The sequence below is a fragment of the Biomphalaria glabrata genome, chromosome 7 (genome assembly GCF_947242115.1).
Source record: "Biomphalaria glabrata chromosome 7, xgBioGlab47.1, whole genome shotgun sequence".
Taxonomy (NCBI): Eukaryota; Metazoa; Mollusca; class Gastropoda; family Planorbidae; genus Biomphalaria; species Biomphalaria glabrata.
This window is the reverse complement of record NC_074717.1, coordinates 25957926-26030014: the sequence shown is the minus strand read 5'-3', so window position 1 is coordinate 26030014 and position 72089 is coordinate 25957926. Positions and strand designations below refer to the sequence as shown.

The 72089-nt window shown below is 37.4% G+C and overlaps 1 protein-coding gene across 1 annotated transcript; it reads left to right on the top strand.

Annotated features, from left to right (window-relative positions):
• Positions 1-21522: 21522 nt before the first annotated feature.
• Positions 21523-69664, top strand: LOC106060567 (iroquois-class homeodomain protein irx-1-B-like). Its single transcript, XM_056036147.1, has 7 exons — positions 21523-21638; positions 46820-46897; positions 52213-52398; positions 55214-55293; positions 59789-59948; positions 60584-60752; positions 66731-69664. The coding sequence occupies exons 2-7, from the start codon at positions 46829-46831 to the stop codon at positions 66991-66993; spliced, it is 927 nt and encodes a 308-aa protein (XP_055892122.1). The 5' UTR covers positions 21523-21638; positions 46820-46828; the 3' UTR covers positions 66994-69664.
• The last annotated feature ends 2425 nt before the right edge of the window (positions 69665-72089 follow it).

The window sequence follows — 72089 nt, the reverse complement described above, 5'->3', positions numbered from 1 at the left end:
ATATCTGCTATGTGTGAAATTCGATCTAGATTTCGCATGTCTTTCTCGAAAAGTTTTTCCTGTGCAAGGCCTCACCTTTAATGGCCCTAGTTTGCCTGTGCCTAACAGAAGAACAAAAATAGCTTGATTAACAACAAACTTCCACTAACAGAAAACAAAAATAGCTTGATTAACAACAAACTTCCACTAACAGAAAACAAAAATAGCTTGATTAACAACAAACTTCCACTAACAGAAAACAAAAATAGCTTGATTAACAACAAACTTCCACTAACAGAAAACAAAAATAGCTTGATTAACAACAAACTTCCACTAACAGAAAACAAAAATAGCTTGATTAACAACAAACTTCCACTAACAGAAAACAAAAATAGCTTGATTAACAACAAACTTCCACTAACAGAAAACAAAAATAGCTTGATTAACAACAAACTTCCACTAACAGAAAACAAAAATAGCTTGATTAACAACAAACTTCCACTAACAGAAAACTAAAATAGATTAAACATAGAAGAAAAATCTAAAAACATCGTTTCTACAGCAACACGAATATATGTATAATTGTTTCCGCCTCTGATTAACAGTCAAAGAAACACCCACACTTAAACACACACACACTTAGAACTGGCACAACTTCTACAGTTTGTTTTTTTTAAACTCCCTTCTGTCTTCTGTCCTTTGTTCAGAAAAATGTTCACCAGCTTGTGACAGAGTTGAACAAAGCATTTGCGTTGCCTTGCCCATCTTCTCGCGCGAGCGATATGACAACTGCCATAAGAGGCGACAACCAGCAATGAAGGTAACCGACACTGACTCCCTTCAGGAGAATTACAGGTTACATTGTCCCTTTGCCTGACTCAGGTGGGGCCCCGAGACAAAGTACGGCAGTGTAGAAATATGATTTCTCGCACAATGCTGGAAAATGATCACCTTTCGTCACGAAACTCTAAGCCGAGCCAGTGGTCGAGGGGTGAGGAAGAATGATTCTGGGAGGGACAAGCTGAACAGAGGGAGATTACTCCTTCAAACACATTTGCTCAAGTTTCAGAAAGAATAAAAAAAAAAAAGTTCTAGTAATCTTCCTTGATCCTGTAGACAAAAGAAGAAAAAAATCACCTGTACCTCCCCCGCCCAATTTAAAAAAAAAAAAAAGCTTTAAGTAGCAGGGGAGAGTGAATATCACTTCTAACTTTTCACAATGGGGATATGCCCATCCTCTGGATTAACCCTTTTATGTTTTGGGTCTGGTAGCAATATGGTTTGTCCTGTTTGTTAGCCTTTGTTACCTGGTCGCATCCTATTTTTTAAATTGAAACGCTGTCTTTTATTGTTTTTAAATCAGTTTTGAACAGCAGTCGTGTAGAGCTATAGTCACTGTATCTATACCATTCAAGACAGGCTTTCACTTTCCGAACGCTTGATCAGTGGCGAAAATCTGGACTTTGTTTCATAGCCTTTGTTTAATTCTGTTTCTTTCATTGTACCCTGGGGCCAGTTAGCTTTCAGATGTGAAGATAAGTACATTCTAGCCTATACCTCCAGACGAGCAGGGTTCAAACCCTGTACTATCAAGACCACCGAACGACAGCACACGACCATTTTACACGCTTTCAACAATTTTTCTCATCACACACACATATACGTTACTCCATAGATTACAGTGTTTCTCAAACTTTTTTGTCTGGCGGCACAGTAAAAAAAACTACAAAAGTTTCGCGGCACACCACGAAGAGCAACAGTTGTTTTATAATAAAAAGAAAAAAAATATTAGGCCCTACCTGTTTTTAAGTAATATATTTAATGTTAAGGGTGTGCCTGTTTTTTTAGAGCAAATGTGATCTAATCGAGGCTCCAGAGTCGACAAACAAACTCACATTTCATCGTCTATTGTAAGAAGTCTCTCTCTTTTCTTAGACTTTGATTTCAGTCAGTGCTCAAAATCCAAACTCACAAAACCATGAAGATGCAAATGGAAGAATTATTTTGATTGCTTTTAAACTGATTGCAGGATATAACTTGTTGATTGAAATCTAAAACACATCCAGGCTTTTCTCGGCAAAACTTGACTTAAGAACGGCATCGTTTCTTTAAATCAATTAGCTTCTCTGCTTCTTCAGTTGTCAAATTTGTAGCTTCATTGTTTCCAAATGGATAACTGACCCATCCATATTCATTACTTCCAACTGTTAAAAATTAATGCCACAATGCTGACTGCAAGTGTGTCAAAGTGTCCAGAATTTCGGGGGTGATTTCTTTAGTTGAAGCACATTCATTGTAAGTAGGAAAGCAGTCGAAGACTCCTTTCGAGATCTTACTTTGTCACAAAGACAATTTTTCACCAAATGATTCAGTTTGAGGATGCAGTGATGATGGTTTCCGATGGTCCTTGAATCTAATTTGTCAAATAAATCAGAGAGAAACGTCACATTAACCACCAGATCTCGTCATGAATAGAAAATCCAACTTGAAATCAATCCCTTTTCTGGCAGCTTTAGGTAGTTCGTAAGTGTCTTAGCTTGTTTATTTTGTTGAGCCCTGATGTTTTCAAAAGTATTTCTTCGGTTGCGCTTTTACAGCTGGATATTTAGTTTCCAAGTGTCTCTTCAATTTGCTTGAAACAAGCGTCTCATTCGACAGAGTTGCATTGTAGATCAGACAGAATGGCAATGGTTCAGAAGATATTAAACCATATCTGGTGTAATCTTCTTTGTACCTTCGTTTGGTTCCTTGCTTTTCATTTAACGCTTTCGCAGTTTAATTCTTGCTAACATATTTCTCCATCGATAACAATGAATAAGGCTTATTATTAATTTGTTATTATTAGCATACACCTAACCAATTTACTTGAAACACATCGCTTATTATTATCGTTACCAATTCGAGAACTGCTGTGCGTCTGCTAAGACGGCCAACATTTTATTCATTATAATAATATATGTGTAGTGGACCATTCCATAGCCTGAATAGCTAACACCCCTTTCCGTCATAATGGAAAGATCCACTACTACTACTGGTCATTGCAAGTGGAGATGTCATCGCAACGTAAAATCAAAATTTAATATTAGGCAGACCTGTGTAACGCTGCTCGTGTGGCGTTCTAAAAACTCCCGCGGCACACCTGCAAATCTTCGGCGGCACACTAATGTGCCGCGGCACACTGTTTGAGAAACATTGCCATAGAAACACACACAAAGACAAATACATTACTCCACACACGCACACATACACATTACTCCATAGAAACACACACATAGACAAATACATTACTCCATACACACACACATGCACACAGATACATTACTCCATACAAACACACACATGCACACAGATACATTACTCCATACAAACACACACATACACACAGATCATGTGACAAAACGCTTCCAATGGTTCTCCCATGACAGCCAATGAACCCCTACAGTTGATTACAACTTTCTCACAGGTAGGCTGAGCTTAGGGATTAATTCTACCCGCCCCCCCCCCCCCCCCGCACCCATCAATTCCCAGACATTTCCCAGCCATCCAAATTCACCAACAGACTCCATGCCTCCAAAGATTTGTCTGACCAGTACCCGTCCCCCATACCTCATTTTCTTAACACCCCCCCCACTGTCCACTATAGCCATAAATAATATAAACTGACTAACTCGTAAAATATTACGCGGATTATATCTGACACTTTATGAGTGACAGGCTTAAAGAACTTTATGATAGGTTCACGTTTAAAGTGAATTTTATAGTACTCAAGATTAACCTCATCTCCAGATTTAGAGTATGAAGAGCTGTCCTGTTGGGCCGTTTAGGGCTACACTCTATTTCAAATGTCCGATCGGCATTGAGCATGGTAGTATCGCTGCATAGGACCAATGCCTCGAGTGGACAGCTGGCACATAGCAACGAACGCGGCACATTTTGTTGCTTCTGTAACCAAAGACAATTAAAATTTTTGTGTGTGAGCGTTATCATTGAACCTTGTCTGGTTTGACCGGGGCCCCTGACAGTCGTTGACTAGAATGGACAGTTGACTTAATAAATAAAATAGTTCAGATCAACGAATAACAAAAACACGTTAATTGAAGAAGTGTCTAATTAAATGGTGAGCAGTTGAGGAGTACAGTGACAAAATTCTGGTATAGGTTACACAGTAGAACAATAACGTTAGTATGTAGACTTCAATAAATAAATAATATATATATATTTAAACAACTATAATTGGCCTCCTTCAGTCGTAGAATGACTTTAGTTCAGCACGAACCCTTTTTAATATGGCTGTGGAGCCTTATTCTGGAGAGGCACATATAGGTGCCGGTACTCAGTGATGGATTGCCTAAATTTTAACTACTAATAAATTAATAATAAACGTTAAAATACAAGAAAAGTAATACATTTTCCCCAACATTAATTAAAGGTGCCAGTGCGCGTACCAGTTCGTACCGTAACATAATATATACATACATATATACCGTCACATATATATATATATATATATATATATATATATATATATATATATATATATATATATATATATATATATATATAAGCCAAATAACAACGGCTAATCGAAGCACGCAGCCTCGAAAATAACCCTCATTGGGGCTTAAAAAAATATAAACCCACCCTAGAAGGAACAAAAATACCCAAGCGTTATAATACTTGCTGATAAGTTGAGTCGATAAATCTAGATATTCCTCTAGGAGTCTAGATACTAGTCCATAGGCTTGGACAAACTCGTACAAGTGCTCCTTCTTCCCGTGCACTTCTAGAGGATGTAACAGCCTGTGACTAAACCAGAAACAAAATCAATGAATTTACAGTTTTAAGTCTTTAATTAACATGCACGACTAGATCGACACACATATACACGTAGGACGTAATTACCTTCTCTTTTGAAGGAACGTCTGTAATTTATAAGATAAGAAGATATTAGTCCAGATATTTACAAACAAACCCTGAAGTTCATAATACTGGCCTTTAACATTTAGACACAGATTCTTGGAAAAGTACTGTGCAGTACAGTTGAGACTTGCTAAGGCACTACGCAGTATAGTACAGACTCTTGCCAAAGTCCCACAAACTGCTTGAGTTGAGGGGGAGGTATCATTAGACCTGTATGATCAAAACAATAGTACGCAGTACAGTTGAGACTTGACAAGTCACTGCGCGGCAAAGTACAGACTTTTGCCAAGGCACTAGGCATTACCGTGCAAGACTCTACGAAGTACATTAGAGGCACTTGCCAAGGCATTGCGGGTGGAGTAGATCAAGATCTTGTCTTTCCTGTCCTGACCCCATTCGGAGGTCATCTCAGGTGTATCTAACCCGAAACAAAATAATTACTTTACTAGCAGGTCATCCAAAAGTTGCTCTATTTTAAGACTTTTTTTTTTTGTTGGTATTAATGTAACAGCCAGTCGGTAGACCGGAGTTAAAAACAGACAAGAGACTATATACAGACAAACAATCTAAACAAACAATCTAAACAAACAATCTAAACAAACAATCTAAACAAACAATCTAAACAAACAATCTAAACAAACAATCTAAACAATCAATCTAAACAAACAATCTAAACAATCAATCTAAACAAACAATCTAAACAATCAATCTAAGCAAACAATCTAAAAAAAAACAATCTAAACAAACAATCTAAACAATCAATCTAAACAAACAATCTAAACAAACAATCTAAACAAACAATCTAAACAATCAATCTAAACAAACAATCTAAACAAACAATCTAAACAAACAATCTAAACAAACAATCTAAACAAACAATCTAAACAAACAATCTAAACAAACAATCTAAACAAACAATCTAAACAAACAATCTAAACAATCAATCTAAACAAACAATCTAAACAAACAATCTAAACAAACAATCTATCCCACTCTGACTAGCACCCCTGTAATTTAAAAACAACATTCCACCATTTGAATGTTTAAACATTGAAATCTTGAGTGAAGGCGCTAACTATGGCCACTATCTTCCTGGACAATCTTCATCTTCTGTTCAGACTGCTTTGGGCCGGGTGACAAGAACCCGACATTTTAGCTGGTCGCATCAAAATCTCCTCCTTTTGTGTGTGGTATTAGGAACAATGATTAGGTGTTGTAGGATGTGTGTGTGTGCTCTCGCGCGTGAGTGTGAGACCTTTTTTTTAGGTGTCTGTGTGAGTGTGGTGAAACAATGTATGTGTGGGACAGGAAAAGGTAACTCGGTATCATCTTTGTGGATGCAATAACTTCCAATTATAACATTATAGTTCAGGTTTTCGCCACGGGATATTCAATTGGCTTAAGTTGCAGGCTAATTCTAAGTTGTGTGTTCTTTTCCAATCCGAGGCCCGGTGAAACATTGACACCAGCATTGCAAGAGATAAATATATGTAGGCGGCATCTCTTAATACCTAATAATGTTGCTCACGGTGGCTATGTATACAGTTGCATGTCCCAACACCTGAAGGCTTGGAGGATACAAACAAAAGAAAATGTAAAAAAAAAAAAAAGCAAACATAAAGAAACAAACAATGTTGAAATTTAGGTTTCACTTTTAATGTGAATGTAATACATTCTTTAATATTGTTGAAGACTAGGATTGCAGGGAAGTTTGGAAGTCTAAGGGTCACGACAAGGCCTGAAATGTGCCGATATTTAAGTTTGATGTAAGACACTTCATACACTTTTTGATTTCGTACAGTAACACATATTCGAACGTAAGATTGTAAGTTTATATTGTGAGTTATGCAGCGGGTAACAATGGCCTATGTCAAAGAAAATGTCTTCTTTTTTCATCATTGGAGTATAACTATAAATAGCTAACTTTTTGGGTGTATCCGGTGTAGAGAATAGAAAGGTGTTTAGAATTTATATGTTTTAAAATGTTTACTAAATTTCTTGCACTTTTAACAAAATGTCAAATCGAATTTCTAATCTCTATCGCTTGAAGCAGATTTTTAAAAAAAATTAGTTGGCAACAGTGACCGTAACAGTGATCTTTCAATATGGCGTCCTTTTCATATTATTTAGTATATGTGTATATTTCAAACTCTCTCCCAATATTCCTTTTATTATTGTTTTAGGCTTTCTTACTGTTTCCTTTTACTACCGCAACATTTCTCCGTATCGCTTTTCTACAAATGGAGGACATTGCTGTGATAAGAAGTTGTCATGAGAATACAGAATATATACAAAATATCTGAGCGCAATTCAGCACTGCATATTTAAATTTGTTTATTTTTCCGTTAGTAGCACAAAATAATATCAAAATGGAAGAAATACTTTCTGGCTCTGTGACAACCGTAAACACATTTAGAAACTAACTAACGATAATGTTGGCCTCCTTCAGTCGTAACGACTACAGTTCATTTCGTATAACGCTTTGTCATGTAACTGTGGAGCCCCGTTTTAGAGAGACTCCCATCCACATAATTCGCAGGTTAAGACCGCTTTTGATTTGTTGGTAGAGGAGCCAGCTATTTCCTGTTTGGAACGCTTTTCTTCTAGAATTGAGGCCCTTGTTTATTTTATTTTTTTCGATGTCCATAACTTTCTTGGTCACCATCTCTCTCCACATAGTGCGGTCTAGGGCTACGTCTTCCAGGTATACGTGTGTACTAGCGGTATTTAAAGCAGTTTTCTGATATTTAAAAAAAAATATTTAGTTGTCAACAGTGATCTTTCAATTTAGAGTTTAATATTGTCTTTTAAAATCTCTCATTTAAGTCCTTACGTTTTTTCTTTAGATTTTTATATCGCACATAGGCCTACATTTCTCCGTATCGCTTTCCTTTCTTTCTTTCTTTCTCTATGCTATTGTATTTTGTGGTATGATGAACGGAGAACGGATCTTAACTAGAGGATCTAAGTAGAAGAGCAGATAACTGTGATAAGCATTGATTGTGAAGATCTCCCCCCCCCCCGCCAATCTAGGATCTTCACTTATGAAGGTCAATATTGAGTTATGCCCCTTTTCAGTGCAAAATATTGTTCTACCTCTTTCTTGTGCAGTTTTGACAACCAAAAAATGAAAAATATAGGAAGAAAAAATACTTAAAAAATAAACAACTGTACATTTTTATCCATGAGATTTTTTTCCCTTTTAATTAACATTGGACACAATTATTTAATTACCAATAATTAATTGACTTATTGGTTAATCTTTTTATGCGATATAGGCAATGTTATATTAATACACTAAATAATTGTTTAAGAGTCTCAACTTTAACGGAAAATGGGCGCTGAAGGCGAGGCATTATGCACAATCATGCAAGGAGAAAAACAACAACAACACATAACTGTTAATACTAAAGGATTAATTTCCATTGTGGGTAACTAGCATCATATCCAATTACCTATAATTAGTTGACTAATTGTTTAATTTTTTCAATTCATGTTTTTTTTTAGGTGACATAAATAATTATGTAAAGTTTCTTATTGCCAGAGTGACAGACAGACCAAGTGAGTTGTAAAAAGAAACTCTCAAGAAAGACGAGCAATACTAAATTGTCCATTCTATTTACTTCATTAGCTGACCGCTTTAATAAATGTTGCAGATGTAACAACGGCATCAACTAAAGTAGCCCACCTTGAACCACACAAAAACAATAGCAACACCGATGTCAATATATTTTAATAACATTCCATTCTCTAATTTTTCGCATATAAAAATATCATACTAACCCCGCCCCCCCCCCCCTCAAGCTCATTTCCCGGATACTCCACCCCTCCCTCTCTTTCTGTTCACACCTACCTACGATCAGCTTTCAAAGTTGCGTTTTAGGGGGCAAGAATATGTCGAGAGATGTGTCTACAATTTCTCTTGGCTTGTTCGTGACAGAACGCCCTTGCTACTAGCCCGGTGACAGAACGCCCTTGCTACTGGCCCGGTGACAGAACGCCGTTGCTACTGGCCCAGTGACAGAACGCCTTTGCTACTGGCCCGGTGACAGAACGCCCTTGCTACTGGCCCGGTGACAGAACGCCGTTGCTACTGGCCCGGTGATAGAACGCCGTTGCTACTGGCCCGGTGACAGAACGCCCTTGCTACTGGCCCGGTGACAGAACGCCGTTGCTACTGGCCCGGTGACAGAACGCCCTTGCTACTGGCCCGGTGACAGAACGCCGTTGCTACTGGCCCGGTGACAGAACGCCCTTGCTACTGGCCCGGTGACAGAACGCCCTTGCTACTGTAGTACTGGCCCGGTGACAGAACGCCCTTGCTACTGGCCCGGTGACAGAACGCCGTTGCTACTGGCCCGGTGACAAAACGCCCTTGCTACTGGCCCGGTGACAGAACGCCCTTGCTACTGGCCCGGTGTCGGAACGCCCTTGCTACTGGCCCGGTGACAGAACGCCCTTGCTACTGGCCCGGTGACAGAACGCTTAGAATACCCGTTGTCCAAGTTTTTATGGCGGATAATACAGCCAAGGTCTCCGTGAACCAATCACATTAGTCGCTGGCATTCGCCCCAGGATGGGCATTTGTCATCATAACCTGTCAGTGTTTACACAACTAAGTCCCGTGGGTTACTTCCCTTGTAATTGCTACTCGCGATTTTAAAAGTGGAGGCGATTCACTCCCTTTACATTGATACCTTAAGGCGGGTTACTTCCCCTCAAAATGGTGTCATGAAAAAGTCTAGGAAATGGACATTCAACACGTGTTTAAAGTTTATCTACCTCTCCCTCCCCCAGCTCATTAATTGTATAAATGACCACAGGCCAGTCATGGGGGTCATTGAGACAGTTCATTATTTATAGTTACTTTAACAACTTTGACAAGTTTGAGAATTTATGAGACTTGAGACAAAACGTGAGGAAGATCGTATTGTACCCGATTCCCTCAACAGTGACCTAAATGTACCATCAAGTCAGTTATGTTAGATCTATATCCATTACAGTGTTAATTATGTTTTTGGAAGAGACAGAGTCAATGCGCTTGTAAAACTATATGTGTGTGCTTTGGGGAGCCCAGCCATAATGTTTTCCTAACTTTGAAAGATGAGTTTATTGTATCTGTCACAAGATGAAGAAACTATTTCCTTGGTTCAAAAGAGCAAACTCTGGACTATTATTCTACTCTATATGTCTTTCCTCTGCCCCCCCCCCCTCCACCCAACACACCCCACATACATACTCTTGCGTCCAGGAGATGACCTATTACAACAATTTGGACACTATAGCCTCTACGTCACTTGATCACGGCATCCAATGCTCAGCTGTTTGTACTTTCATGTGGACGAGACTATCAAACTGTACAGATTCTCAAACTATACAGACTCGCTAACGGCACAAACTCTCAAACTGCAGAAGTTCACAAACTGCACAGCCTCAGAGAACATTATGAATGTGATTGTCAGAGTAGGACTCGAACCATGAATAATCTAAACCCCCTTGACAGTGAACTAGCTAACGCCTCTTTAAAGCTTCTAAACCCCCTTGACAGTGAACAAGCTAACGCCTCTTTAAAGCTTCTAACCCCCCCCCCATTCCATTGACAGTGAACTAGCTAACGCCTCTTTAAAGCTTCTAAACCCCATTGACAGTGAACTAGCTAACGCCTCTTTAAAGCTTCTAAACCCCCTTGACAGTGAACTAGCTAACGCCTCCTTAAAGCTTCTAAACCCCCTTGACAGTGAACTAGCTAACGCCTCCTTAAAGCTTCTAAACCCCCTTGACAGTGAACTAGCTAACGTCTTTTTAAAGCTTCTAAACCCCCTTGACAGTGAACTAGCTAACGCCTCTTTAAAGCTTCTAAACCCCCTTGACAGTGAACAAGCTAACGCCTCTTTAAAGCTTCTAACCCCCCCCCCTTGACAGTGAACTAGCTAACGTCTCTTTAAAGCTTCTAAACCCCTTTGACAGTGAACTAGCTAATGCCTCTTTAAAGCTTCTAAACCCCCTTGACAGTGAACTAGCTAACGTCTCTTTAAAGCTTCTAAACCCCCTTGACAGTGAACTAGCTAATGCCTCTTTAAAGCTTCTAAACCCCCTTGACAGTGAACTAGCTAACGTCTCTTTAAAGCTTCTAAACCCCCTTGACAGTGAACTAGCTAATGCCTCTTTAAAGCTTCTAAACCCCCTTGACAGTGAACTAGCTAATGCCTCTTTAAAGCTTCTAAACCCCCTTGACAGTGAACTAGCTAATGCCTCTTTAAAGCTTCTAAACCCCTTTGACAGTGAACTAGCTAACGTCTCTTTAAAGCTTCTAAACCCCCTTGACAGTGAACTAGCTAATGCCTCTTTCAAGCTTCTAAACCCCTTTGACAGTGAACTAGCTAACGCCGCTTTAAAGCTTCTAAACCCCCTTGACAGTGAACTAGCTAACGTCTTTTTAAGCTTCTAAACCCCATTGACAGTGAACTAGCTAATGCCTCTTTAAAGCTTCTAAACCCCTTTGACAGTGAACTAGCTAACGTCTTTTTAAAGCTTCTAAACCCCCTTGACAGTGAACTAGCTAATGCCTCTTTAAAGCTTCTAAACCCCTTTGACAGTGAACTAGCTAATGCCTCTTTAAAGCTTCTAAACCCCTTTGACAGTGAACTAGCTAACGCCTCTTTAAAGCTTCTAACAAAAGAGAAGAATATATCTCGTGTCAGGTTCGAATCAAACCTAAAAGATCCATTTTTATATGTCTGGTTACAATCACACTTAGAGGGACACATTTCGTGTGTCTTGTTCCTTATTTAGAGGGACACATTTTGTGTGTCTTGTTCCTTATTTAGAGGGACACATTTTGTGACAAGGACTTGAGTAACGTTGTTGTGTTAATATCAATTGTATTATTTGTATCACTTATATATCACTTGTATGATTTGTATCACTTATATATCACTTGTATCATTTGTATCACTTATATATCACTTGTATCCATGTATTATTTATATCATTTTAGCACTTGTATTACTTGTATCATTTGAATCACTTGTATTACTTGTATCACTTGTATCATTTTGTATCAGTTGTATCAATAGTATCACTTATATCTCATTTGTATCCCTTGTACGTCTTTCATAACAGTTATCTGGTGAGACTTCCCTAACAAAAAGTATTCAAATGTCTCCTTTATTTGCGACGTTAGACCTTCCCCCACGGTTTGAAGAGTACAATGTAACTGGCTTCTCGTGGGAGAACTGGCATTCTAATTTGAGCAGAGACATACAAACATTAGCTAAGAATTGTGTGTGTGTCTGTATGACATGTAAAGACATATTTGCTAAGCAGTATAATACAAGTTGTTTTAGCGTCACCACGTCATGTCTTTTGTTGGCGCTAGCTCCCTAGCAAGATTGTTATTTCTGTTATGTGTTGATCCTTTAACTTCTTTCTGTTTGTCTCCACCTCAGCGACTCGATACTATCACGTCAGGTCATTAGCTGGCGTTAAAATTAAACTGAACTGTTGTTAACTTCTAATATCTCTCTCTCTGCCTCACTCCTTCTTTCTTTCACATTATGTCTCTCCCTCTCTCTCTCTTTCAGACCCACACTCTCGGACACTCGCGATCAGTCGTCCAACACAATTACCCTCCTCTCTCCTGCCCAGTCCTCGTCACAACGCCAGTGCCACCACGTTTGCTCGTTTTTGAAATTCCAATTCATTGATCAAATTATTGTTGACCAGTGTCCAGTTCGTGCACACCAAAGATCAACTTCTCCCAACCCTCTCCCGCCCCCCCCCCCCCGGCCGGTCTCTCACTTCTCTCTCTGTCCACTGTTACCGACAGCTGTCAACGGCAGGACTCTAATAGCAGGATCCAACAATTCCATTTTATTATTGTTGACTGTTTAGGCGTAAAACGAGGGGTGGGGTGGTGAGGAGGTGGCTCAGGGAATAGATGGGAGGGTGATCTATCGGGTGACGGAAGCTCTATGGACCCCAAATGTCCATTGTTGGTGAATTACGCTAGCCATTTCAAGAACAGTAAACAGTTTATCAGGGGACGTTATTCCGTCTTATTGTCACCGTCAATGGGCCATATTGGACCCACTGTGTAGCCGCGAGGAAGCCCCCTCTGTCTCGGCGTGTCACCTGGCGCGCACCGTCCTCCCCTCCCTCCCCCCACCTCTTTTCCTTTTCCAATCAACTAAATAATTATTCTTACGGGTGGAGAAAAAGAAGAAAGAGAGAAGTGGGGCTTGGTAAAAAAAAGGGCGGGGTGGGGTGGTGCTGGATGGAGATAGATACCGATGGGAGTAATCATTGCTCTACGGAGAAAAAAAGTGACAGTGTTGGGGGGGGGGGGCATAGAAAAGAGAGGGGGGAATGGGAAGCTCCCGGTTGTCAGCAAGTACCGAAAGTTGTCTAAGGTTGAAACGACATGAAAGGAGAATGTGGATTCTGACTTCCTTGGCTTAACGTATATAGGAAGAGAAAAATAAGGAGGGAGGCGGGGTGGGGGGGGGAGCGTAATGTTGATCGTCTCCCTTGACACGTCTTTCAAGGGGGGCAAATCTCCAGACGAAGAAGGCGTGAAGAGGCCGAGGGCTTCTTGTTCTAATGTCTGTCGCACTCCATTCTTTCACTTTCTTGACCTGTCCACCGCATAAGTTACACACCGTTAATCTAATGGTTATTTAATGGTCAATCCAAGAAAAAAAAAATGACCGCTATATTTTATTCTACTCAGTTGAAAAGAAAAACAAAACAAAACGAAGAGACCAATCTGCCCGGGGAAAGTTTGGACTTAGACCAAAACAAAAACACATTTTGTAAAGTCTTTTTTTTTGTTTCCTTTTCAACATTCCGTTATCTGGACTTGAGGCAACGTTTTTGAAAAGTTTCTCTTAATGCTAACAAATAAAATAAAATAAGAAAATAACAAAACGAATAAATTCTATAGTGTCAAAAATTGTATGACTGTCTCACTTGTTAGTAAGCCTACATCTGTGCCATGATAGCTTGGTTCTATTGCTATCCCTTAGTTACAATTTTTAGCGGCCCCCGAAAGGGGAAAAGACGCTATTAGTTTTGTGCGAAATGTCTGTCCGTCTGTCCGTCCGTCCCGTTTAGATCTCGTAAACTAGAAAAGATATTGAAAATCCGACATCACAATATTTTAGACCATTCAAAGTTCTGATGCAACGGCTACTTTTTTTTTCCTGAAAGCGAAAAATCTAATTTTTAAAATCAGTTATGCAAGCAGTTTTTTAAAGAGAAAAAGCTAACTAGTATGCATTATAAGTTAGACCTAATTTAAAACGAATAGTAATCTTATTAACTTCATTTTCTTAAACATTATTTTACATTCGAAGGCATTAAAAATTCAAATAAAAGATTAAGCCTTTTCCAAAGCAGATGAAATTTACATCATCTGCCCTATAGACCACAAGGTATGTAAGGGGAACCAATTAGGCCAGATTCACATCTAACTTTGCATTCACTTGCACCTACTCCTTGATCTGCAGCACCATTGGGGCACTACACAAGATCTGTCAATCTTCTTTCTCCATTCTAATCTCTCATTTGTCTTTGATATAATTTCATTTGGATGTTCTTTCTGAAAATATTGAAGCTGCCTGGGTGGACCACTTCGGGGGCCGATTTTAAGTTTGTGTTTCCACACAAACTGCTTTTGTAGCCAGAGGCTGTTTGTTTTTCTGTCATGTTTAAACCTTCTCAACAAAATAGCATTATGGTTAATCTAATTTCACCATCACATACTCGATAAGTAAACGAAGGCTCCGAGCAGGACTTTTGTTGAGACCTGTACTGTGAGGAATTGATTGAAATTGGACTTTCAAAAAGTAATGCCAGAGTAATTGTGAAGTAAATCTTTAGTCATTATTTTTTTTTATGAAACTGCTTACTTTGTAATTTAGTTATAGTATGCAAAGACATTTAAAACAGTCCTAAAATAGCAAAAGCCAATCTATTTAAGAAAATGTTTAGGGAGGAAAAGTAAATCATAGCTCATATATGGAATATGGACATTATAGGTTAAGGATAAAATGGCATCTCCATAACTATACTCCTATCGTGAGTGTGATAATGGAGACTACTCTATTGCATTTTCGATTTCTCAAGAAAGTGATACTACTCTACTATAGTTTGAGAATTTGTTTTTCGATCAATTTCAATGAATATTCCCGCTGAAACAACTGCAGATATTACAGGAATAAGACCATTTCTGAAGGCAACTGCAGATATTACAGTAATAAGACCATTTCTGAAGGCAACTGCAGATATTATAGGAATAAGACCATTTCTGAAGGCAACTGCAGATATTACAGGAATAAGACCATTTCTGAAGGCAACTGCAGATATTAAGGAATAAGACCATTTCTGAAGGCAACTGCAGTGTAATGACACAAGATGCGTAGAAGTTGATGTGAATCGGGTTTTTCCTAAGTAATGTGACGAGTAAGAACAGAGTAGGATAATGAACAAGAAGAATAACGGACAAGACGCCTAAGAGGACGACGCTAGGCTAGCGACGACAGAGGACTGTGCCCTTTTTATTGTTTATTAAATTGTTGAAGTTATCAGCCTGCGTTATTAAGTATATTCTTGATTCATTCTGTTGTTGTGTCATATGGACTCGCATGCACCAGTAACATATATATACTCATCAACAAAATAGACCATCAACAGATGTGGCGACCCCCGACGGCCAGGGCGTCATTTTGATCTACAATCTAGTTAACTTCGTGTTCTGGATATATCTACAATTGGCGAAGTACACTGGAGAAGTACTGGATTAACATTCGTTTATTTCTACTAGATCTACCCTACGTCTGTGCTAATTATCTGGACTGCAGCTGGATTTTGGCATCTTTGTTCCAGTGGATCTAGACTTTCTATTAGAGAAAATTCGAAACCGTTACCAGCGTCTAGCTTTGTCAGCCATGTTGGATATTTTTAGATTGAACTTGGATCTATATTGACTAGATCTATATCTATTGTGTCTGAATCCAGAACTATTTCGTCCGTTGAAGTGATTTAGGGCAGTCCGTCGTCAGTATACCTCTACCTATATACCTCAAGAGTGAAGATACCTCATTTTGTCAGGTTTATCTGTTTATTGTGAGTACGGAAAGTCATCTGAGTCTACATATCTAGTATCTACAAGCTGACCGTTGGATCGAGTCACCTTGTCAGGTTTGTTTTTCAAGCTATTAATTGACTGTTGCAGTGTTGCTGAGCTTACAATCTAATCTACACACGAGTGATGGTATACCCTACTACCACACTGCGTGACCATCTATTCAACTTGTAAAGTTGACTAATTTATATTCATCAAAAGAGAGAGTTGGACTTTGTCATTTTTTTTTACCTCTCTTGAGACAGCACCACCAGCTTGTCTCAGTATTGACTTATGTTCCTGACCTGAAGACAGAAGCCAGCACCAACAGATCATCAAGTGGAACCGGAACCTTGGAACCCTACCAGAGGACTTTATCTGAGAACCGTACCATACTGTGGCAGCAACAGGAGAGATTGGCCTAACTCAGTACTGCCTGTCGAGTAGCCATTGTGGGAGCACACCTTGCCTTGCCTAAGACAAAGACAGTGGGGAACTTGTGTGGAACTGACCGTTGTAGCTCCGTGGACTGAACAAAGGGGATCTAACTAAAGATAAGTTTATTTTTTCTCTCCATTATTATTAAATTAAGTCTATTAGGGACAGTAGATCTTTGTTAAGAGCAGGTTGCCTGATAAGGGCGTCATTATAGGACACATTAGAAAGTGGACCTGCTCCATTTAATAAAGTCTCGATGATTGTTTAGATTGTCTTGTTTTGTTCGTATCCACGTACATTTTATTTTTTTTAGAAGTCAAGTGAAGTTATCTTTATTTGTCTCTTTCAGTGTATACTTCTTCTAAAAAGTCTCATCTCATTAGAATAGATTTATTTTTTTTTGTGTCTTATTACGTTTATTTTACATTATTCTTATTATATATTATTAATTTTATCTTAAGTAGATAAGGTAAGCTACGTTTAATCTAGATTATAAATTCTAGATTGTTTCCAGGTATTAACTAAATTGTTATACCTATGAGAGCTTTAGATCTATTTTATCCTGAGGACAACTGAGTCTAAGGAGTAATTATTTATATATAGATCTTTTGTCCCGATTAATCGGTTGACATTATTTTATAGATGTGTTTAAACACAGTCTAATTGGTCAGAATAAAATTTTTTGTCAGTATCACTGGATTGTGATTTACTGTTGGAGGTATAATATTGATTTATCTATTTGAAGTTGTATTGAAGTTGTATTGAATCTAGACTAGTGACTAGAATAGTCCTAGGGGTATTTATTGGCAAGAAGTAAGTCCATTGAATTAAGTATTGAGGTATTGATAAAAGTATATAATATGATATTTGTTTATGTGGTCTAAAGTAAGTCCACTGAATTAAGGTGATATAAAATTTTGAGTTGTATTCAAGTATTGTGGTTGTGAGTAAGTCCACTGAGGTAATACTTGTTAATATAACATTGAGCAAAGGTATTTAAATATATATATATTACAAGAAGTATTTGAAAGTGAGTTTTTGTGAAAACTAAATTGGGATATTTAGGCCAATAGGGAGGCCATATCAAAACTATATTGAGACATTGTTTAAAATAAAATAAGCATAATGGCAACAGCTCCAAACTTTGATTATATGGAGACTTTTCGCCAGCAAATTATTGCTGAGGCTAAACAATTAGAACTTAAAGGGAAGGACCTAACTAGCTATGTACAGCAAATGGTGACAATAGAGAGAGATAGAATTGATCAGATAAGGGAGAAAGAAAAAGATAGGGAAGCACAATTAATAAAAGAAGAAGCAGATAGGAAATTACAATATGATCTTGAGAAATTGAGAATTGAAGCTGAACAAAATAAACAAAAAGTTAATAGCAATAATACTAATGATAGATCTAATACTAATATTACCAATGCCCCAGACAATCACATTGAAACCAATAATAGTAATAATCATACAAACAACACTAATATTTCAAGTGATAACAACCATTGGTTGAGGAAAAAACTACAACCCTTTCAGGAGGCTAGAGATTGTATTTCAGATTACCTAAAGAGATATGAAATTAAAATGGTTAATTGCAATATAAGGGAGGAAGAGTGGTCTCAAATTTTGTTAGACTTTGTACAAGGGCAAGCTCTTACAATTTGTCAAAACCATAATCATACCGTACAAAATAGCTACCAAGTTTTAAAAAAGGAATTGCTGAATGCATATGGACACAATGCCAGCACATTCAGAAAAAAATATTTTGAAAACACACCTTCCAATCAGATAGAACCACAAACCACTATAAATTTGGAAAAAGACTATTTTAATAAATGGCTGGGATTTGAGAAGATTGACAGTACCTTTGAGTACCTCATCAACAAAATAGACCATCAACAGCAGATATTATAGGAATAAGACCATTTCTGAAGGCAACTGCAGATATTACAGGAATAAGACCATTTCTGAAGGCAACTGCAGATATTACAGGAATAAGACCATTTCTGAAGGCAACTGCAGATATTAAGGAATAAGACCATTTCTGAAGGCAACTGCAGATATTACAGGAATAAGTCCATTTCTGAAGGCAACTGCAGATATTAAGGAATAAGACCATTTCTGAAGGCAACTGCAGATATTTAGGAATAAGACCATTTCTGAGGGCAACAGATATTACAGGAATAAGTCCATTTCTGAAGGCAACTGCAGATATTACAGGAATAAGACCATTTCTGAAGGCAACTGCAGATATTACAGGAATAAGACCATTTCTGAAGTGTCAAGAGCGTGGGTGTGTAAGATGTGAGATTGTGTGTGTGTTTGTTTATTTTATTAGTTGGCATGTGAATTGTTTTTATCACGGGATTTTCAAGGGGGGACAATTAGGTTTCTAGCGGTCAGTCTAGCAGTTGGAGAGCTGACCTGGTCCGAGTAGGGTGCTGGTGTTTTGTGTATTTCATAAGAGTGATATAATTGTGTGCTTTATTAAGTATTAAAGTATTATCGATATTCATGAATATAAGGAGTTAGAGTTGATGTATACTAAGTGTTCGTATTTGAGTTAAGCAAGTATTGACAAGTGTAATTGAGAATCATACCCTAGATTATCGAGCCATATGTAAATTGTAAAGAACTCACCCGAGTTCCCTTACAACAGGAATAAGTCCATTTCTGAAGGCAACTGCAGATATTACAGGAATAAGACCATTTCTGAAGGCAACTGCAGATATTACAGGAATAAGTCCATTTCTGAAGGCAACTGCAGATATTACAGGAATAAGACCATTTCTGAATGCAACTGCAGATATTACAGGAATAAGACCATTTCTGAAGGCAACTGCAGATATTACAGTAATAAGACCATTTCTGAAGGCAACTGCAGATATTACAGGAATTAGACCATTTCTGAAGGCAACTGCAGATATTACAGTAATAAGACCATTTCTGAAGGCAACTGCAGATATTATAGGAATAAGACCATTTCTGAAGGCAACTGCAGATATTACAGGAATAAGACCATTTCTGAAGGCATCTGCAGATATTATAGGAATAAGACCATTTCTGAAGGCAACTGCAGATATTACAGGAATAAGACCATTTCTGAAGGCAACTGCAGATATTATAGGAATAAGACCATTTCTGAAGGCAACTGCAGATATTACAGGAATAAGTCCATTTCTGAAGGCATCTGCAGATATTATAGGAATAAGACCATTTCTGAAGGCAACTGCAGATATTACAGGAATAAGACCATTTCTGAAGGCAACTGCAGATATTAAGGAATAAGACCATTTCTGAAGGCATCTGCAGATATTACAGGAATAAGACCATTTCTTTTGAAACCCCCAAGTGTTGTAACTGATGTCTACGTCTTCATAGTAGTACGGTCATCAGTCAGCCAATAGGAAATTAAAGATATACTGGCCTAGCTAGCCCAAAGCTCAGTTATCAAATCACCAGTTAGCAAAGATCTACTAGCCTAGCTAGCCCAAAGCTCAGTTATCAAATCACCAGTTAGCAAAGATCTACTGGCCTAGCTAGCCCAAAGCTCAGTTATCAAATCACCAGTTAGCAAAGATCTACTGGCCTAGCTAGCCCAAAGCTCAGTTATCAAATCACCAGTTAGCAAAGATCTACTGGCCTAGCTAGCCCAAAGCTCAGTTATCAAATCACCAGTTAGCAAAGATCTACTGGCCTAGCTAGCCCAAATCACCAGTTAGCAAAGATCTACTGGCCTAGCTAGCCCAAATCACCAGTTAGCAAAGATCTACTGGCCTAGCTTGCCCAAAGCTCAGTTATCAAATCACCAGTTAGCAAAGATTTACTGGCCTAGCTAGCCCAAATCACCAGTTAGCAAAGATCTACTGGCCTAGCTTGCCCAAAGCTCAGTTATCAAATCACCAGTTAGCAAAGATTTACTGGCCTAGCTAGCCCAAAGCTCAGTTATCAAATCACCAGTTAGCAAAGATCTACTGGCCTAGCTAGCCCAAATCACCAGTTAGCAAAGATCTACTGGCCTAGCTAGCCCAAATCACCAGTTAGCAAAGATCTACTGGCCTAGCTAGCCCAAATCATCAGTTAGCAAAGATTTACTGGCCTAGCTAGCCCAAAGCTCAGTTATCAAATCACCAGTTAGCAAAGATCTACTGGCCTAGCTAGCCCAAAGCTCAGTTATCAAATCACCAGTTAGCAAAGATCTACTGGCCTAGCTAGCCCAAATCATCAGTTAGCGAAGATCTACTGGCCTAGCTAGCCAGAATTCATATATGAACATACAGTTACATATACTTTCACCCGGGACATACATGTATTTGTCTCCCCCTGACACACACACACACACATTGAGTAAATAGTACTAGATGTTCTCTCTATCATAACACACTGCTATGTGGCTACATTGTCTAGAAGCCTCTCTGGCTGTCATGAATTCAGTTCCAGGCGTGAATCCAAACCTTGAAACCTAAACCTGCCCTCTCTCCAAAGTCTAGCCCCAGATCTGTTTCTAATGTCAATAACTTTATAAATGTTCCCCATAGAAAAAAAATGAATCCCCCTTTTTATTTCTTAACTACACTTCGCCAAACCAAGATCTACGTTCGGTTCAAGAAAGTTACCTTCAAGACAGGAAGAAAAAAAAACGCACACCAGTGAATCCTGGGACACGCCAAACCAACAACAACAAAAAAATTAACTGATTTAGCTCCACCTCTAGCTCCGCCCATTTCCTTGCCAACTCTCTGCAGAACGTTTTATTGATCCACGAACGAGCTGAGACGCGAGGGGTGGGGGCGACAGTGTATGAATGGAGCTGGCCAGGGGTGGGGAAGCTTTTGTAACGGTGAATTTTTTTTTTTTAAACGGGTTCTCCCATTTTTGTTTCCCTTACAAGAGTTGACTGCAACCGTAAGTCGTCGAAATAATCCGAGGCCTGACTAGCGCGGTGCTGGAACTAGATTTATATGTCGGGGATCTTTTGAGTCTAATTAAAAATTTTGTTGTTATTAATAGACTTAGTGACATTGTTGTGAGACTATTTATGAAAAGTTTGACCTAGACCTTCAGTGTAGCACTACACCTGGACAGTGATGAGTTCGTAGACAACGACATTTCTGTCCTGGCGGTCATCTATCAGTGGCAGGAGGGACTTGACTTAAATCTGTTCACTATTCAGGTAAGATACTTGCTTTGCTACTATTAGGCTTTGACCTTTTTACATGTTTTTTTCCCTCTAGATCTAGAATAGTATGTGACTTAGTAGACATCCTAGTAGCTCTACTATAAATCCAGGAAGCGCTTTGGTCTGCTGCAACCTTTCTTTCCATCTAGATCTATCTTTTGTTTTCTACTTCTAAGAAGTCGTCCATGATTGTCTGTCCGGGTCCTACTCTAAGCCTAAGTCTTGGGTTTTGACTCTTTTTTTTTTTAAGTTCTCCATTACAGTTAACTATCTTTTAAAAGTCCTACCAACTTTTTGTTAACATATCCGCAACTGTTTGTAAGGTTTGATAAAGAAATTGGTATGCGCTAGTTCTTGATTTTTTTTCCCTCGGCCATGTCCTACTTCCTTCTAGATTTATGTTGTAGTAGTGTGTCATTAGGATTTGAACCATGTTTACAAGACTCTTTCTATAGACCATTTCCAAGAAAACAAGAAATTGTGTTAAATAGCCGAGTCCTTTATATCTAGACATCTAGTTTGTTCCTTAGAGAGTTTGTTTATTTATACCTAAATCTAGTCTCTAGGCAAACAGAACTTGTATAAACTAAACACAAATAACATTTGAGGGTTTTACTTAGTACTGGATCCATTTTCTTTTTTTGTATGTGTGTGTGTGAATGTTAATCATTTGACCGGGTCCAATTTATGTCTGCTTTAATTAGATCTAGCCATTATTTAGGAATATTAACAAATTCATTCATTTTATTTGGGGGTGAGGTGTGAGGGAAGATTTTGTTTCTAGCGCCCTTTACATTTTTTCTAGATCATTAACATCCAATCCATTGTGTGTATTCTTTGGTCACTTTGTATGTTCTACTTTATATATTGATCTTTTCTAGGTTTCTATTGGTTCCTTCTATATTACTACCAATTCTAATTTTATGTCATACAACTTTCTGGTCTATGTAAGTGTCATCTATATAAGATCTAAGGATTGTTTTATGTCTATATTCTTTTACATAACATAAGCTGTCTATTTACGCTCTATGTTTTGTGACATAACATAAACTGTCAATTCTAGATCTATATTCTTTGACATAGCATACACTGTCAATGCTAGGTCTAGTTTCTTTTGACATAACATTCTATGTTATATGTTATGTCTATAATCTTTTACAAAAGAAGTGTCAGTTCTAGGTCTGTATTCTCTAACATAAAATGAACGGTCAATGCTATGTCAATTTTCTATGAAGTAACACATACTGTCAATGTTAGGTCTATTTTCTTTTACATAACATAAACTGTCAATGCTAGGTCTATTTTCTTTTACATAACATAAACTGTCAATGATAGGTCTATTTTCTTTGACATAACATAAACTGTCAATGCTAGGTCTATTTTCTTTTATATAACATAAACTGTCACTGCTAGGTCTCTATTCTTTGACATAACATAAATTGTCAATTCTAGGTGTTTCTCATTATGTCTAGTACATTGTCTTTGGTTAGAATTTTCTTTGACGTTGTTAAGTGCAACCAAAATATTGACAAAGTAATCAACAGAAGCAACAGTTACAACACCAACATCATCACCAGCTTTTAGGTATTACCAACAACACGCCTTGATCAGATCTCACAGTGAAATAAACTATTGAAGATTATTTTTGGGAAAAAATTGAAGCTTTTTTTTTATTAATATCATTGCTATTGGTGAGCGTTTTATTTTCTAAATTATTATTATTATTTTTAATTGGTTTATTTCATTTTTGTTTTCTCTTGATGGCATTAAGTTTGTGAGTTAGAATGTACCCGCCGTCACAGAAATAAGCTGCGTCAATGGAGTTACTTTATTTTTAAAAATACAAATCTGATATTTCCCAATTCATTTATGAATTTGTATGTCAAAGTTTTGATTGGATGAATGATGCGTGTCAGTGATAACATGGTTTTGAAAATGGGAGATACCAGGGAGAGACCAATGTTAGAGTTCACTACTTCGACACCAATGTCAACAAAATAATAATAAATAATTAGAACACACAATGAGTTTAAACAGTAGAGAGGTTGGCGGGTGGTCAAGTAAATGTTGTTTCTTTAAGAATGGGAAGTCAGATAACGGAGATAACTTCAAGCTAGTGGATTGAAACTGAATCACATGTCACGGGTTGAACTCTTCATGTTTCATTGAGCACATAGCTTGTACATAACAGACCAACAGTATACATCTTATCTTATTTTCTAAATTACAGGCTTTCCCTCCTACGTGTCCATGTGTTAGTCTAGTCATGCATGTTAATTGGAGACTTCAACTCTGCCATGTCATTGGTTGTCCTCGCTCATTTAGGCAACTTGTTCGTGCTCTAATGGCACTTGTAAACATTTGTCTTGTCCTATGGAATATAAAATAAAAACCTTTATCTTTGTATCCTATTGAGTATTTTATTAGATTAAGTTTTTGTATTTGTAAGTTATGGCTCAGTGTGTATTATTGCTTCATAACTTTTCAGTCTTCCCCTTTATACATCTACATTACTGTCTGTACATTATACAATGACATTAGAGACCCAGGTTATAGTCTGTTAATTATACAATGACATTAGAGACCCAGGTTATAGTCTGTACATTATACAATGACATTAGAGACCCACGTTATAGTCTGTACATTATACAATGACATTAGAGACCCACGTTATAGTCTGTACATTATACAATGACATTAGAGACCCAGGTTATAGTCTGTTAATTATACAATGACATTAGAGACCCACGTTATAGTCTGTACATTATACAATGACATTAGAGACCCAGGTTATAGTCTGTTAATTATACAATGACATTAGAGACCCAGGTTATAGTCTGTTAATTATACAATGACATTAGAGACCCACGTTACAGTCTGTACATTATACAATGACATTAGAGACCCACGTTACAGTCTGTACATTACAGGACATGTTCCTACCCAAGTGGAAAAACAAACTCTAAAATAGAAGCTTTTTGGTGTCTCCGGTGTACAGAACTAAAAACTCGCAAATAGAAAAAAGAATTTAAAAAAAAACAAACAAACTAAAGGTATCTAAGAGAAAAAAACACTAAGTCTAATTACATGTACTGGAAATTACCAAATTCACCAATAATTATATAACTAATTAGTTCATTTTTTTCTAATTGATTCTTGTCTTGTCGGGTTCAATAAATAAGTGTGCAAAGTTTTAAATTGATCCGAAAAAGGGAAATGGGAGAAAAAATGTTCAAACTTGTTTACAAGACTGACAGAGTTGATATAAGTTTTGTAAAAAGTACTAAAAAGTGTTAACAAGCTGAAATGACTTCTAACCCTAACGGTGCACCTTAGAATAGATTTTCATGACTCTTCCGTCTGTAGCTCAAAAAAAATTTAATATGTAAAAAGCATTGGGGCCTTCGCTCTGTGGCTTCAAACACCAAACAAATGGGCAACTGGCTAGCCGCTAGCGTTTATTAATGAGATTTGCTACGAAACTCAATCGCCACCCGCTGAGAGATTGTTCAAACGAAAGTTCATCTTTTATTTAGTTGGCAGCATCTGGATATTTGTAACTTTAGTAAGTATGCATCATAACAAAATATCACTTCCCCAAAAGTTTTTTTTTAATATAGGAAAAATGTAGAAATTAGCAATTAGTGATCAGATCAATACATTATACAATATTATACAGTTTTTAACTGACACATTCAAACAAGTGGAGTTCACTTCGATTTGTATCTATTTATATTAGGGGGGCACCCCGCATAGTACTTTTTGATATTCGACCGGAGCCGGAGCGACCATTCGGTGCACCCCTAATTTATATATAGTTTCTAGATCTACAAAAACAATAAAAGACATTGAGACCCTTTTCAAACCTAATCCTTAAGAACTGAATAGTTGTTAGCAGTCTAGGAATATCTCGTGAATCTATATACACAGATATGTAGCAATGAAATCACAGCCCAATTTAAGTATTTTGATCTGTTGATGTCAAGACCTGTGGACTTACTGTCTAAACACAGCGATGATAAAATTAGGACCGTTTGAGGCAAAGTGGACCCTGGAGATTTCTCACCACTATTTTAAAAATACTTTTTTTTTGTTTGCTTGCAATTAATATTTGAATAAAGTTGAATGATGAATAGAAATATGACGTACTGGTATCATTCATAGCATAGACCCATCGGCTTGGCTTCTTACTGGAATTCAGATAATATCCAGTGGCGTAGCCTTGCATAATAATTCTATGTAAACAAAAAAAAAAGATGTTCATATATACACAAAATGATAAATGATAGATACACATGTATAGATATACCATGTTCCGCAATTGTGACTTCTTAAAAAATCCTGTTCCGTAATTGTGACTGACCATATCTCAGTCGAGTTGAATTTTTAAATTTAAATATGTGTTGAAAAACTAAACAATGTGTCCATTTTATCGGAAAATGGATGGGCAATGCCTAGATACTTTTAGTTTTTCCATAGGTCTAACAATTACGGAGCAAAAAATTCAAAACTAAAAGTAGCAGCAAACTGTTCCGCAATAGTGACTTTACTATATATAGATCTACTACTAGACTGGAAACAGGAAATAAATTCTTATCCGCGACTGATCGATCTTGAACATTTTGTAGAAAGTTGGATCAAGGCGTTGTTTTGTCAAGTAGTTCAAAGAAGTCAAGTTGGTTGTTTTTTTCAACCCTAACCTATGTGAATTATAATTTAATTTTTAGATCTAGATCTAGTAATTGATTATCAAAAATACATTTAAAAAATCACAATTTAGTGCTGCATTCAGTCTTTTGATAAAGAAGATCTAAAAATTGCAAAATAATAATTATGAGACGATAATACTCTTATTTTTGATGTTCAATTACTAGATCTAGATCTAAAAATTAAATTATATGTTACATAGGTTAGGGTTGAAAAAAAAATCCTTTACTTCTTTCAACTACTTTACAAAACAACGCCTTGATAAAACTTTCTAAAAAGATTTCACGACATTTTTTGTCGTGTTAAAAAGTCTCCATGTCCAGTCTAGATATAGTATATATAAGTCTATGTGTGGGACATTTCTTTCTTAAACTTGAAAAACAAAAGAGTATTAACATTTCTCCGCGAAGAGCGAGCTTACATCTTCCTTGGCCTTGAGTTGTTTTGTTTTTTTGTTGTTGTTTTTAGTGCATGAATTGAAAAAAAAATTCAAAGACAGATTTTTGCATCCATGGTCAGTTTGGATATTATATTAGACAAAGTTCTAATCACAACCACGTATTCTTTCTCTTATATTTTATTACTTCATCCAATAAGATGTAGGAAATATGAAATCCATTCGAGAAGTAACTAATACAATTCCATTCATAATCCGACACAAGCTTCAAGAGAAAAAAAAAAGATTGTTCGTCTTGTTATTTGTACAATTTGTCCGAATAGTTTTTTCTCCTAGTGTCCGGTCACTTAATCAGCGTCACTTAATCCCCTTAATCCAAGAAATTGTTTGTAGAAGATCTTGTGAACAAATTGTTGGTGTCTCCATGAGTTACTTTACATTCTTAGAGTTGTCCATGAGTTACTTTACATTCTTAGAGTTGTCCATGAGTTACTTTACATTCTTAGAGTTGTCCATGAGTTACTTTACATTCTTAGAGTTGTCCATGAGTTACTTTACATTCTTAGAGTTGTCCATGAGTTACTTTACATTCTTAGAGTTGTCCATGAGTTACTTTACATTCTTAGAGTTGTCCATGAGTTACTTTACATTCTTAGAGTTGTCCATGAGTTACTTTACATTCTTAGAGTTGTCCATACTTGCTCGATGTAGACAAACTCTGATGGGATAGAATGAAAGCTTTTGAACTGGCACATTCCAGCTAGTGGAGTTACAAATGAATAACAACTTCACAATAAATAACCTATCTTGAACAAGTTAATCCTTAACAACCTATATTAAACCTAATTCTTAACACACTTAAGATTAAACCTATGCCTACTATGGTTACCCATGATATTGTAATCTGACAATACTGGACTTGGTCCAATGCAAAACACGAAGTCAGTCTAGCATGAAATGATACTAATTTCTCGCTTTAACATTAATTAGTAATTACTATTGACTCTTTATGGTCCAACACTTCATAATCCTACGAAAGACCGACATAAATACATGCAATTAATATATACTGTCGTATGTATATTTTTACTATGTAGGTCAGGCTTTAACTTGTAATTTAGTACCAGATGTGAAAGTTAAAATAAAATATGATGTATTTTTTTAGACCAATAATTGGTTCGTTTCGTTTATTTTTTTTACCCCTAAAGGTCAAGAAGAATATATTACATCCTATATAAATCTAGAATTTTGTTGACCTATACGATTCTTTGAAGTATAGCTAGCCTATGCATAAGGTGAACAAACAGTTAGCTAGATGTGTAGTGTTTATACTATTTACACGTAAATATAAAGTCCTGTGTCCTGCGTCCTGTTCTGAGCAGGACAATTCTAGTTTATTTTCTGCATGAGACTATAAGTCGACATTGTGTAATTTGTTTGCCTGGTGATGTCTCTGTACTTCTCATCACGCGCTGCAAAAGTTCCTAAAATATTGTTTAGTTCGACCGCTCTTGTTTTATCCGATTACAGACAGTGCTCCCGGCGTCAAGGAACTCAAGAGATGCAAGGATCAGTCCCGGCGGGACATCTTCATTTTCATAGAGCGACAGTGTGGTTACATCTAATTATGCGCGAAATGATGAGATCACATCTGGTGTGATACTATGGTGGACTATGTGACACTATGTGTTCGATGAGATCACATCTGGTGTGATACTATGGTGGACTATGTGACACTATGTGTTCGATGAGATCACATCTGGTGTGATACTATGGTGGACTATGTGACACTATGTGTTCGATGAGATCACATCTGGTGTGATACTATGGTGGACTATGTGACACTATGTGTTCGATGAGATCACATCTGGTGTGATACTATGGTGGACTATGTGACACTATGTGTTCGATGAGATCACATCTGGTGTGATACTATGGTGGACTATGTGACACTATGTGTTCGATGAGATCACATCTGGTGTGATACTATGGTGGACTATGTGACACTGTGTTCGATGAGATCACATCTGGTGTGATACTATGGTGGACTATGTGACACTATGTGTTCGATGAGATCACATCTGGTGTGATACTATGGTGGACTATGTGACACTATGTGTTCGATGAGATCACATCTGATGTGATACTATGGTGGACTATGTGACACTATGTGTTCGATGAGATCACATCTGGTGTGATACTATGGTGGACTATGTGACACTATGTGTTCGATGAGATCACATCTGATGTGATACTATGGTGGACTATGTGACACTATGTGTTCGATGAGATCACATCTGGTGTGATACTATGGTGGACTATGTGACACTATGTGTTCGATGAGATCACATCTGGTGTGATACTATGGTGGACTATGTGACACTATGTGTTCGATGAGATCAAATTAGAGAGAAAAAAAAAACGACTGTGGCGTTATTAAATAGATCAGCTTCAACATGCTGCTAAATAGTGGATCAATTCTACCAGGGTATCTAACAGTCGATAATAAGTCGAACTAACATGGAATAAATGGTCCTTGCGAGTGTGTCGCCATAGTAACGCGGTTGACACATGATATCAAGGAGGGGTTGGGCGCTTGGGTGGTGAGATTATGTAAATAAGTATTTCACACCGGGCGACATGAACTACGCCACGCCCACTGTTTCCCTTGCGCCCATTGTCCACGCCTTAGGTATTGCATTTCTCCATTACAGAAATAGACTTACTATAGAGAAATATCAAATATAGCAGATTGCTAGTTATTTAGCTTCGTCCTTTAGTCCTGCCAAAAGACTTTTTTTCTATCACAGTCTAGTTAGATCTAGTCACACTAGTGTTGTTGTTTTTTTATGGGGAAGTTTATCTGAGGTATTCCATTCTCTTTTTCGATATAAAATCTCTAACTAGATTTTGTCTCCAACTTGTAGTAGAAATAGATATTATAAGTATGAATTCACTTCATGTCTGCACGTGACTCGTCCTTGACACTGGGTCCACGTGTTAGCAATGTGTGCTCTCTTAATTCAGTCTCTGTTTTAAACCCAAACGACACAGACATGGGTTTTTTATTTTTAAAAAAAAGTTAATTGTCCGTTACGTTTCCTTTATTAAAAAACAAAAAGACGTTCAATGTGGCCCCGAAATGCTTTACTACAGACGTTGTGATATCAAGAAATATTGTGTAAGATATACCTCCGTTGTTTCCTTCGTTACGTCGTCTTAGCAATGACTTTTCGCCTCAATTTTTTTTCTTAAATATCTTTTTTCGTAACCTCAGTACGTATGACAATATTTTTAAAATTTTGTTTTCAAAACGAGGTAATTTTTCTGATAGTCTAATATAGACATATATTAAATATTCTTTTTGAACTTGTACGCAGAACTCGACTGTACACTTTGTAAATGTCAGTTTACTCTCTGAATAAACGAAGATATATATTTAATGAATAAAAGAGAAAGGAATAGAGACGTTCGAGAGAATATTATTTCAGAAAAAAAAGAGAGTTAAATGAAAAAAAGAGAAGATTGAAAAAGAGTGTGTGGGAGAAAGAATGAGAGAGAGAGAGAGAGAGAGAGAGAGAGAAGAATAGAAGGAAAGAGAGAGAGAGAGAAGAGGAATAGAAAGAGAGAGAGATGAACAGATGGAAAGAGAGAGAATAAATGAACACTATTCCCTGTCTTCTAGTAAAAAGAAAGGAGAAAGAAGGAGCAGGCTAAACCTGATTGGTATCTAATCTGAACAGTTCAGATCTTGCAGCTCAAACGTTAATCTTCTAGTCACACGATACTACAACAAAACAGTAGCCATATTTGTTGTCACGATATCATTTCCGGTTGTTTTCAGAGTCACCATTTTCTTTTTCTTCACAAGGAAAAAAAAACAACATAGACATCAAAGCCTGGTATAATCTATGTTTTAGGCTAAGCACTATTTATCCGTACTTATCTATCATTACAATTGTATAGCTCCACGGGACAGTGTTTCTTGTGATCTATGTCGCCCAACTGATACATGTAATTCTGTACGACTAGAAGTGTTACACATTTCAAAAGAGTTCTCTTTAGGAACAAGTTGAACCAAAGAGAGTTTTCTGTACGTATTATTCCAGAAATCAATGACTCAGAGAGGGTTCTTCTTCTCAACGTCTATGAAGTTTTTCCTTTTGTTTTGTTTATACAGAGCTTATACAAACTCACTCTATCTGTCTGGTAAAAAGTTTGTACACATTCTTTCTACCACACCCATTTTCGAATCAAGTTGAAACTTTGCACAAGTATTCATTGGTATGCACAAGACACGAATAAATAAGAAAAATGAACAGATAAGTCAATTAATTGCTGGCAATTAATTATTTTGTAAGATACCAAATAATTGGTCCCTTTCGACAATAGACGCATTTCTCCCAGACCCATTCTCGGATCAATTTGAATTTTTAAACCAGTATTTCTTGTATCTAACAAAACATGAATGAGTTAACAAGGAACCAAGTAGTCCAGTGTTTTCCTCAACTTTTTCCTTAACGGAACACTTCGCGCATTCAGAGTATTAAACGGAATACTTGGCATATATTTTTAGAGATTAATTGGCGTGGTGGTCTAGTAGTTAATAATTTCAGTAGTTCGGGGAACACCTATTCAGACCTCGTGGAACACTGGGGTTCCGCAAAACACAATTTGGAAAACATTGAATAAGTCAATTAATTATTGTTTTTTTTTGTGATTTTTTTTTTGTAATGTTGAATAAGGGAAATAACTTCTACATTATTGAGAGATATAGTTGTAAGTGAGGAGTTTTTTTTTCCTTTAGATAAGCTTTGTTTAAAAAAAGTTTTTTTTTTTTCTTTTGATTGTTTTGACTTCCGTGATTCATGCTTCGTTCTTTAATTCTACTATCTCCCAACTAGTTGAGCTCCCTGAAATGTGTCTATGTGCCGGTTTGTATCTGTATCTAGAGCACATTCTCCGAACTAGTTGAGCTCCCTGAAATGTGTCTGTGTGCCGGTTTGTATCTGTATCTAGAGCACATTCTCCGAACTAGTTGAGCTCCCTGAAATGTGTCTGTGTGCCGGTTTGTATCTGTATCTAGAGCACATTCTCCGAACTAGTTGAGCTCCCTGAAATGTGTCTATGTGCCGGTTTGTATCTGTATCTAGAGCACATTCTCCGAACTAGTTGAGCTCCCTGAAATGTGTCTGTGTGCCGGTTTGTATCTGTATCTAGAGCACATTCTCCCAACTAGTTGAGCTCCCTGAAATGTGTCTATGTGCCGGTTTGTATCTGTATCTAGAGCACATTCTCCGAACTTTCAGGTGTCGGGTCAAAGTGTCATTTCTTTGTCATATTTACTAATTTTGTATAGAAAACTGTCAGGGATTTGTTAGTTTGTGTGTGTGTGTGTGTAAATATACATATATTTGTGTATCAAATTATTTTTATATTGAATGCAAAATTGTGATAAAGTTCACAAATTTTTTTTTAAATTGATACCTAGAGAGCATTCTCCGAACTATCAGATATGGGGTCAAACAGAAGTTTTAAAAGTCACATTCTTACAGAATTTTAAAATTCAAATAGCTTTTTTTTTTTTTTTTTTTTACATTATTTATGAATTGTCTGTAGACTAGACTGGATAAAGAAATATTAGATCTAAAGTACCCTACCCTCCGTCTTTTCCCCCCATTTTGCTTGTCCAGATATCATCATTCATATAATGAAGTATTGACTAGTAAATAAAGGGCTTGGATTCCGAACCCGACGTCCCGGGTTCAAACTTGGTGAAGTCTGGGGTTTTTATTTCGGAATTTTATAGACGTCATTGAGTACACCAAACTCTAAAAGGTACCTGGCCATTTCTTGGGGAAAGTAAAGGCGTTTGGTCCTAGTGTTGGTCACATGAAACACAGTTCGTTGACCATTGGACAAAGAAACAGATCACCTTGACATCATCTGCCCCATAGATTGCAAGGTCTGAAACGGAAACTTACATTTGTATTGGGAAACTCAAACGCTCAAACTCAAATTCTTTCAGGTGCTTTCAGAATTCACCACTGTAAGGAGTGATACAATAGCACACTATAGCGATAACAAACACAAACGCTTAGAACAAACATTGTGACACTGTAATCAGGGCCGATAGTTTTAGGGTGAAAAAAAACAACAACTAAGAACAGTGTATTAAAAAGAACAGTGACTAAGTGTATTAAAAAATAACAGTGACTAAGTGTATTAAAAAATAACAGTGCCTAAGTGTATTAAAAAATAACAGTGACTAAGTGTATTAAAAAAGAACAGTGACTAAGTGTATTAAATACTGCAAATGACAATACGTCTCAAAGACAGCGTAATGAATAACACAGAAACTGTGTGGTTCTAAACTATATTGAAGTAAAGTATGTTACATTTTTGTTTTGTGTCGTAGAGAAGAAGGCCTCTCTTTTGAAGCGTAATTACGCCAACGCCTCAGAAACAACGTATTCGCGTGGGTCGAGGCGGACTGTTATTTTTACATAGCGTAGCGCTTCATCAAACTTTATGTAATTACACTTTGTATTTCCTATTTATATATATTTCACATATACATATGTTTATTTTAGTCATTATTTCGATTCATTCGAATTAGGTTCGGTCCTATACATTTTGGGCTATCGGAACACCACTGTAGTTCAATGTGCTGGACATAAATATGCTAATTTCAAAATGTGCTAGATATGAATGTGCTAGATATAAATGTGCTAGATATGAATACACTAATCATTGTTGACTTCAAATGCTTCCAATTCTCCACATAAATCAACATAAATTAAGTACGGCATGAGTTGTAAACTATACAGTCAAGTGCCATGAAGGAAATATACAGTAGCCATTGGATGTAATTGAAATAATTGGGCTAGAAATAAATACATGTATGTCAATAATAAATATGCTCCACTTAAATATGCTAGAAATAAATATGCTCCACTTAGATAGGCTAGAAATAAATATGCTCCAATTAGATATGCTAGCAGAGGCGGACTGGGTGTCAAAATCGGCCAAGGCATTTCTATACAAGTCCGGCCCATATATTGTATATCATATGATGGGCCTCCAATTATAGGCCTACTTGTCCTGAAAATAATTATCTTAAGTTTAATAGTGTATCAATAACTGTAAGCATGCTTTATATCTTTCTAAGAAATATAGGCCTTATGTTGCTTTTTCATCGCTAACTGTGTAGACCATTAAAGGATGAAGCCTACAGTAGCACTGTCTACGGATGTAGACTAGTACATTATTTTGGAAAATGTATTAAATTAAATTAGTATTAGGACCTACAATGTTGTGTCTGTAAACGATTTTAAAAAACATGACGCTCAGAGGGCCACTTTGTTAAGAGAACAATATAAAACCTTAAACAATTCAAAGCGTAACAAAGTGGCATTCATGAGACCCTTTAGGTGACCCTACCGGCCCATTTGGGTACCGGCCCACCGGGCATTTGCCCGAATGCCCATATAGCCAGTCCGCCCCTGTATGCTAGAAATAAATATGCTCCACTTAGATATGCTAGAAATAAATATGCTCCACCAATTAAATGTGCTAGAAATAAATATCCTCCACCAATTAAATGTGCTAGAAATAAATTCCCCCTTTCAGACCATGCGGTCCATTGGGCAGATGATGTAAAGTTCATCTGATTCTGTGGTCCACGGTTAATGAGGGTGTCGTGTAGCCAGCACAGTGACCAACCGCCTTTAATTTTCCCCTACAAGTATCAGGTACACGTTAGAGCTGGAAGGACTCAGAGGCGTCCCAAAGACCCCAAAATTAAAAATCCCAATGGGTTTTCGAACCCAAGACTCTGCAGTCAGGAAATCAAGCGTTTTACCACTCAGCCACCGCGCCTCCAGAAACATATATGCTCCAATTAATTATGCTAGATATAAATATGTTCCAAATTAAAGGTGCTAGATATAAATATTCTCCAGTTAAATGTGCTAGATATAAATATGCTTCAATTAAAAGTGCTAGATATAAATATGTTCCAATTAAAGGTGCTAGATATAAATATTTTCCAGTTAAATGTGCTAGATATAAATATGCTTCAATTAAAAGTGCTAGATATAGATGTTCCAATTTAATGTGCTAGATATAAATATGTTTCAATTAAATGTGCTAGATATAAATACGCTCCAATTAAATGTGCTAGATATAAATGTGATGTCACTAAATGTCTTATAATGAAAGGTCCTGGGAAAAATATTTGTACTCCAGAAATAAAGAAATATTTATAATGAAATCTAGCCAGTTCCATGCGTGGAAAAGTATTTGTTAATTTAAAGAGCTTGTTTATTTGTGCAAAGTTTATTAGCGCCCCTGTCTCCGTGTAGGTGCGCTGCTGTGTGCGTTGTGTGTGTGCGTGTGTGTGTGTTGAGTTTACAGACATGAAGGGGAGACAAACAAGCGTTGGTCAGGAGATGTTGAATTATTCATGTCTGTGCAGCCTGGTGCAAGCCGCGTTTATTGCGAGGTGCATCATCCCCCACTCCGGCCGCCTCCGGGGGTGTGATCTCATTATTCATGTCGCCACCTAGGTGGTGCGAAAGGAGAGAAAGATAAAAGAGGGAGAGGGAGAAAGAGATAGAAAGAGGAGGAGAGAGAAAAGGATAAAGAGAGAAGTGAATAAACGAAAGGGGGGGGATTTTTTGAAAAGAGAAAGGTGGGTTAAATCTGCATAACTTTGAGAAAAAAATATAAAGATGAAAAATAAATTATATGTCGTCATTACGTCTTTCTGGATTCGATACTCTGCGTGTGTGTGAAAGTGAGAGTGAGAGAGAGAGAGAGAGATGGGGGGCGGGGGGGAGGACGAAGAATCCGAGTTTGAGTTGATTGTATAATAGTTACGAAAAGTGAGAATGACAAAGAAGAGAGAAAACGTAGGCATAAGTGGCAAAGAGAGAGAGTGAGAAAGAAAGAAAGAGAGTCTCTCTCTTACGTAAACATCCTACATTGGATTCGGCTTCACATTCCAGTATTGACAGTTCCTCTCTCTCTAGGTGTCTATTATTTTAGTCTATTATTCTTTTTAAGTTATTGTCTATAACATACTTACAAAGCTCAACTCACTCTGTGTATTTGTCTGTTACAAATCGTGGACGCGTCATTTCTCCCACTTCCCATTCTTGAATCAAGTTGAAATTTTACACAATTATTTAATGTCGATGACAGCACATGAATCAATAGAAAAATTGATCAATAAGTTAAGCAATTAGTAGTAACTAAATAATTCTGTTTTATATTGAAAAAAAGGAAGACAAACCTTGCAATACTAAGTGATATGGCAATGGTTGTGTTCGTGGTTTTGTTTTCTTTCTTTTTGTTTTAAATCGTACAGTGACGAGATTGGTCCATATTTTGCTCTATGTCATCATGTGAAGATTTCAAATAACTTGATCGATTATACTTTTTATTAAACTACGAACAAAAAAAAATGTGTCCTCGCACCAGAGTGAGAGCCGGCCCTGAACATGTCACGTCTAAATTGACAAGCAACAGTCGTGTCACATCTTTATGTTTCTGTTTCATCCTTCTATCGCTTCTTTGTCTGTATCTTGATTTTTTTTTTAAGTTTTTTTTTTTTTTGTTGCTGTGTTTATTTTCAAGTAATTTTGTTGCGTTCCATCCCTCTTGCCCTCACTTTTGCTTCTACTTATATCAACACACACTGTCTGTCTGATACACACATCCGTAAAAGGGAAATGAATCCTTCAGCATAAAGAGATATGTGTAAATATGTGGGGTTCTGACTCCTTAGATAATTGTACACGTTATTTCACCCACACCAATCCTTCTCTTACATCACGACCAAACGCGATGGTCTTGGATTTTTGAATGTACTTTACAAAGGACCTATTCATTTTCCCTGAATCAACTATGGGTAAAAACAACAACAACAGGAGCTGGTAACCCTTAGGTAGCTCGTAGCAGATAGTATTACACTCTGGCAGATCCTGCGAAGCTGCCTGCAACGGCTATACGCATTACCTGTGGACCCAACAGCTGTGTTGATGGGTGGGGGACTGATGTGTGGGCAACATCGCTCCGATAATAGCCAGAGTCCAGCCGTAGCCCAACCTTAGCAATGCGCTACTACATGAGCCCTAGTCGTTTAAACGAATGAATGCTGCCAACTTTACAGATCTCCTCGCGATGAGCGTTTCAGCCACGTGCCAACTTTGAGGCCAATAGCTACAAACAAAAAAAGCTGATCGGTTTCCGTAAGAGTTGAGTAGACTAACTTCTTCCCATTCCCAGTCAAATATAGCGCTGTCCACCTGGACTCGAGCCGTGGACATTTAGCTCTGCAGGCCAGTGCACTGGCGATCATCCGGCACGTGCCATTAGTATGCCACGCGCTAATGTCACTAACGCTTTATGTCTTCTCATCGCTGAACAACGCCATTGACAGCGGCGTTTCTTATTTTAAATGTGTGTGTGTGAATGAGAGCACACATGTGTGATTCTGTCTGTGTATGAGTGTGTGTGTGTGTGTTTGTGTGTGTATACTTAAGTTTCCTTGTTGTTTTGGCGTCAAAGTTAAAACAAAGGAGCGCTCAACAAGCGTACGCTAAAAAAAAAAATAATCAGGAGATGGCGAAAGAGACATGAGCGGGGTGTATATTACTACAAAATTTGGAGGGTGGGTGTCGATGAGAGAGGAAGGGGAGAGGGGGGGGGGAGACGCTCGTGGTTTATGGCTGTGCACCCGGCAACAACCTTTCATTGCGTCATTTATTCCTTTCGTGAACCTAATTCGTGAGTACAGCGAGGAAACGAATCCGACTCAACCCGCGGCTCCCTTTTAACCAATATAACCAATCACCTGATATAGGGGCGACTTATATTTGCCATTTACACCTTGTCTAAACCTTCATTACCTCCCTTTCGGATTTGTCTTCCCTTGGATTATTTTAATCTTAAATAAGGTTTAAATTATGTTGTTTTTTTTTTTTTTGTTTGTTTTTTCAATCGCCCCATCTCGAGCTCTTTGTTCTGATACTACCAACTTGTTGTCTCTTGTTTACAGTTGTAGTACATGGATGCCGGTTTTTACATGTTTGAGGCCACGGAATAACTCAATAAGAATAATCAATAATAAAAACTTAAGCAAAAAATAGCTACTAGGATTGACAGTTGAACACACATTTATTTATAGATAGAAAAAGGAAAACTAACATCAACAGCAAGGTTAAAATTGATTACCCGTGTGTTTATTGGAATCATGCACAAGTGTCACTTTTCACACTGTTGCGTGAAAGGAAGGTTGAATTCATTTCATCTGTCTTTTGTGTTTTTGTTACGTCGAATAGTCTACTTCTATTTTACTACCGGTACGGTTCTTTCTAGAGTTTCGGTTTTTGTAGTTGACTTTTGCTATGCTATAATTCTTACAAAAGATTTTTAGTGTGTTAGAGAGGTGTCAATGCTAATTGTAGTGTGTCTAATTGAAGCGTCAAGGCTAGACCTAAATGTAGAGTGTTAGAGAAAGTGTCAAGAATAATTGTAGTGTGCTAGAGAAGTGGCATAGCTATGTGTAATGTGTTAGAGAAGTGTCACGTCCAATGGTAGTGTGCTACAGAAGTGTCACGTCCAATGGTAGTGTGCTACAGAAGTGTCACGTCCAATGGTAGTGTGCTACAGAAGTCTCACGTCCAATGGTAGTGTGCTACAGAAGTGTCACGTCCAATGGTAGTGTGCTACAGAAGTCTCACGTCCAATGGTAGTGTGCTACAGAAGTGTCACGTCCAATGGTAGTGTGCTACAGAAGTCTCACGTCCAATGGTAGTGTGCTACAGAAGTCTCACGTCCAATGGTAGTGTGCTACAGAAGTGTCACGTCCAATGTTAGTGTGCTACAGAAGTCTCACGTCCAATGGTAGTGTGCTACAGAAGTCTCACGTCCAATGGTAGTGTGCTACAGAAGTGTCACGTCCAATGGTAGTGTGCTACAGAAGTGTCACGTCCAATTGTAGTGTGCTACAGAAGTGTCACGGACAATTGTAGTGTGCTAGAGAAGTGTCACCTCCAATGTTAGTTTGCTAGTTAAATAGCACGACTTAGATAACGTAGGATTAGTTATTTTTAGCGTTAACAGTGACTACTGCAATAGGTCACTTCATCTGTTGGCAGTGACTACTGCAATAGGTCACTTCATCTGTTGGCAGTGACTACTGCAATAGGTCACTTCCTCTGTTGGCAGTGACTACTGCAATAGGTCACTTCGTCTGTTGGCAGTGACTACTGCAATAGGTCACTTCATCTGTTGGCAGTGACTACTGCAATAGGTCACTTCATCTGTTGGCAGTGACTACTGCAATAGGTCACTTCCTCTGTTGGCAGTGACTACTGCAATAGGTCACTTCGTCTGTTGGCAGTGACTACTGCAATAGGTCACTTCCTCTGTTGGCAGTGACTACTGCAATAGGTCACTTCGTCTGTTGGCAGTGACTACTGCAATAGGTCACTTCATCTATGAAAAAAAAAGAGTTATTGTTTTCTAGTTTCACCATCATGTTCGTCGTGCTAAAAAAAAAATCAAAACCTCCTCTTTCAATTGTATTGCTTACCAAGCAACGGACCCAGAGTGCTACCTAAGAGTTTCCTTTATTTTCCTGTTTAGTATTGTTTTTCAATTTCTTTGTGTAGTTCAAACGTGCTGTTTATAGAAACAAAATAATTGAAAACAAGATAAACATTTTAAAAATATTTTTTTAAAAAGACAATTCAACTTAAAATATAATAAATATAAAAAAAATTATTTAGAAAACTATTTGAGTAAAACCGGCTAACTTACCCGTGATTTTGACAGCTGCAGCTGCTTAAACAAACGATGTTACTAATTTGGTTAGCGGCAATGCATACTTGTGTGATTATTTATTGGTATTTTCATAATATGGACATCTTCCTAGTATAAACATGTCTTCTACTGCTTGTGTTGAATGGTGCTCTGATGCGCACCATCAGTGTGGCGCGGGGGCGGAATTACAACATTCTTCTATATATATAATTCTCTTCATGGCTCAAGAGTGTGGACAAGAAGTAAAGGAAAGATCACTCTTTTATTCCTGCAAGTCAAACTAGAGTTACCCTACGAAAAAGAGGGGGGGGGGGGAGAACAAGTAGTATTCACCCGTCACAAAATAACCGTTGTGACCAAGAAGTCATGGAAAGATCACTCTTTTTTATTTCTACCCCACGTAGTTTTAGCGGCGAAAAAAAGAGGGAGGAGGAGGAGAACAAGTAATCTACTCTGTATTCACCCGTCACTAAATAGCAGAGCCGGACTCAAACGTTGTGGGGCCCTATGCGAAACAGATTTCCTACACAGATCATGCTCAATAGCAAGAATTACCAAATGTTTCAATCTATCTTCGAGAATTGCTGACCTCAAGTAATTCTTCTTTAGTTTGAGGCGCGAGAAGCTTCTTTCACCAGATTCCACAATTACAGGTATTGCATCATGACGTTTTTTTTTATCGCGCTTAGGATTGGCGTTTTCAATTTTGAATGACACCCCAATAGGACAATTTTACATATTTCGGTAATAATTATTTTTTTTTTGAGTTTTCAAAAGATTTTAATAATTTCCTGAGATTTTGATGACTTCTTCGTGTCTTTTGCAATTTCAAGGAGCTCCTGATAAATCAGGAGGCTGCGGGAATTCTGTTATAAGTTATAAAATAGTTTAATTTCATAATTTACACCTAGAATTAGTGCGGGTCCTTTGAAAGTGCTGGGCCCACTGGCGACCCTGCAAAATAACGGGGTATGCTACGCCGTGGGTCGACTAGTATATTAGATTTACGCAAAAATATAAGCAAAGCTTAGATCTAATTTTAATACGCTTGAAGCTGCTCTAAATTTACTCTTGTTATCGCATAATATCGGAACACTACGACTGACTACGCCATGTTTTTTCTTTATTATTGAATAATTCCATTGAAAGGCATTTAAATCTAGACTTAGAAGACTTAGAAAAATTACGTAACATTAATTTAAAAAAAAATAATGCCTTATATTCGGAAAATTCCCGAACGCGACAGTCCTTTCAACACCAATGTTGGCTCTAGATCTACGTCAAGTTTGACAAATCATAACGGTCAAATTAGAGTTTTCCCCATGTGACCAATGAGCTAGTAATTCTTTTCTCAGCGATATACATCAACTGTTAAATTTCTAGGAAAATCTTTAGAGCCGATTTTGATATCCACGGTAATCTGTTGCAATATTTTTAATCAATGTAATAGTTATACAGTAAGTCATTGCTTGTTAAATAAAATGGGAGAACCACGAAGGGGAAGGGGTGTACACTATTAGCTAGCCGCACCGAATGACGCCAACTCTTGTGACACCTCTGCGTTAACGTACAGCTTTAACATTGTACAAAAAAATGTTTTACCAAACCTCTATCAGTTTTGGGTGTTAGGTTAAAGTTGAAAAGTAAATTAAACTGAGAAATACAAGTTCGACTTTCAATGGCTAATCAAACGACACCTGCCCCTGGCACATTTTGTCGGACTTGCCAAATTGGCTTAACAAATTACCACTTCACGGATGGTAAGAAAACAAATCATAAGACTATTTTGAACAACCATGCGAAATGCGCGGCTCTGATGCGCACCCACGAATTGGACATTTTAGAAAATGTCTGAAACTAGGTCAATTCCAACCCAACTTTTAGATAAAGCACTTCTTTCTTTTTTTTAAATTTACTTTTTACCTTTTTATAATCATTCAATGCATGCGATATTTTCTATTTGCGACTAAGTATTTTATCCGAAACAGCTTTTTTTTTTTTACCTTTGTGACCAAACACTTTGGAGAGAGCTTATCGTCCTATGCACCGAGCTTGTCGTCCTATGCACCGAGCTTGTCGTCCTATGCACCGAGCTTGTCGTCCTATGCACCGAACGGCAAGGGCTGGACCGAAGTAAGAAAGTAAGTGATAGAGGAATGTTCTGGATGGTTTTTCTTACTGGCTGCTACAAACTGTTTTCTCTGTGACTGAGCTAAATGTGTCAGGGTTGTTTTTTTTTCTTCTGAAAATTGTTTTGACAAAGGGGGTATGACGGTAAGAACATTTCAAAACAAATGTATTTCGAATCGATTTTTATTTTAACTTTTCTATATTTTCATTGTGTCAGACTCTTTGTCTGTATCGATACCAAAACCTCCTTTCGACACTTCCAGGTATGGCAACACGACATCCTACTGACTGCCAGAATCGATATATTGACGGGGGCGAGTATACAAACTTCAGTGCGAATCCGATGATTTGTGAGTACGCCTCGGCCAGATTTTTCCCCTCCTTTTCCGTCTCCTATGTTTGTGCGGCGGCGGTGTTGCCAACTTCTAGCTTTGCTGCTGTTTGTCGATCGATAGTTTGTACCTGGCCCGATGCACAAGTCAAAGGTTTATGGGTGTGACTGGGTACTAGACTAGTCGTGCCGCTGGCCCCCCCAACAAGCTGTGTACCGCTTTAAGTCTTGACAGATTGAATGGGTCCCACATGTAAGGCCGATCATTATTGCAACGGACATCTCAGAGCGCTGATCGCAATGCGCGCGCGTGTGTGTGGATGTCTGTGTGTATATATCAATACATGTGTGTTAAAAATATGAAACTAAATAAATAAAAAAGAGAGAAAGAATGAGGAAAAAAGAAATAACTTGGTCTTATATAAAGGCTACCAGACTAGGTCTTGTATAAAGGCTACCAGACTAGGTCAAAGAAAGGCTACCAGACTAGGTCTTATATAAAGGCTACCAGACTAGGTCAAAGAAAGGCTACCAGACTAGGTCTTATATAAAGGTTACCAGACTAGGTCAAAGAAAGGCTACCAGACTAGGTCTTATATAAAGGCTACCAGACTAGGTCTTATATAAAGGCTACCAGACTAGGTCTTATATAAAGGCTACCAGACTAGGTCTTATATAAAGGCTACCAGACTAAGTCTTATATAAAGGCTACAAGACTAGGTCAAAGAAAGGCTACCAGACTAGGTCTTATATAAAGGCTACAAGACTAGGTCTCATATAAAGGTTACTAGACGGTCATAGAAAGGCTACCAGACTAGGTATTATATAAAGGCTACCAGACTAGGTCTTATATAAAGGCTACTAGACCTGGTCTCATAAAAAGGCTACCAGTCTAGGTCTTATATAAAGGCTACCAGACTAGGTCTTATAAAAAGGCTACCAGACTAGGTCTTATATAAAGGCTACCAGACTAGGTCTTATATAAAGGCTACCAGACTAGGTCTTATATAAAGGCTACTAGACTAGGTCAAAGAAAGGCTACCAGACTAGGTCTTATATGCAGGCTACTAGACCTGGTCTTATAAAAAGGCTACCAGACTAGGTCTTATATAAAGGCTACCAGACTAGGTCTTATAAAAGCTTACATAAGCTACTAGTCTAGGTCATAGAAAGGCTACTAGACCTGGTCTTATAAAAAGGCTACTAATCTAGGTTTTATATAAAGGCTACTAGACAGGGGCGTAGCAAGGAATTTCCCATCGTTTGGGAATCCAGGGGGCTTGACCTCTTTGGTGGCCTCTGCGTTTCGAGTAATATTTAATTTTTAATGTAAAAACCACTCATTTGGGGGCCCCCCTCAAGTGGGGTCCGGGGGGATTTTACATTCTTCCCCCTCCACCACCCACCCTAGTTACGCCACTGCTACTAGACTAGGTCTTACATAAGTTTTACTAGACTGAAAAATCTCCAATATTTCCTTTCAATAGTCACAATTATGTATTGTTTCACTCGTTAGCCACTAGGTCAGAAACATGTTAGCCACTAGGTCAGAAACACGTTAGCCACTAGGTCAGAAACACGTTAGCCACTAGGTCAGAAACACGTTAGCCACTAGGTCAGAAACATGTTAGCCACTAGGTCAGAAACATGTTAGCCGCTAGGTCAGAAACACGTTAGCCACTAGGTCAGAAACATGTTAGCCACTAGGTCAGAAACATGTTAGGAAACACGTTAGCCACTAGGTCAGAAACATGTTAGCCACTAGGTCAGAAACATGTTAGCCACTAGGTCAGAAACATGTTAGCCACTAGGTCAGAAACATGTTAGCCACTAGGTCAGAAACATGTTAGCCACTAGGTCAGAAACACGATAGCCACTAGGTCAGAAACATGTTAGCCACTAGGTCAGAAACACGTTAGCCACTAGGTCAGAAACATGTTAGCCACTAGGTCAGAAACACGTTAGCCACTAGGTCAGAAATAGGTCAGAAACATGTTAGTTACTAGGTCAGAAACATGTTAGCCACTAGGTCAGAAACACGTTAGCCACTAGGTCAGAAACATGTTAGCCACTAGGTCAGAAACACGTTAGCCACTAGGTCAGAAACATGTTAGCCACTAGGTCAGAAACACGTTAGCCACTAGGTCAGAAACAAGTTAGCCACTAGGTCAGAAACACGTCGGACATTTTCTGAAAAAGAAAAGACTTGCTTGTTACATGTGACATGTTCACGGAATGCTCTGCTTGACAATGTACTAATTAATTTGGGGACAAAATCGATCGCAATACGTCCATCACTTTACAGATAATTTTACCTGAGACTTTGATTATACTTTTATTTTCATAAGCTTCTTTCTAATATCATCCTTCTCTCTTTCGCTTTTCTTTTTTTTGTCTTTATTTCTCTTCTTCGATCTTACTCTCTTGCTACTACTATCTCTTCCTCTCTAGTCCTCTCTCTCCTCATTTTCACGTCTCTCTCTCTCTCTCTCTCTCGCGCGCGCCTATCCCTCCCTCCTCTTTCTCTCGGTCTTTCAAAAAAAAACATTTGCACACATATTCTGAGGAATGTCAATAAAACTCTGTTCGTGTCTTTTAATTTTTGTAAGAGGTGGGAGAATGGCCAGTCCGAAGCGAATCTCTCTGAGGTTTTTATTTTATTGGAGGGCAACAGTGTCACGCTCCACATTTCGAATCGAAAGACATAAGACAAAAAAAAAAATTAAAAAAAAATGGAAGAAGGAAAAGGTGCTATGGAAGAACAGAAGTAACACCCAAAACGAGGCTAGAAACGTCACTTCCTCTCGTCACAAGTCAAACCCCAAAGCTTCCATTGCTTTTCTCATCACACGCTAAAATCTTCAACATTCGTCTATTTTCTCTCTCTTTATTTTATGTTCTTTTTTTTCACCCTTATTCTCCATAAGAAATAAAAGCAGCCATTTTGTCCCTGAGCTGAGACTTGAACACAGTGCCCTAGGACCGTGTTCTGTGCAGCACTTTGCCCCTTTTTCTTTTAGCTCTTTCTACAGTCGGCCATCAATGTCAGGAGCGCCTTCTTGTTCTTTCACAGATGCGACCAGAGGGTGATTTTTACGGGCCATGTCCTGTCCCGGCGGCTGTGAAGGGTTTTAGTCGGTGGGAAAATAAAGACGGGAGAGTGGCCGGGGGGAGGGGAGTAGAAGAGATGTTTGTAAGAAAAACAGTTCTGTGTACGCTATATTTATAAGTATTACAATAGAGACTCGAATGGGATGAATACTTGAGATTGCTGCTGCTTATTATACCTGCCTAAGTCAACGGAGCTTCCAAATCTATAACAAAAGGAGATATAGAAGAAAAAGTCACATATCAAAACAGATTAACATCGCCTCTTACGGTGTTAGTAGGTGAGGAATTCGAGGAGCAATGGGACATTTTCGGCAGCTTTGTCACCAAGGAAGAATTGATTCACTTGTTATCACTGTTCGCACAGAGTGCCATAGACTTGCTGTGATCAGTGACTAGGGACACCAAAGTCTTCATGTTCTTCTCATTATAAAACTTTGTCATTCATTGCATACATTAGAAGTTACCTTTACAAAACATATCAATTTTTCTTCAATTCCAAATATTTAAAAAAAACAAAACATTAAAGGAAATTCTAGCACCGCCCCCACTCCTCTCTTACATTATAACAAAGTGTAACTTGAGCTCAGGAATTCAAACGTTGTTCTCCAACTGGGTTAAATAACCCAGACACCTGTGGATGACTAAATGTATCAAAGAGATTTACTTGCTTAAATTGGTTCTTAAAATATCACTTCATATGTGTAGTGCTCTTTCTCTCTCTTTCTCTCTCTCTCTCTCTCTGTATATCCCTACTAGTATGAGCTGAACCAGCACCACTGGAGTTAGAAACATATTTTTTCTGAATGGTTTGAATAGATCTAGATCTCACCAATGTATTTCGAAATATTAAAATAGCAGTTAGCAAGTGTATGACTCAAACTAAGCATTTACTTTTTTTTACAAAACTTGTATCAACTCAATCTGTCTGTCTGTCTAGTATAATGTTTGTACACGTGATTTCTTCCAAACCAAACCTCGGATCAAGCTGAAATTTTGCACAATTATTTATTGTACCTGACAAAACAAGGATCAATTTGTAAAAATAACCAATTAGCTAGTTAATCATTGGTAATTATTTTGTTTGGTATCGAACAAGGGCAAGAAATTGTACTTGACAAATGTGGTGGGTCAAAGTTGAAGTAGTCCCCTTTAGCTTGAGCTCTTTCTGAATTGTGTGTGTGTGTGTGTGTGTGTTCATCTAAAATGCGATCACGGAAACATTGACAGAATACACCCTTCTTTCCCCCCTCCCCTTTTTTACCAACAGGTCCAGACAAGTGATAGGGTCATAGTGCATTGAGGAAGCTAAAAAACATGCAATTGCGCTGAACAAAAACAATTGGTAAAATATTTCTAATCGGACAGATTTTTTATTGTTAAAGTCTAAATGTAATAAATATATATATATAATCACATGGCTGATCCAAACTAATTGATACTATTACACTAAATATGTTTGTTTTCTTTTTTTAAAAGTATTTATTATGTTGTCCGTGTAACACTATTGTATTCATATAATCCAAAACATCTATAATATTCATATAATCCAAAACATCTATAAACATAGACCTCGTATCTGTCTTCTATATCTTCTATTGACACCAAGATGTGACTTATGTGTGAACTCTATCTAGTGCACTCTCAACTTTAATTTTATATTTTCAGTGTAACACCATGTTTCATCATCGGACTCTCCATGGTATAGGGACAGCACTGACCACTCGACCTAACGCAGAGAGGACGGTATGTTATGAATAGTGTTGAAGGAAATTGTTAGATGAAAGAATATATTGATTGATTGATTGACAAATTGATTGATTCATTGGCTGATCATCTCCTTTACAGCTTTCCACTATATCTCTATCCATGGGCGTAGCCAGGATTTTTTTTCGGGGGGGGGGATTTATTTGTATGTGTGTGTGTGTGTGAGCCCCACCGCCAAGCAATATCTCTGGTATTGAAAGCCAACAAAATGCATATCCTGAGGTTTCTACAGTGCATTACCCACTGGCGGATCCAGAACTTTGGAGTGGGGGGTGGCGATTTTTTTCCAAACCCTAACCCTAACGGCCAGTAAACCCTAACCCTATGCCTAAACGTGCGTACAGCACACACACACATAGATATTATATATATATATATATATATCATTCTACAGCTCATTATTCATCAGTGGGGTTCCGACGCCAAAAAAAGATTTCTTGCATTCTTCACAGAAGAAACGCATTCTCCTGACCAAAGGCTCATTATTCATACTATTAAAAAAGGACTTTTCAAATAATGTTGTACTTGAAAAGTATTCTAATATGAATTTATAGGCCCTTAATACATTGCAAATAAAACCGATTTTTTCCTTTTGGCTTGGAGGATCGACGCCGAAAAAATAATATTCAATAAAATTCAAGTATAAATTGTGAGTTATAGTCCCAAATTTATTTAACTAGCAAAATATCAAATTAAGTAAAGGTTGGGAAAAGGGACTATGTCATTATTATGTGAGTTTAGAACTCATCTCAATCGTGACTCTTATACTGAAATATTTCGTTTGAATTCTAACTTTCTTAAAATAATTATTATAAATTCATATGAAATTACAAAAACTCTGTCTGGAAATGGGAGGGGCGGTAGAGTTAAAATAATTAATCCTCGCTCCTTTAATAATTTCTGTAAAGATTGCATATGGCATTAAAGAATAGGGGTGTGGCGACTCAACTAATTTTGTTCACAAACTATGATTCTCCATAAAAATAGGACCGCCCCCCCCCCCACTCAGAGGGCTTGAGTGGGGAGGGCAGTATCGTTCTCCCCCAAACCCCACCGAATCGGCAAGATACCAGAAAGGGATTGACATAATATAAAATTTATATATTAATTGAATTAATGTTGTTCACAAACTATGATTTCTCCATAAAAGTAGGACCGCCCCCCCACTCAAAGGGTTTAGGTGGGAAGGGCAGTAGAGGTATTCGCCCCCCCCCCAATCAGCAAACAGGGAAAGACATAATATAAAGATCGGTTAAAATATCAATAACAAGTTTTAATCATATAGATATTTAATTGATTCTATTAGCAAGCTGTGATTTCTAGAAATAAATTGGACCCCCCCCCCACTCGAAAGTGTATGGGGGGGGGGGGGCGGGATTGATACCATCGCTCCCTTCCGACCCCACCAAATCGGCCAACATACTAGAGGGTGGGTCGAAATAATCTAAAAATAGGTTGAAATATAAATAATTAGTATATATTATTAACATAAGTAATAAATTCGTATACAAATTGTGTCAATTGTATACTAAAATTCGTCCGCCCCCCGGGGAGGGGGTCGGCCGAGTGGGGGGGGGGGCGATCGCCCCGGTTCCACGACAATTCGTTCACTGACATTTCGTTCACCGACAAATCGTTCACGACTTTTCGTTCACGCGACTATTCGTTCACCAGACATTTCGTTCACCAGACAATTCGTTCACGCGACATATCGCTCACGGACTATTCGCTCACAGACAACTTGTTCACCGACAACTTGTTCACCGACAGTTGGTTCACGACAAATCGTTCACGCGACAAATCGTTCACGCGACAAATCGTTCACGCGACTATTCGTTCACGGCACGGACAAATTGTTCACAGACAAATCGTTCACTGGATAGTAACATATTGTTAATTTTATATATTTTCGTTGCGTGTTTAATTTATTTACATTAAAACTTGTGTAACTATTATTTCCAAATGCAAAAAATTTCTAGAGATCAGGTCAAATGCGAGATTATTAAATTTCGTTGTTGTTGTTGATATTTTGTTAATGAGAACAGTATGTGATAAAAATTATACTTAAAATAAAAAAAATAAAAAAGAGATCTTACAAGCTAGCTGAAAAATGTAAACGGGCCCTCACTTTACTATAGGTAACATTTTTACTTTCACCTTTAATATAACTTTACACCCCCCTCTTTTTTTTTTCATCTACCTGGAATCTACCCATTCATCTGGATACTCTAGTTAACACCTAGTGGAGTGCTAGACAGACTAGCTCCTCTGGAAGTGATAAAACTTTATTGGACATTACCTATACACATGTTCAATTTGTTAACATTGAAAATATCTACTAGACACTATAGTATAGTACTTTCCATCAAGTTTAAAAGAAGTTTTATTTTATTTTTATTTTAGTTAACTTGTTTCTATATGTGACCACCCATTGGTAGACTAATTTGATTGCTTGGACTTCAATAACAATTTTATTGAAACAATTTTATTTTGTTGTATTGCGATAAATTTATATATTTTTGATAGGGAACCAAAATATTTCTTAGTGTTGTATATGTAATTAGTTTTCTTTTTTTACAATTTTATTTTGTTGTATTGCGATAAATTTATATATTTTTGATAGGGAACCAAAATATTTCTTAGTGTTGTATATGTAATTAGTTTTCTTTTTTCTTAGATGTTTTAATTGATAAGTATTAACCTTAGATCTGTATCTAGTACGTGACGTTCAGAGTTGAACAGTGAAACCATATATTGTACCAAATCTAGTACCATTGTTAAAAAGCTAAATTATCTCTCTGAGCTAGTCAGGAAAACCAGCGACTTGGCAGAATGCATGACGCGTAGGACGTAATCATCTTCTTTTTGAAGAAACGTCTGTATTATATAAGATAAGATTTGTTTTTGTTATAAAGATATCAATAAAATGGGTATGTTAATTAAACATCTGGACCGCTATTAAGAAGATAAGCAAATATGGGTAGGTCGAACAAGACTACATGACGGACGTGAGTGTCAAAGAAGGCCTACATGTTGAAAGTAAAAGTGTTTCAGCTTGCTTGTAAGATCTCTTTTTTCTTTTCAGTATAATTTTTTATAACATACTGTCCTCGTTAACAAAATATTAACAACAAACAAACGATCTCTAGCAATTTTTTGTTTTTGGAAATATCCAGTGAACGATTTGTCTGTGAACAAATTGTCTGTGAACGAATTGATAGTGAACGATTTGTCGCGTGAACGATTTGTCGTGAACCAACTGTCGGTGAACAAGTTGTCGGTGAACAAGTTGTCTGTGAGCGAATAGTCCGTGAGCGAATAGTCGCGTGAACGAAATGTCTGGTGAACGAAATGTCTGGTGAACGAATAGTCGCGTGAACGAAAAGTCGTGAACGATTTGTCGGTGAAAGAAATGTCAGTGAACGAATTGTCGTGTCCCCGATCGCCCCGATCGCCCCTACCGCCCCCTCCCCCCCCCCTCCCGGATCCGCCAGTGGCATTACCCTGCTATTAAAAAGTTTTATTTCAAAAACCTGATGTGCTATTCTTACTAACTTAGACCCTCCCGCGCCGTTCGGCGCATTTGCCGTCAATCTCTTTCCACGAAAATCTGTCACTGGTAATGTCTGAAGCTTCTTCCTACCTGCTCTGGGGACCTCTATGAATGTGTGGCGCCAAGTTGTACTAGGATGTCATCGCAACTCTTATTATGCGTAATTCATTTTGTCGGAGAACATGTCCCGCAAATCTCATGCGACGCTCCGTCACAATCTTACTAAGGGGTCGACTCCCAGTTCGGCATAATATTTCCTTGATTTAGACCCGATCTCTATAACTGACTCATAAAATCTGTCTTAGCCATCGTTGTTTTTCAATTTCGGCAGATGACTATTCACTGCACTTTATTAATGGAGCCCCGCAACTGGTAGAAATGTGTAACCTCTCTTGAATACGCTCTTAGAATTAGGTGACTGTAGTTTGCTTTAGATTTTATATCGAAAAGAGAAGTTTTATCGGCAAAATCATCTGTTGGTTGGTTTAAACAAAAAAATCTCTGGAGTTGTTGTTTTTTAAAAATTCAAAACCCCATTTAGCTACGGTCATAGAATTTGGTAACTGTAGTTTGCTTTAGAATAATATTGAAGATAGAGGTTTTCCACCTCAAAACTCGCTGTAGGAGGATTTTAAACTCAAAACCATCTGGAGGGGTTTTAAACTTTTAAAAAGCCATCTGTAGGAGAGGGGTTTAAACTCAAACCCCCAATTGGCTTGACTACGGTCAAATAATTTTAGTGTGTAATTTGCTTTTTTTTTTATATAGAAGAGGTATTTTTTAGCTTTAAACTCCACTGGAGGGGAGTTTAAAACTCAAAACTGAGGCAAAACCCATTTAGCTACGCTCATAACATTTTGATTGCGGTATTTGTTTTTTCTTTTTACATTGAAGAGTTATTTTTTGGCTTCAAACCCTACTAAAGATGGGGGAGGGATTAAACTCAAAACCCCTTTGGCTACGCTAATAGAATTTTGATTGTGTAATTTGCTTTTTTTTATATTGAAGAAGGGGGTTTATTGTAAATTTTGGGCGGGGTTTTAAAATCAAAATCTTCCTTAACTGTGCTCTTGGAATTTGGGGATTGTCGTTTGCATTTTTTTTTTGCTTTTATTTTATAGAAGAGGTGGATATAACTGCAAAACCCCCTGGTAGGGGTTTTAAACTCAAAAACCCCTGGTAGGGGGTTTTAAACTCAAAACCCCCTTAGCTGTGCTGGGGCAAGTGATGGTTTAGTATTAAAATATCACCCAAAATAAACAAAATCAAAGCAAAAAATCAGTCACTAAATTACGATCCCCCCCCCGCGGGGGAATTTCATTTGGGGGGGGGGGTTGAACCCACCCCACCCCCCGGCTACGCCCATGTCTCTATCTCAATAGCACTCTAGAAACTACCATAGTTTTTCTCTAAATCTAGGTGACCCTGGGTTTAAAAAAAAACCACTTAACAGCTCGATCCAAACACAGAAACTTTAGTCTACTTCATTGCACATATCACACGCTGGTCTCCTCTTGTCTACAACTAACACACTTCCGGTCATTCGCGCATACATTAGAACTGACATATATGTGTAAAACTAGATTATGCACACACACAGACATTCATCCGTGATTCTCATTATTTGATTTATTGGTACCTAGATTACAACTAACGTAATACATAGAACGAGAGATATTTTGTCGTATAATTTCATTCTTCAATGAAAGTATTCAAATCAGATTGTCTTCCTCTCTGACAGCCCCCTAAACTGTGTGACAATGGTCAAGCTTACATCACTGACTCAAGCACCGGTCAGCTTGTGTGCCTTTGCCAGCTGGACTCACATCCATCTCACAGCCTGCAAGCCCACCCGGCACTCCGAGGACTTCGGCCCCCACACCAGTCCCCGCGACCTGGATTCACTGAGTTATCCTACCCTCCTCAGGTGAGTCGTTGTGTTTTTGGAGTGTCAGTCAAATATCGAACCTATACTACCTTAATAAATTTTTTTTTTTACCTTTGGATGACATGACCTGAATCTGTTACTTAAGGATGTAGGATTATTTTCTTAAAGGGAAAAATACTTATTTATATAACCGCGTAGTCCTGGTAAGTTTCTGGTGCGCTCCGTTGAGATGTTGTCTGGAAATAAAAATATAGCTCTGATGTTATGATTTTTATGTATAAGATTACTGACCATTTTAATAACACATTTTCTATGCACAAGATAACTGGCAATTTGAAGTCTTTAAATCAATAATATAGATAATTTCTAATATCCTTAATCAGTGCTAATCACTTACATTTGAGATAACGAAAGGAATGATGTTTGGTGAACTAGATGAGAACCTCGACAAGAGAATTTTAAATAAACCAAACGACAACGGGGAAAACAATAATTAAATCTACACGTCGACAATACATTTGATTGGTTGCGATATTCATTCTTTATCAAATATTTGATCTTCACCCTTTGTTGAAACTTTAGACACCACAAGTTCCCTCTAGTTTTATTTTCTGCTGCATTTATAGTCTACTGTCAATCCTTGCTTGGTGGCTAAATTATCATCGTGCTTTTTATGAAAAAAAAATTTCATATCAAAATCATTGTCATCAAGTATTTTTATCTCTTTTTCAAAGAGCATAATATTGTTCATCTTGGTAGTAAATATTTAATTAAAGCAAACTTACATGTGATTAATATAAGTCTCAGTTAATATATAATTAATATATCTTTCAATTAATATGGAACCAATTCAATTTTCAATTAGTATGTAATTATTACAAGTTTTAATTAATGTATAATTAACATATCTTTCAATTAATATGTAATCAATATAAAATTGAGCAGAAACTTCAAGGCTTAAATAAACACTAACAATAAATAAACTAAATAATAACATATATAATTAATACATGTTTCAGTTCATATGTAATCAATAAACATCTCAACAATAACTTCAAGGCTAAAATAAACACTAACAATAAATAGACTAAAAAATACCTCTAATAATAACATAATTATGAAAATTTCTTTTAACTGATGTTGATACCATATGTTGATCAGGTGTTGAAAGTAATTGTTTTTGACGTTTGAAAGTTGTCTTTTGATAAATATCGTTTCAAATGTTTTAAAAGACTTTCCCATTTTTTTTTTTCTCCTATTTGTAATATTTTCCCCATTGCTCCATAATCATGAAAATTCGTTCATTTGGCGGCCTGTTCCATTGACATAAAAACACTTTTCTTTTTAAAGCTATTCGATAATTAATTACTTTTACTGCTAAGCTCAGATACAAAAAAAAACAAGTGTTCGTAAAAGATCCATATTCGTGTGTTCGGTTGATTAGTTGTTATCCAACATCAAACAGATCATCAAAAAGTAGGTTAGTGGTCATAACGCGGACAAGCTAATAAAAGGTGAGACCTGTCAAGTGGACCAATCTGAGGGTACAAGAAAACCTAGCGGACACAAAATGATATTAAGCTTTCGAATATATTGGAACATAGACTGACGAAAAATACAACTTAGCTTAAGATAAGATAAGATAAGATAAGATAAGATAAGATAAGATAAGAAGTCCAAACAAAAGGAAAATTAGTTTGACTAGAACTTTAAAATAAAATGTCTTTAAACCAAATCTCTCTTTCTCCTTCCCTCCTTCTCTCTCTCTCTCTCTCTCTCTCTCTCTCTCTCTCTCTCTCTCTCTCTCTCTCTCTCTCTCTCTCTCTCTCTCTCTCTCTCTCTCTCTCTCTCTCTCTCTCTCTCTCTCTCTCTCTCTCTCTCTCTCTCTCTCTCTCTCTCTCTCTCTCTCTCTCTCTCTCTCTCTCTCTCTCTCTCTCTCTCTCTCTCTCTCTCTCTCTCTCTCTCTCTCTCTCTCTCTCTCTCATTTGTGTGTGTTTGATGTTTTTATTTATTTTTTTATTTTTACTATGACGAGAGAGTGTGAGATACTAGCGAGCAGAGCCTATTACAACACAATGGAGGTGTACACACAAATAAACGAAGTACATCTCTATCAGAATTCTCTGTTGACAAGTCGATGGAGTTCTTGACTTCCTAGCATTCCCGAGTTTTTACAAATTGAACCGACATGACCACCGGAGCCTAACAGAAATAAAGGAAAGAATAGCAGGAGGCAACAGAGCATTTTATAGCACCCATCATTTACTTAGGAGCAAAACAATTTCAAGGAAAACCAAGAAAATAATATACAAAACCATAATAAGACCAGCAGCAATTTATGGAAGTCAGACACAGACAGAGACATCTGAAAATTTACTTAATACTTGGGAAAGAAAAATTCTTAGGAAAATCTATGGTGCTATACAGGATGAAACAGGGTGGAGGACACGCACTAGCCATGAGATATATCAATTGTATGAAGACCCACCAATAGTGACTACGTTGGGCAGGTCACCTTGAAAGAATGTCAGATAACAGAGGAGCGAAAATCGTATACAGGCAAATACCAAAAGGCAGGCGACCCAAAGGCAGAACCCGAAAGCGATGGATTGATAATGTGGAAGCAGACCTGAAGCAGCTTGGGGTTAGGGCGTGGAGACGAAAGGCCCAGGAGAGATCTGAATGGAAGGGTGTGTTGAAGTGGGCCAGAGCCCTCCATGGGCTGTAGCGCCACTGGGACGGATGGATGACTACCGGAGTAAGGGTTATCTTGTTGGATAAAACACACCTGATTCTAACAAATAATTCGAATAATACTTTTGTTCAACTGTGTACGTTTTTTTTCTCTCCTCAGATTCCAAGCCTGGCGTCATTAGGAGAACAAACTGCGGCCATTTTACCTCATCACGTGACGTTTCATCCATACGGATCGTTGTAAGTAAATCACGTGACTCAGAGGCGTTGTGCAGAAGTCAAAAGCAATCAAGTAAATTACTTGTGACGCTGCCGACACGAGCGCCGCCTTCCCATTCCCCGCGTGTTGTTGTATGTTATGTTCCGTTCTAGAACTGATTTATAGTTCCCCAAACTTACTCGGAGGATCCACCAGTCTCTGCACAGGTTTAGCTGGGTCAATTGAACAATATCATTCAACAGTATGTCTTTCACCTGAAGGCCATGGGGCATATGTGTAATATCTCATGGAGACTTGAAATATGTTCTCAAAATAAATAAAAAAATAATTAAAAAGTAATTTTAAAAAATCGTATATTTCATGTCATTGTTTCAATTAGTTTGGAGAAAGAAAGGGGTATCTGGGTAAAGGTTACCGTGAGAAGCTTTTTAAAAGTATACATTTTTTATAAAGAAAATAATTTGACAAGCTTTATACTCTAACCACTAGGCCAGGGAAGGGTTCATAGCTATCTATTATTAGTTTCAAACTTTTTAAGCGACAAAGTTTAAAGGGGACTATTTGAACATATACCGCCACATCAGTCAAGTACAATTTTTTCCCTTGTTCGATACCTAACAAAATAATTATTTACCAATAATTAATTAACTAATTGGTTAATATTTTTTAAATTGATTCTTGTTTTGTCAGATACAAGAAACAATTGTGCTAAGTTGAGATTGGGGTGGGAGAAATAACGCGTTCAAACTTTTTACCAGACCAACAAACAGACAGAGTTAAAATAAGCTTTATAAAATACAATAGTTATACTTATAAACTCTTACTGTCTGTTTAATGAAGTCTATTGCCTGCTTACTAAAAAAAAAAGAAAAGCTAATTGCCTATTTAATGAGATACAATAAAACGTCGATTATCCAGAGTAATTGGGAATTCCAATGTAAAATATACAGGGGAACAAAGCGTCTAATAACCTCCCTGAATTGAGAGAACTAAGCGCTGATCTTTCTCTGCACACCAGCAAGATCCCTTAGATACCGTAGTGTACAACCAAAACAAAGGCAGTCCGGATATTTGTCTGTCCAGATAAATTCTACTGAATCGCCTATTTAGTCAATGGAAGACTTTTGCCTATTTATTCAGATAAAGCCTATTTACTAAGGTAAACCCCACTGTCAACATACTCAGTTGCAGCTCACACACTCATATAGGCCTGCAATGTAAATCAATGATGTGTCCGCAATGTTGTTCTTACAGATGTGTTAAGCTGATAGATGGATTTGAAAATATTGTATTACTTAAGAGAAACACAAAATCACACTTTGTTTTTTAAAACTAAAGAATTTTTTGTTAAAACTTTATCGGGAAACAATACCTGATCATTTGTAACGATAGCTAGACATTCCAGAGCATGCATTTATTACAGGAGGTCTGAGAGGGGCGCTCATTGACACAGAGGGAGCCGAGGGGAGTGTCAGGGTATTTAGATTGTCAGATGAAAAGTTTCGATTGCGAATGGGGTGCTGGGTGCTAGTCCCCCCCCCCACAGCCACACACACATACACACACCTGAGTGGGATGAGAGGGGGGATAAAGGGAGACTGGATATCTGCTCAGCCATAAACATATTTCGCCTGCATGATGGGTAACCCTGGCGTCAAGGGGCTGAACTCGTCCCGTCATCGGTGTCGGGTGATCGCTTTATCCCCCCGAAATAAAACCAGCAGTCGCGCCTCGCCGTCTCTCTGCGACTGGCAGTGTTATCACATTGTTGTCTGCCGTCACGTGACGAGGTGCTGGTGTAGATCAAGATCTTGTTCTTTGAAAAGAACTAAAAGGCAACTGTAACACCTTCTTAGCCTTGAGTTCATAGTGTCCATCTATTGTCTCCGGACCTGGACATCTTTCAAACTCGTCATTGTGCTTCTGCTCCCTCCCTCTCTCTCTTTCTCTCCCTCTCTCTTTCAAGTGGCAGACCACGTCTGATACAATTTATATAATAGTGAGTCCTTTGCTAAAACAACCCACTCGATAGCCGAGGGATTTTTCGGAGGACATAGATACCACATCTAGGGCTGAAAATTATAATTTAACAATGAAAATCATTTAAGGCTTTTAATATTTAGCTTATCATCTAATTCTGTATATATTTCACGTCACCTTAAATCTACATCTGGAATTCGTGGCTGCCTGGTGTTCGCTTCGGGCTCTCATCATTAGTTCCGAGTTCCCTATTGTCCTACAAGAGATTCGGGCTGGGACGTAGTCCTCTAGATTTGGGCTGGGACGTAGTCCTCTAGATTCGGGCTGGGACGTAGTCCTCTAGATTTGGGCTGGGACGTAGTCCTCTAGATTCGGGCTGGGACGTAGTCCTCTAGATTTGGGCTGGGACGTAGTCCTCTAGATTTGGGCTGGGACGTAGTCCTCTAGATTTGGGCTGGGACGTAGTCCTCTAGATTTGGGCTGGGACGTAGTCCTCTAGATTTGTTTTGGGCATTAAGGAACGTGTACAACTTATAAACAAAATACATTCGTACATTGTTTCAATAGTCAATTCGTCACACAAGGTCTGCTTTAGTTTTCAGTTATTGTTTTAGGGGAAGAGAGGGAGGGAGGGATGGAGAGAGAAAGAGAGAGAGAGTAGGAGGGATAGAGTGAGAGAGAGAGTAGGATGGAGAGAGAGAGTAGGAGGGATAGAGTGAGAGAGAGAGTAGGATAGAGAGAGAGAGTAGGAGGGATAGAGTGAGAGAGAGAGTAGGATGGAGAGAGAGAGTAGGAGGGATAGAGTGAGAGAGAGAGTAGGATGGAGAGAGAGAGAGTAGGAGGGATGGAGAGAGAGAGAGTAGGAGGGATAGAGTCAGAGAGAGAGTAGGATGGAGAGAGAGAGTAGGAGGGATAGAGTGAGAGTAGGAGGGATAGAGAGAGAGAGTAGGAGGGATAGAGTGAGAGAGAGAGTAGGAGGGATAGAGTGAGAGAGAGAGTAGGATGGAGAGAGAGAGTAGGAGGGATAGAGTGAGAGAGAGAGTAGGATGGAGAGAGAGAGTAGGAGAGATGGAGAGAGAGAGTAGGAGAGATGGAGAGAGAGAGAGAGAGAGTAGGAGGGAGAGAGAGTAGGAGGGATGGAGAGAGAGAGAGAAAGAGTAGGAGGGATAGAGAGAGAGAGAGAGAGATTTATACAAACATTCAGAAAAAAACAACAACTAGCGGCCTGCGAATTCATTTCTATTCGTCTCACGTACAAGCCCGTCTCGTCTTTCTCATCACCAAGGCTCGGTGTGTTGACGCCAGCCAATCAAAATGTTCAGTCCTGTTAATTAGAATTAAGGAAATAAATGATTGATTCAAATTGTCGCGGACACAACGTTAGCGTCAAACTACCTGCTGGTCGATGTAATCTATTGCGTAATGCTGACACAGAAACAAAAGATCTCACCTCCAAACGTTGCATAGATCATGATTCTGTGAGATGGTGAAGCTTGAAACGGTTTGGATCTGGGGAGAAGTAATGGAGTTGTGTTGAACTGAGATATATATATATATATATATATATATATATATATATATATATATATATATATATATATAGAGAGAGAGAGAGAGAGAGAGAGAGAGAGAGAGAGAATACGGAATGAGTTGCATGAGAAAAAGAAATCTGCCGTATTAGAGAAAAATTTGGAATTATTCGTATTATAAAAAAAAAAATTACAGTTGTCAAATGCCATACTGCAATGCCAAACTTTCCCTTGTGATAAAACGTTTACAGCCCAACCGCTTAGTCTGATACGCTGCTGCCTGCTAATATGAGCCCCTCTCCCGAATGACACAATATGTTATGTGTTGTTAAAACATATCGAGAACTTGTTCAACAAAGTTTATTCGGGAGTCGACAATTCTATGCACATGTGAAGTTTTCTATCATTTATTATTTAAAATGCTCTCCTGTCTTTCTTTCCACAAGACATCAGAATGTCCCAATGAACCCAAACACTAGTCTCAGAATGAACCCAAATACTAGTCTCAGAATGAACCCAAACACTAGTCTCAGAATGAACCCAAACACTAGCCTCAGAATGAACCCAAACACTAGTCTTAGAATGAACCCAAACACTAGTCTCAGAATGAACCCAAACACTAGTCTCAGAATGAACCCAAACACTAGTCTCAGAATGAACCCAAACACTAGCCTCAGAATGAACCCAAACACTAGTCTCAGAATGAACCCAAACACTAGTCTCAGAATGAACCCAAACACTAGCCTCAGAATGAACCCAAACACTAGTCTCAGAATGAACCCAAACACTAGTCTCAGAATGAACCCAAACACTAGTCTCAGAATGAACCCAAACACTAGTCTCAGAATGAACCCAAACACTAGCCTCAGAATGAACCCAAACACTAGTCTCAGAATGAACCCAAACACTAGCCTCAGAATGAACCCAAACACTAGCCTCAGTTTGCTTCAACAATGGGTGTGATTTATTTTTTAATTTCAATCCTATTTATTTATTTATTGTCCAGGTACCCAGGGATGGACATGAACGGACCAATGAGAAAAGCAGCCACAAGGGAGACAACAGGACCCCTTAAAGCTTGGTTGAACGAACACAAGAAAAACCCATACCCGACAAAAGCGGAGAAAATTATGTTGGCCATCATAACGCGGATGACCCTAACGCAGGTCTGCTAATTCCCTTTGGTCAAGTTAACACTGAACCGATACCAGCCAGATCAATCGTCATAGAAGGCCTGAACACTGACCTGCGAGGTCGCAACTTGTGGGCAGTTTAGACCTTTAGCTCGTTGCTACGTACAGGTCTGACTTCACGACCTGTGATGTCACAACGAGCTATTGGTCTAAACTACCTACAAGTTGCGACGTCGCAGGTCAGCGTTTAGACATTTTGTAACAATTAGTCTCAATGGTCAATCGATTTAGTGAACTATTATGTGATCAGACATATGTATAAGCACGATATAATGGTTTATAGTGCGTTAAATTTAAGTACTGTTTTGTTTTCATGCTTATATTAGATAATAGTATGGAACAAGAATTAACGAAACTTTATGAAGACTCGAGGACCCCACCAAAAGGTCCTTGTCTAGGACCCCACCAAAATGTCCTTGTCTAGGACCCCACCAAAATGTCCTTGTCTAGGACCCCACCAAAATATCATGTCAATGGTGCACTAGGTTGATATTTGTTTATTTTTTTCAAATAATGTAGATGGGCCCTAGGTAATTATCTTTGAATAGTGACATGTTTCATATTGAAAAAAAATATATCAATGCTTTCTGAATTCTGCTGGTCAACAGGTGTCCACATGGTTTGCTAATGCCAGACGTAGGCTCAAGAAAGATAATCGTCTTAGCACAGGGGAAGGAGAAGACGATAGCATCGGTCTGGACAGTGATCGTGAAGGCGATTCGGACAGCGTGTCCATTGATGTGGCTGTCGGTACCAATATGTCATACAGAACAGAAGGTCAGTTGCTACTAGAAATGCTGATAATGAGAACAAGTTAACGAAATAGGAGAGGGGGGGGGGTATATTGTATACTGTGTTTTTTTCTAAAATTTGAGAGCTTCACTATGTCTTTCTAGTACATCGAGTGATGCCGTACTTGTTAGCAGCATATGAGCGCTGCACTATGTCTTTCTAACATACTAGCCCTACACTTCCTTCAGTGCAATAGAACTCTGCACTGCCCTCTCTTTTCTCTTAATATTCTACCAGGTTCGCACCAACTATTTTATTTTCAGTGTTAATACCTAGCTATCTGACCTAAAATAACAAAAGACATCACGGTTCCTTATATCAAATCTGTCTGTCTGTCTATCTGTAAAAAGTGTGTACACGTTATTTCTTCCACACCTATTCTCAGATCAAGTTGAAACTTTATTCATTCTAATTAGTCAATTAATTACTGGTAACTATTTTATTTGATACCAACAAGAGAAAGTAATCCTTCAGTATTGACATATGTAGCTAAATTTGTTGGGTTTAGTCCCCTCAAATAATTGTAAACGCTATTTCTCCTTCACGCACACTCCGATCAGTTTGATACTTTAAACAATTATTTATTGTAGGCCTACCTAGCAAACAAAAATCAATTTAAAAAAAAATACACAATTAGTCAATTAATTATTGTTAATTATTATTATGTTTTATATCGCATAAGGGAAATAGCTTGTAAATTATTGATAGTTATATTTTTAAGGGCGGAGTTCTTTCCCTTTATATAAGCTTTGTTGTTTTTTTTAAAGGATTTTTTTCCTCATTGAGCTATTATTTAGAACATTATCCAATGAGATAAGACTGCTTACATGTCATTCCAGTTGGTATTACTTCAAAACCTCTGACCTGTTCATTTTGTTATCAAATAAATTAGATGCCCTTATAAACTATGTGAATTAGTACGTCAGATGGTATGTGGGGTGGTATGTTATATGGTATGTGGATGGTACCTTGAGGTCCCAATGAGTGGCCGGCCGCATTCTGCTGGGTGGGTCAGGTTACCTGAGCTGTGGTTCGCGTTACATGGGGTGCCCCCCGACGACAAATCCTGTCGCCGCCTGCATGGCTTAACGATCGCCCTGTAAATCTCCACTTCCCCCCCCCCTTTTTTTTTGTACCACCGGCTAATGTGACGTGTCAAATACGTTCCAGGATAAATGACTCGTCCATCGGACTTAATTTACCGCCACCTCTCCTCAACTTACCCCCTTCCCCGCCCCCCCCCCTCCGCCACGCACCCTGCTTCATTTCCAGTGTGGTTTTCGAGGACAAGACGCCATTCGCCCGCCCCCAGCACTCGGACATATTTTGTCTTTATTTTCACTAATGGAAGATCGGATGCCATGTTTACTGCGGGATTGTTTGTCTTGAACAGGAGTTGATAGAGTTAACAGTTAGTTCACCTAACTCCCCCCCCCCCCGTTACCCGCCCCACTGTGCTCTTAGAGAGACATCACAGCTGGGAAAGACAAGAACAAATGTTGCTTAGTTTCGTTTTAATTTTTTTTAAAGGACAAATTCTGATATCGAATTACTTTTTAGCTAGACATCTTATTTATAAGTACTTCTTATTTCAAAGTACATCTTATTTCAAAGTACATTTTATTTCAAAGTATATTTTTTAAAAGTACATCTTTTTTAAAAGTACATCTTATTCAGCAAGACATTTTATTCATCAAGTTATCTTATTTAGCAGTACATCGTTTTAGAAGGGCACATCTCATTAGCAGAACACTTGAATAGTACCAGTTTCTCTATTTAGTTCTAGCTAGTTGAATAGTACCAGTTTCTCTATTTAGTTCTAGCTAGTTGAATAGTACCAGTTTCTCTATTTAGTTCTAGCTAGTTGAATAGTACCAGTTTCTCTATTTAGTTCTAGCTAGTTGAATAGTACCAGTTTCTCTATTAAGTTCTAGCTCATCTTTCTATGTATTTAAGTGAGCTGCTGACCGGGGAAAGTGGAGGGGTTAGGACAACTGTCAAAGCGAACTTCGACGAAAGTCAAGGGGCAGGGAGAAAGAACAACAAAAGTTAGTCATGATATATTAATTCTAAAGTCACCAGCCTCTAGCAGAATTCTAACATGAAACCCAAAGCTCAGCAGTCTGGCGCATTATCCTCGCCACCATAAAATCAATGAAAGGAGGTTATATAAGTTCCCCTTCCAGACCTCGCGTTCTATAGGGCAGAGGATGTTAAGGTCATCTGTTATTCTGGCCAACGGTTACCGAGCAGGGTGTTATGTGACCAGCACAACGACCAACCGCCTTTACTTTCCCCAACTTACGTCAGGTACACATTAGAGTTGGGTGGACTCAGGGGCGCCCTAAAATCCCGAAATTCAAAAAAAATCCCAGTCTTCACAGAGATTCAAACCAAGGACACCAGGTAAGGAAGCCAAGCGCTTAACCACTCATCCACCGCTTCCCCGGAGTGGAGGTTATGAGACACTGTAATTAGCTATGACCAGAAACAACTTAAGGAGTCAAAGACGTTAAATCATAATAACATCATCCTGAGATACAATGTTGAATATAAAATATTTCAATAGCGTGTCTACAAAATTCAATATAACAGAGAAATAGTGAGGACCATTGCGCGCAAGAAAGTCCCAAGATAAAACTTGATACTCCACATTCTACAACAACACACGCACTAGCAGTAACACAAGGAGCAGATCACTACCAGCCAGACTCCACCCCCTCCTCCTTACACCAACATAAAATAAAGGAAAAACTCATCTCTGCGATACGTAGTGTTAACTAGTCCTTCATTGACTGACCCAAAAGTCTCGTGCACACAGGACTCCAATCCTGAGGGTGATGTGAGGCCAACACAACGACCAACCAACTTGACTTTCTCCAGCTTAGGACGGAGTCAAAGATCCTTTCAATCGGTTGTCGGGTGCATGACCGCCTGTAGTGTCAGAACATTTTGTTTCATTGGTAGTTGCAAACAAGAACCAAGGGCAAGTCACTGTGACCTTTTTTTTATAGGAGAAATAGAGACGGCGGAAGGTGATAGCTTTTAAAGAGAAGAAAAAAAAGTCTTAACTTGCTCTCTGTTAAAAAAAAGTCTTAACTTGCTCTCTATAAAAAAAAAGTCTTAACTTGCTCTCTATATAAAAAAGTCTTAACTTGCTCTATATAAAAAAGTCTTAACTTGTCTATATAAAAAAGTCTTAAATTGCTCTATATAAAAAAGTCTTAACTTGCTCTCTATATAAAAAAGTCTTAACTTGCTCTCTATATAAAAAGTCTTAACTTGCTCTCTATAAAAAAAAGTCTTAACTTGCTCTCTATAAAAAAAAGTCTTAACTTGCTCTCTATATAAAAAAGTCTTAACTTGCTCTATATAAAAAAAGTCTTAACTTGCTCTCTATAAAAAAAAAGTCTTAACATGCTCTATATAAAAAAAGTCTTAACTTGCCCTATATATAACAAAGTCTTAACTTGCTCTATATAAAAAAAAATCTTAACTTGCTCTATATAAAAAAAGTCTTAACTTGCTCTATATATAAAAAGTCTTAACTTGCTCTCTATATAAAAAAGTCTTAACTTGCTCTCTATAAAAAAAAAGTCTTAACTTGCTCTATATTTAAAAAGTCTTTACTTGCTCTATATAAAAAAAAGTCTTAACTTGCCCTATAAAAAAGTCTTAACTTGCTCTATAAAAAAAGTCTTAACTTGCTCTATAAAAAAAAGTCTTAACTTGCTCTATATAAAAAAAGTCTTAACATGCTGTATATAAAAAAAAGTCTTAACTTGCTCTCTATAAAAAAGTCTTAACTTGCTCTATAAAAAAAGTCTTAACTTGCTCTATATAAAAAAAGTCTTAACTTGCTCTCTATAAAAAAAAAGTCTTAACTTGCTCTCTATAAAAAAAGTCTTAACTTGCTCTATATAAAAAAAAGTCTTAACTTGCTCTATATAAAAAAAAGTCTTAACTTGCTCTATAAATAAAAGTCTTAACTTGCTCTATATAAAAAAAGTCTTAACTTGCTCTATATAAAAAAAAAGTCTTAACTTGCCTATAAATAAAAGTCTTAACTTGCTCTATATAAAAAAAGTCTTAACTTGCTCTCTATAAAAAAAGTCTTAACTTGCTCTCTATAAAAAAAAGTCTTAACTTGCTCTATAAAAAAAAGTCTTAACTTGCTCTATAAAAAAAAGTCTTAACTTGCTCTATAAAAAAAGTCTTAACTTGCTCTATAAAAAAAAGTCTTAACTTGCTTAATAAAAAAATTTCTTAACTTGCTCTATAAAAAAAAAGTCTTAACCGCTCTCTATAAAAAAAGTCTTAACTTGCTCTCTATAAAAAAAAGTCTTAACTTGCTCTATAAAAAAAAGTCTTAACTTGCTTAATAAAAAAATGTCTTAACTTGCTCTATAAAAAAAAAAGTCTTAACTTGCTCTCTATAAAAAAAAGTATTAACTTGCTTAATAAAAAAATTTCTTAACTTGCTCTATAAAAAAAAAGTCTTAACTTGCTCTCTATAAAAAAAAGTCTTAACTTGCTCTCTATAAAAAAAAGTCTTAACTTGCTCTATAAAAAAATTCTTAACTTGCTCTATAAAAAAAAGTCTTAACTTGCTCTCTATAAAAAAAAGTCTTAACTTGCTCTATAAAAAAATTCTTAACTTGCTCTATAAAAAAAAGTCTTAACTTGCTCTCTATAAAAAAAAGTCTTAACTTGCTCTCTATAAAAAAAAGTCTTAACTTGCTCTATAAAAAAAAGTCTTAACTTGCTCTCTATAAAAAAAATTCTTAACTTGCTCTATAAAAAAAATTTCTTAACTTGCTCTCTATAAAAAAAAAGTTTTAACTTGCTCTCTATAAAAAAAAAGTCTTAACTTGCTCTATAAAAAAAAGTCACTTTAAAAACTATGAGTTCCATCCCCAACTTGACACTAGCTCTAGGGAGGAAGAGGCTTGGTCAAGGATTAACAAAATGAATGACTTTCTACCCCCAGTGGACTTAAAGCAGCAGCTGGAAGATGAACGAGTGTTAAGGGGCAGGGAAGAAAAGGTGGACCACAAGATGGACGATAAAAAAGATACCCGCGTGGGGCGTGTCCCACGAAGGCGCCCTAATGACAGACTTGTAGAGCCCACAACAAGCATGTTGAACCTTTTTTTTTCAACTTTTCCAACTTTTCAACAATTTAATAACAACTTTACCCTTTGTGTCATGATGACACAGCAGAGAGAAATACATATATAAAGATCATAGTGTGAAGGGGGGGGGGAGAGGGGTGGGGGTTGTTTGGTTTAACGACGAGAGAAAGAAACAGGAGCAGACTGCAGAGAGAGAGAGAGAGAGGGAGAGACAGAGAGAGACACACACACACAGAGACAGACAGCGAGAGAGACAGAGAGAGTTAGGTGGTATATGTCTGTAAGATGACACGCCAAGCTACTGCACCACTAAGTAGACAAGTTCATTAAGATGTTACCTTCTGTTACTAATGTTCAAAGTGATGTCTGTTTAGAAAGTGTGGCTGTGGTCAACCAGTGGTATTTATTCAATGGGGACTTATTTACTTAAAAATACGTCACGTGGTTATGGTCTTATAAATGACAATAGTGGCAATGTCTTCCTACAGTAAAATGTAGATCTAGATCTAGTACTAGCCTAGATCTATTAGATCTACTAAACAATCATATCAATCAGGGAATGAATGTAACATACTTTTTATTAAACATGTCTAAATCTAGACTATTTTCACATTCAAATCAACGAGGCCATAAAATGTAAGCAACACTACCACATGACATGAAAGACCTGGGGAACAAGCCCATTGAATGGGTATCACTCTAGAGTAGAGTACACTTTGAATACAGTATAGATGCAACAGTCTCTCACTGCAACAATCCTGTACTATATAATGTGAATAATTATTTTTAATTCATTATTCCATTAATTAACCTTTTCCTTAATTTCAGGCAAACTGTCAAGTGAAGGGGAGGCAGAGCACGACTCATTCTCAGACATTTCCGACGATGAAAATGATGATTTCCGCCACCTATCACGTGATTTAAATCAACCAATCGCCTCCTCGAACAGAGTACCCTCACCGCCAACGAATTCTATCCAATCAGAAGATTGCACAAATTCTTCCAGGCCACTGTCCAGTCCCACCTTACAACAAGCCACGAAGAAACCCAAACCAAAGATTTGGTCCATTTCTCACATTTTGGACTCTTGAAAACGCATCGCGAATGGTTAACAAGCTCTTTAGTGGGAGATTTCTTCCCAGAGTCTTGACTTTTTTTTTGGCAGCAGAGGAGTAGCTTCACAATGGACCCGTCTCCCCGAATGCATTGACTTTCAACAACTACACACGATGCTGGGCCCTTAGAAAGAGCCCAAACTACGAAGGGTTTACCAGAAAACATTTCTGATGATCTAATATTTGTTGAGTTTTAATGGTATCTGCTCAGCATGAGACGTAGACTTACAGCACTGTGCATGCAGTACATTTGTTTATTATAGAGGAGGACTTAGTGCTAGACAGTACTGCTATATATCTTGTATAATTCTAGCTTTTATCCACCTGCTGCCCCCATTGATTTAGTTGTTTCACAAGTCTTTTTTACCTCCTTTTTTTCCCCTCTCCCTCCTCTATAATTTGTAGTCCCCCCTCTTCCATTTTTTAAAAATGTAGTAACACTACATCTAAGTTCATTACATTTGTTTTGTGAACACTGAAAAGTTTGCAAGCTCGTTTATTCATTAATTATAACACACACACCCTCTCTTTTTTAATTTCTCATTTCTATAACTAACAAGGGCAATAAATGGAGATTCTATAATATACCAATTTGTATTTTATTAGAAACAAATCGATCCGGAACTAGACCATGTTTTTCTACTTCATTATTATAGACGTTGCAATACACACGAAAAGTTCCGAGTTGTCCCGAGTACGAACCCCATCCCGCTTCCCTCCCTTGCAGTCTTGTAGATGGGGATATTTGAGTAAATAGCTCCAAGATTGGCATAAAAAAACAGTGAAGATGGAAATTATATTACTCTAGATATTTACTCATACACAAGTCTAAAATCTCCTCGCGACGACGATCGTCGGTCGCCCTGGTTTCACCAAATAGAACCCGTTTCAATGTCGTAATACTTTTTACAAAGCAAAATGTCTTCTACCTTTTTGTTATAGGATCAGATCAAAGGCAGCAGGTACAAAACACCTAGACTTGTAGACGGCAAGACTTTCGACTCAATGATTGACTCTTATATTACTTCATACTATTCTTTTTTGGTCTCTATATAATGTCCAATATAGTATGGTATCTATCAGATGTCAAATACTATGTCATTCAATCATGTCTTCTAAGAAATGTCAAATTGTATGTCATTCAATCATGTCTTCTAAGAAATGTAAAATTGTATGTCATTCAATCATGTCTTCTAAGAAATGTCAAATTGTATGTCATTCAATCATGTCTTCTAAGAAATGTCAAATTGTATGTCATTCAATCATGTCTTCTAAGAAATGTCAAATTGTATGTCATTCAATCATGTCTTCTAAGAAATGTCAAATTGTATGTCATTCAATCATGTCTTCTAAGAAATGTCAAATTGTATGTCATTCAATCATGTCTTCTAAGAAATGTCAAATTGTATGTCATTCAATCATGTCTTCTAAGAAATGTCAAATTGTATGTCATTCAATCATGTCTTCTAAGAAATGTCAAATTGTATGTCATTCAATCATGTCTTCTAAGAAATGTCAAATTGTATGTCATTCAATCATGTCTTCTAAGAAATGTCAAATTGTATGTCATTCAATCATGTCTTCTAAGAAATGTCAAATGTCATTCATGTATTGGAATGTCGACATAAGCTCAACTCAATGTAAAATACAAATATTGCAATAATAATGTTTATCGAGTTTGCTAATATTGTTATTATTATTATTATTATTATTATTTTTATTGCATTAATCTTTAGATCGTTATTGTCTTGTAATTTAAATAGATTTCGATTAGTCATTTTCACTACTGTTCAACAGGTTCAATCATGATTGCATCTCAATCACAGTTCCTTCTTAGGATAATAAATGTAATGGCTCTATGTATAGGGGGCGCAGCTGAGTGGGTGAAAACATGGCCACTATCACCACCATACCCCTCCACCCACCCCCACCCCCACACACATAACATGTGGCTAAAAGAAACGACTTTGAGTTTAGACTAAAACTATTAGGTAGTGGCAGAAGTTTGACAGAGGCGTATTGAGCGAAACTTGCGCCCGGTGCAAGGTACTTTATTAGCGCCCCCATCCCTCATTTACCATGAACATATAAAGGCGCCTCTCTGCGGGTAGCACCCGGGGCATCGTGCCCCCTTGCCCCCCCTCACTAGGCCTCTGGGTGAAAACCTTACTTGATATAAAGAATGTCACGCCTCCTTTGTTTTTCAACCACTACCATGAACCACTTTTCCCTCTGTCTATGTTTACATCTTGAGTTTGTTTCATTAATAAATATATTGTACAGAACATAAACATCTTGAGTTTGTTTCATTAATAAATATATTGTACAGAACATAAACATCTTGAGTTTGTTTCATTAATAAATATATTGTACAGAACATAAACATCTTGAGTTTGTTTCATTAATAAATATATTGTACAGAACATAAACATCTTGAGTTTGTTTCATTAATAAATATATTGTACAGAACATAAACATCTTGAGTTTGTTTCATTAATAAATATATTGTACAGAACATAAACATCTTGAGTTTGTTTCATTAATAAATATATTGTACAGAACATAAACATCTTGAGTTTGTTTCATTAATAAATATATTGTACAGAACATAAACATCTTGAGTTTGTTTCATTAATAAATATATTGTACAGAACATAAACATCTTGAGTTTGTTTCATTAATAAATATATTGTACAGAACATAAACATCTTGAGTTTGTTTCATTAATAAATATATTGTACAGAACATAAACATCTTGAGTTTGTTTCATTAATAAATATATTGTACAGAACATAAACATCTTGAGTTTGTTTCATTAATAAATATATTGTACAGAACATAAACATCTTGAGTTTGTTTCATTAATAAATATATTGTACAGAACATAAACATCTTGAGTTTGTTTCATTAATAAATATATTGTACAGAACATAAACATCTTGAGTTTGTTTCATTAATAAATATATTGTACAGAACATAAACATCTTGAGTTTGTTTCATTAATAAATATATTGTACAGAACATAAACATCTTGAGTTTGTTTCATTAATAAATATATTGTACAGAACATAAACATCTTGAGTTTGTTTCATTAATAAATATATTGTACAGAACATAAACATCTTGAGTTTGTTTCATTAATAAATATATTGTACAGAACATAAACATCTTGAGTTTGTTTCATTAATAAATATATTGTACAGAACATAAACATCTTGAGTTTTGTTTTGTTTGTTACCTGTTATTCTCTCTCTCTCTCTCTCTCTCTCTCTCTCTCTCTCTCTCTCTCTCTCTCTTTCTATTACCCTCTGCGGTCCTTCTTCCTCTCTATATATCTTTATTTCTCTTTCTTCTCTCTCTTTTCTCTTTAATGGTAAGCACAGCCAGTTTTAAGATAAGCAAGTTCAGGATAAAGATAAGTACGTCCTTGTAAAGATAAGTACATCCATGATAAGTACGGACATGTTAAAGATAAATATGGCCATGTTAAAGGTAAGCATATCCATGTTAAAGATAAGATGTCCAAGTTAATGATAAGTACGGTCATGTTAAAGATAATACGCCTATGTTTAAGATAAGTATCCTATGTCCAAGTTGATGATAAGTACGGTCATGTTAAAGATAAATACGTCCTTGTTTAGTGATGCAAACTTACATTGCAAGCTACTTACACATTCTTACCAAGAGAAAACATTTCAATGTACACTTTGAAGGACTCGGTCAACCAGACATTGAACTGGACCTGGAATGGAAAATACCGTCAGATCATTTGGTAAAGTTTGACCTCTGACCTAATTCCTAGCAAATCGGAGATTCAAAGATTATTGCTTAGTGGTCTAATTAGTGATAAGCAAACATACATTTTGGATGTTTGGAACACACAAAGTGAAACAAACAAAAGTCTAGTAAACCAAGAGAAGGAAATACATTCATGAAAACAAATACGCACGTTACCAATTTGTTTTACTATACCTCTATTCAAGTCACTCCTTCATGGAACCTGGATGGGTGGGCGGACAGCTGATCTCAAAAAGGACTCTAACGATTTTCTTAGAAATTTAACAGTTGATGTATACAGCTAAGAAAAGAATTACTAGCTCGTTGGCCACACCGAGAAAACTCTAGTTTGACCGTGATACTTTTCAAAGTAAAAAAATAAATAAATGTTAATTTGGCTGGAGACTACATCTAGGTCTAGAGCCAACATGGCGTAGACAGCCGTACTACCGTAAATGCGATAACTAAGTAAATAAAGTTGCTTCAATTTTATTGTAGTTGATAGGCGTTGCTTACATTTTTACGTAAATCTAATATTGATCACACCTAGATTCTAGATTCAGAAGTAGATGTAGACTAGACCTTAAGAGTTCTAAATCAGAACTTTAGGCCTAGTGTTAGATCTAGTTGTCCATATAATGAACATACCAGTAAATAATCGCACAAATAGATCTGCCTCGCTGGCCGAATAAAAAAAAATGCATATTTTCTATCAGCTGAAGTTGTCACGGTTCGGTACCCGAATTTGAGCCAAAATAATTTTAATTCTTTTTTTTTTTAATTTTTAAACTCTATTTGAAGTATTGAATATTGTCTTGTTAAATAATATGTTTTTAAAAGTGTTTTTCTTGTTTTTGTACCAGTCTACATCAGTCAACATCAATCAATATCACTCATCGTCCATTGATGGTAATGAAATCAAATAACAGCAATCAATATCAAATTCAATCAACAATATCCAACATCATTCATCAACAATAAGTTCTGTCACAAAATAAAAAGAAACGCCTTCCAGGGCGAGAAATCTCAGCACTCTTTCTCCCTCCGCTTCTTGAGTCACCCTACTAGGAACTCAGGTACAATTGAACGCCCCCCCAAATATAGATCATGTCAAACTTTATACTTCATATTCATCATGTCTAGATTGTATGCTCCTATGATGCATAGCCAGGGAATAGTTATTTAAAATCAGATACGTTTCAATGACTTGAAGATTAACCTCAGTTATGAATGTGTAATTATCTACACCAAACAATAAAGAAATAGACCAATTTTTTTTTTTTACAATATATATG

Excerpts from the sequence above, each read along its gene's own strand:
- LOC106060567 (XM_056036147.1), top strand. The coding sequence starts at position 46,829 with ATGTTTCATCATCGGACTCTCCATGGTATAGGGACAGCACTGACCACT. Across the intron at positions 46,898-52,212 it reads GACCTAACGCAGAGAGGACG|CCCCCTAAACTGTGTGACAA; the intron begins GTATGTTATGAA and ends CCTCTCTGACAG. Across the intron at positions 59,949-60,583 it reads CGCGGATGACCCTAACGCAG|GTGTCCACATGGTTTGCTAA; the intron begins GTCTGCTAATTC and ends GCTGGTCAACAG.